The following is a 71,666-nucleotide window of genomic DNA, read 5'->3' as shown; positions in this document are numbered from 1 at the left end:
CTTATAGTGATCACAGATCAACCGCTTATATGGATCAAAAGGCTTGGGACATCATTTCTATACAAATGCTGTTTAAATAATTTGTTAGTAATCAAGAAATCCGCTTAGAGTGTTAATTTTTGGTCATTTTATGAATGAAAACATGTGCAAAAACACATTTTTTTAATCGACTTTCTATCAACCGCATCTTGTATTTCTATTGAGGAAATGCTATTTTGGGATGTACATCATTATGTTTTATCACCCATGCCCGTTCATTCATGAGAAATCATCCCGCAACACTCTCAATCAAACAAGGTGGGGAATGGGAAATCTGCGGCACTACAGTACAATACTTCGCTAATTTTAACAACACACCGGCAGCAGCGCCCAGATCTGTACTGAGACTGTTGTTATTCTGTCACGCGAGTTAAATGACTGCTTTGTGGAAAACCACGCTGTGGTCTGTAATCAAAGTGTAGACGAGTGAGTTTGGAGCTGGCGAGAGGATAGAAAAAAGAGAGTGAGACGATGTGGCCGTAGCCGCCGTGATATGACCACCCCGCCGTATCGTTACATTTTTCTCATTGAAAAACTATACAAATGGCATTTAGATGATGTTCTGCATAATAAAAGATCGATTATAGTTATCAAACGCTTATAGTGATCACATTGACTCTGGACCCACGTGATCACTATAAGCGGTTTCCACTGTATCGGGTATCGGCCGATACGCTAAACCCAGTATCAGTATCGGGACTGAAAAAGCTGGATCGGTGCATCCCTAGAGCAGATCCTATGAATCACCGTTTCTTTTCACTCAAGACACTCACAAGGCACAGCACTACAAAGTACCACATCTAACATAAATAGCCTATATCCCACTGGGCTTACAAAAATCTGAAAAGGAAGGCTGTATTGATATTCTCTGACCAAGGTTTGCCATGCACTTGTATTCAGAATAGTACCTAGTGGTCACAAAGAGGCTAAAGTACAGTATTATTTTTGTTTTTTGAAGCCCACACTTCATCTTTTTTAAATTGTTGTTGTTGCGTAGTCATTAAATCACCTGTCCTTCCTCTCACTATGACTTATTGTGAAGTTAATTCACAGTCACTTGCATGTGGAGGGTCAGCTCAAGGATGAGAGGGGGGAAGTTCTGACTGCTGTCACTCTAAGCAATTGGTTCAGATATATCGCACAGCTTCTTTAGGGAGATACTGAAAACTTTTAACAGCAGCATAATACAAACATGACCTGCATGCTCCAACTATTACTGTGGTTGGTATATAAAGGCTAGCTCCTGCATTGTATCCAGCAACAGTCACCACAAGCTTATCCTTCATAACCGCTGGCCTTGCTCTCAATGATCAGACTGGAAAAATGGAAAATGACATCAGAGCACCCCTGCAAAAACATTTGGTCCTCCGAGTGTGTAAAACGCAAGGTGGCATGCATGCAAAAGGCTTAGGCTACTGCTTGTAGAAAAAAACTGAAGGGCTCAGATGGCTGGGAATATTTTCATTTCATAAAGTAGCATGGCATCCTCCCTTAGAAAAGAGACATTATTTATGAATGGCAATAACTAGTCTGTGATAAAAGCCCAGCTATGGTGTGTATGAACACTGAGAAACTAAGCAGACCATGCTCAAAATTCAGAAGATGTTTTCCCCCATATTACAGCAAAACTCTCCCTGCGATTGCGATGAATGCGTACTGTTGCTATGGTCCCTCGTAACATAGCAACAAAGTGACATATTCAGTACATTTTCCATAGAACAGCTGTGGGCCCCTGACCATAACCTTGGCAGCAACTCCAAGGGCACAGGAGCCCCCAGTATAGCACAGGTCAGGACTCACTCACATGTAACACACAAATGTTAAGCGCACGTAAGATGACACAGTGGGCTTGTTCTGCATTTTGTTGTGTGCTGTTCACTACAACAAGACCGATGTTTGTCCTACCTTATCTTGTCCTACAGCAGCAGGGCTTGTCTGGTGAGGAGACTGATGTGGAGAAATTCAGCGCTGCCTTGAAAGAAAAAGACAAGTTAGGAGCCTGGAGTTGTGGATTACCTTTGTGAACAATATCAAGGCATTATGTTCTTTCTCAAATCTCTAAGTAAAGCCAGACAAGTCCATTTGAGTAACATGGAGGGATATCAAAGAAACAAACAAAAAAACAAATCAATAACAGGTCTGGGCTTAAGGGTAAAACACTGAAATACACTGAAATTTCTACAAAAGTGCAGATGTGTGGGTGAACAAAGACGTTCATGACATGTATGGGCTTAGTCATGGCTGTATGAGTATGTGACACATCCCTTTCCAAAGAATAAGTGTCAACCCAATGACAAGATAAGAGACAAGAAGAGGGGGAACAATAAAGCCTTCAAAGAATGAAAGTAACGCATATTGTGCATGATTAGGGATTCAAAACCAGACAAGCCAAATCAGAAGTAATAGGGAAGACATCAATGCAGTGAGCAAGGACAAATGAGGGGGGAGAGGGATAAGATGTGTGTGCGGGGGGGGGGGGGGGGGGGGCTCTGACTCAGAGCTCATTTGATTGCAGTGAACAAACTCCTTCTCTCCACCATGACGTAGGCTGATACGCACTCGTTTCAACACTACGTGGCTCTCTTTCAGCAAACCGGCACACATGGGTATTAACTTTCTCCTGTAATAAAGATAATCCATTTAACCGCCAACTGTTGCTACACACATGGAGGCACTTGCAATGTGGATTAGCTCGTGTACCAACATGATACACACAGGTTTTCCTTCTCTCCCCTCCATCAGAGCGTGAAATGACATGATACCACTGATCCTGTCAGAGTCTAAAAACATTAAGGTAGGCCTCAGTTGTGCTTTCAATTTCTCTAACTTTTTGCCTCAATCCACACATCACTTCAATGTGTCAATCAAAATAAATATTAATGATTCATTTGAATTACTTAAAAGGGACATTGTGTAACTTCTCCTGTTATTTATTCACAAAAATCGATTATTTAGTTCAAAAGTATGTTTTTCATTCATCAGTAATCCCCCCCATCAACAAACTGAAGTGTTCCTCTGCTCTGAATTTGCCGTTCATACCATTCATATCTACATGGAGCGGGCAAGCTCGGTGCTGGCTGCCCTGTCGTGTCGCCATGTTTTACGTTCAGTGGCTGCGTGACGGTAGGAAACCACGGAAACTCACCGGTTGCCACAAATAAATGAATGTATGGGAAACACTGCTATAAGATCAGAAGAGAGAGATCTTGTGCGATCTGTCTTTTGTTATCATCAAATGTGCGGTCTCCAAATCTGTGAAGGTGTGAAGAATCCTGCAGTGTGTTCATCAAAATTCATTTACTAGACACCTTAAGGATTACAAAAAGCTAAGTTAGAAAAATATATCTTTCGGGTGCATGGGAACCCCCCCTGGCTACTAGACTACCATTAGTTGAAAGAATGTTGTATATAATTCCAACAGTTGGTTACTGCAGCAGCTGTTCCATTAAACCCAAGATGGCCATTTAAAAACAAATCAAACAGCAATCATGAACTACAGATGGCTGATGAAACAGACTGGGTTGACTCAGCCAATTTATTTATTTCTATGTAAAAGATAAAGATGTTAAACATATTTATGAATTGCAAATATATCAAACCAATCTACTGTGGTGACCAAGTCCCATGCTGGCGTAAAGAATAGCACACAAGCTGCCTCTTAACTTGGGTTCCTTAATGACATCAATGAAGACAAACAACACGCCCGTTCCTTCACACTAAAGCTTCATGCTATTCTGGGGCAAAGTTCAACATTATACATCCTTCATACATTTTATCCATTATATTCATCCATTATACATGTCAGCAAACACTGTGCTGTGGATTATGTCAGCACAGTGGCTTACCTCTCCTGAGCTGAGACATACACTGCTCACACACCGTTTCTCACACGTTTGCATCAGTCACAGTCTGTATCAGTTTGTCCACACACATATCAATGTGGTCAGGGTTTCCCCCAGAAAACGTGTTAAGCCCGGTAGTAGGGTGGCACCGGTGGCCCGCCGATGGGCCGCCGGTGCCACCCTACCACCCAAGCGTGTTTTTTTTGTGACAGGGGCCTGACCCTGACCGATGGCAGGGCCCTGTAGGGAACAGATTCATTAATGGAGCAGTAGCGTTTAGCAGGTGTGATTCCATAAGGCCTTAAGATCCATGCTAAAAGTTGACTAGAAATTTGAAAATATTATCATAAACATCTGTTATAAGACTTTATGTAACATATTTAAACACCAGCTATAGCAGAGTCTTACAGAAAGGCACTCTTGAAAAGCTGTTCAATCAACCACAAAAAAAAGTAGGCCTAATAATTATAATTATAAAAAAATATTTAAATAAATAACATCAACTGCTTGCATTAAAAACTAAAAAACAACTGCCTGGTGTCTCCATTGTTAAAGTCTAGCCTTATTTCCATGGATGTATTATAGATCCATCATCCATGTTTTTTTTTTGCTCCGAGATTTTTTACATCTTGAGTAATCGCACATGACGTACCACGCTCTTTTTCCGGTCAGTCGTCATGGAAACTTGACACTCACAGATCTACTAGAACAAACGTGTGTGATTGCGAACTTTACGAGCTGAAAAATTAAACAATGGATCATTTTCACATCAGGTGAAAGCCCCGCGGCTCACAGGAGTCCGGAGCTCTGACGCTGCAGGGACGACGTGCTAACAGCTAACAGCTAACAGCTAACAGCTAACAGCTAGCAGCTAACAGCTACAGCAGCTGACTGAGCCTCTGGAGCTGCGGCTCGGCTCACGTTAACGTGGACTCGGTGCGTTCCTCTCGCTCAGCTGGTGAAGCAGCGGTCTGATGCTGATGAGCATGATGTCCGTGACATGTCCCGTTATGTGCGACGAAGTTGTAACGTTGTCAGGTGATGAAAAAGACACCTGATCACGTGTTTATTGAGTATAAAAACTGATTTTAAAAAAATAAATAAACGATGTTTAGCCTGGCGGGGGGTCAAGTAATGCCTGGCGGCCCGCCAGGCTTATAATACACTGGGGGAAACCCTGGTGGTATTTCAGGGGAATGTCTGCTGTCAATAAAATGTGTGAGGCAGAGAGCTTAAGACCAGGCAGGACTTCAGATCAGTCGATTACTATTGACGTTCTAATTAATTGCTGTTGATGACTCCTGTAATTATTTTTCTTTCTGTGAGGCCAATCATTTGTCAAGACTGATCACAGTGTCAATGTATTTGAAAAAACAATCTCTTTAAAGCAGCAGCACAATCCATCAGAGAGTAAGCTTATCTCAAGGATTTATACTCCAACATCTTCTCCACAGAGGAAGTAAATGTAAACATCCACAGATTTATGAGGACAGGGGGGAATAAAATTATAGTATCAATACATTTCAGGCCATACGCAATGCATGGCAGCCAGAGACAAGCAGAACACTTAACTCATGTGAAATATACCTCCTCCACTTTCATTAAGCAGATTTTCTGAATCCATAAAAGAATGAACTAATTTCTACATCCTCTATAATTAACATTAAAACAATATCATTCATGTATGCCCTTTTAGTTTTACTAGGTGTGATAGCAGAAGTAGGGATGCTCCGAACGACAGGCCGCCGATCATTATCGACCAGTTTGGACCCTAAACAGGTTGATCAGCGTGCTCTCAAAGCGCCAATCAGAAACACAAAACACTCGTGGCGGTGTGTGGCGCAGTGGTTAAGGCAGCCGCCCCATGTAGAGGCTACAGTCCTCAACGCAGGCGTCCCCGGTTCGAATCCCGCGTCGGGCAGACCTTTCCTGCATGTCATTCCCCCTCTCTCACTATGTACTGTCAAATAAAGGCAAAAACGCCAAAAAATATACTTAAAAAAAAACCACAACACTCAACAACCGTGTGGGAGCAGCTTGGAGGCGCATGGATCCCAGTCACCTGTCTGAGCCTCTTACACTATGTCGTGGACAGCTGCTCGCTCGCTGGCAGGCTAATGAGCAGGGGTGCACATAACTTTTGTAGTGAAGTGATAGTGCTTGGTACGGACCCCATATGGAGGCCTCTTCCCGTGCCGAGCAGCAAACTGGTCCTCTACTGGAGGTGAGCAGCATTTGTTTGCCTTACTTAGGAAGGAAATTTTATTTTATTTTATCCATTGAAATATTTTATATATATGTTTTGATCCATCAAATGGAACTAGTTTTATGTTGCCATATAGGCTAGTATTGGCTTGTTCTTGACAAAGCATATAAATGGTACGAATGGTTTTACTTCTTTAAGTGGTGCACAAGGCTAAATTATAAACACAGGACATGGGGGATTATTCTTCTCCCATCCATTCAGTGATCAGTATCGGCAGATTTATGATTCCTGTGATCGGTAATCTGATAGGCCCATCCCTAAGCAGAAGTCATCATTTCAGTATCCAGTAAGCTTTGCAGACAGTAAGTTGGTTGATAAATGTGGGATTGTTTTGTGTGCAGTAGTGTGGAGAACACGTCCTCTGCTAACCTAAACTTCTATTCAAGTTCTTTATCTGAACAGAGTTTCAAAACGCTACTGAAAACACTTCTCTGCTTTGCCAAAGTCATCTTCATACAATCTCTGACAACAGTGGTGTTTCCCCAGTCATGTGCCATTTGGTGCAGCTTTGTGATATGATTGAAGCTGAGTTGCACGATACCCACGGTACTAAGCGGTGCCAAATCATCACGGTTCCTACTATACCAGAAATTCTACACGACGGTACTGTGGATTACTATACTACCGGGCCGGTTTCTGCTACATAGCAGGCCCTGACCTCTCCTCCTGGCTTCTCACCACACACTGCTCTGTTGTAAACAAACCCACATGGCTGCTGAACGATTGGATGTTTGCCTTTTCCTGGTGGCATCCATAATATAGTGGGATCTCTGTTTAAAACAAGCAACAGTGTGCACAGCGAACTAGAGGAGTAATTCACCTGTTATGTATGAAATATTGTGTTGGAACTATTTCAACTTTTTATATCAACAGACAAGCAGTGCCTTGTTCCTATATGACCATGTATGTAAATACATTGCAGTTCATAAAAATAAGAATTAACAAAAGGCTGTGGTATTGCGATAATACCCAGAACCGTGATACTTTGTCTGGTATAGTATCCTGGGTACTCATTTTGGTATCGAACAACACTGAGATCATTGAAGCCAGTTTTGTAGGAAGCAACTTCTGAGTTTGAGTCTCCATCGTCTCTACTACAGTTGAATTATTAAATAAGTTTAGGGCTGCCCCCGACCAAAGATTTTGTTGGTCGACCAGTAGTCGTCACTTATGGCGATTAGTCGACTAATCGACACCCCACCTTGAGGGGAATTTTTTTTTTTTTTTTTTAATTATTATTATTTATTTTTTTTATAATTTTTTTTTTTTTTTTGCCCGCGGTCAGGTTGAGAATTAATTAATTAATGCTCGTGACTCCGGCCGTGTTGGGTCCGAGATTCAACAACAAGCCGGTCGGGTTTCACTGTTATTACTGGCAGAATGCCCGTTTATCACCAATAAACACAGTAGATGAGGAGGGTAACTGAGCTCAGGCTGTGTGACGGGGGTGCGGGGGTGGGGGTCCGCGGCGTGGAGCGGTGCGGGCATAGACACTATGGGTGCGGGTCTCTGACTGCAGCGGGGACTATCATGGATCCGCTCCGTGACACTGAGACTGACCGCCGGTGAGCGCTGTGGGACGGGACCGGGGCTCAGACAGCACCGCTAATGGTGACAGCGGTGATACGAGAGAGACTGCCGTGCCGTGTAAATAAAAAAAAAAAGTGTCACATCACGACTTCCTGTATCTGGCCCTTCAAAATAAAAGCCCCATAACCTTTCCTATACAGTTCAGTCATTGATGTTGGCTTAATTTTGACAAGACACGGCTCCAAATGTTTTTTTTTTTTTCCTGCGACCAATCGACCAATGAAATTTTGGTCGGCTAATGATTTTTTGGTCGACCAGTGCTTGGTCGACTATTTGGGGGCAGCCCTAAATAAGTTCAACCACATTTGATTGCATGTTAATCTTAACATGGTGGGGTTGTATCAGGTACAAATGGCCCCTCAGTAGACAGCTCTCTGCTCTCCCCCCAGTTAGCCTTAGCAGCGCACAGTGCTGGACAGAGACACAGGAGACTGACAATTGTGAACAGACCCAAACTAACAGCATGTTTTCACTGCCTAACCAACTCACTCAGTCTTTCTCCACACAGGCAGGCTGTGCAACATGCTGTATCACTCCGCCTCTTCCACACACCACTTAGAGTCTGACCCAAACAGCTGATAGACAGAGTGATACAGCATGTCATACAACCCTGGCTGCTCGCACAACTTTATTTTGAAATTCCCCTGGCTTTCCCCATCTGTTCCCACCTGAGCATGCACACCTTCAAACACAGTGCAAGCAGCAAGCAGCCAGAAAAAAACTTAACTACCATATCGTCTCTACTCTCAGGAATAAATCAGTAGTCTGGAAACATTTTGGGTTTTGGAAAATATTTAGTTTGAGACTCTGAATATGAGAGGTTACAACATCCTGCTTTAAACAAATACAGGCTTAATGTTCCTTCAGTTAATCAAGCAGAATGTCACACATTATGGTGAACAGTAGGCCTATGTTTATGGAAAAATAGTTTTAAATTTTTTCCATTGTCTGGTTGAGGTCAGAAATAAAAATGTCAAATGTCAAAGTTGTTTTTTGTGATCATCTCATTATCACTGGTTCCTGAATTAAATCAAACTCATATTGTGGCAGACTTTGTGATCAGTAAACATTGAATCGTTGTCCACTGAATCAATATTATCGAAGCAAATGTGTCCCATATTTAAAATTAAAATGGATTAACAGAAATCCTTTTTCATTTTCAAAATATAGCTGCATTTTTTGACTCGTAAATAAAATGAATAATCAATATTCCAAACTGCATTTTCATTTTCTTCTTCAAGACTACTCACTCTGTGAATTAAAATAATAAAGAAAAGGACATTCCAGAAAACGAAAAAGCATTTCTCTGGTTTTTCTTTTTAATGAAGTCACAGAAGCTAGGCTATTACCTTGAAATGAAAAAGCCTTTCTGCTAATGCATTTTAATTTTCATATTTGACATTTCAAATTCAATTTTGGGAACTTTTTGCAGGAGGATGTTTTGAAAATTAAAAAATTAGCCAGACTCCCTACTGTACATGGTCATGCCGAGGTCTCTGCTCGCGGAGCGGACTACTTCCTGCTTTTTCCCTGCCTGTTGTAGCGCTGTAGCGTCACTTTACTAAGTTTTATTTAGAAGTTTACGCTGACGTTTCATGTAAGTGAAGCTGTACCTGTGTGAGCAGCGACGTACCGCCGGACCGACGTAACGCTGGACCGACGGAGCGCCGGAGCACCGGAGCTGCAGCGGCTCCTCACACAGGCAGAGCCCGTCTGCAGGCCTCCTTGGCCGGGCAGACGTCCGTGCTCATCGCGGTAGAGAAAACCATCGCTAATAAACATACCCGCATGTTTTTTAGACGTTTACCACCGTGTGGTTATTCTTTTTAGGGGATAAATGCTGGTCTCATTGATGAAATCTTACAATTGTGGCAGTTGAATTAGTTTGAATGAAAAGTGAAGCTGTGAGAAGGAGGAGGAGAGGAGGCACAGTGCTGCGGAGCTCTGTAGTCTATGTGCACAAATCACCACATTTACATCAATAAATAACTGTTTTACAATGAACTGACCAGTCTGCATATATTTTTAATTTATTTTAAGTTAAGTTATATTACATGTTACATGGTTACAGTAGCCTACATGGCAAAGACTACTCTATACCATCTTTGGTTAGGGTGAGACTAGGTCATGGGCACATTTCATTACACAATGTAGACTGGTCAGATGCAGACTGGAGATCTGGCAATTTGCCTACTGCAGATTTAGCTTTTGTTTGCATACTACATTTTGGCCAAATCAGTATAGGTACTAGTAGTAGACATAGTCATGGTAACGCAATGCTGAGGGAGTGGTTCATTTGCATTTAAAGGGAGGGGCCACTGAAACAGACCGTTTTGCACAGCCCTGTTTTTGAGAATGCTGTGATGTTTGATCTTTGGGGTATTTTGACCGAAGCACGTCACAGACATGTCTTTAAGACACCCAGGAACTATTTTACTTTGTGCAAAAAGGAGCACAATAGGTCCCCTTTAATCCATTTTAATTTCAGATATGAGACACATTTGCTTCGATACAATATATCGTATTGTGATGAAACCTGAGATTTACACCCCTGATGTGTAGCATAAGTATGAAAAGATGCGTACCAATTTTTATTTTGTCAGTGTAGCCAAGACTACTACAGAAGGATCAAGTTCAGACATCTGATGATGTGAGAAATCTCTATCCACCACAGTCTGACACTGGGACATCATCCTGTGTCAGTATTTCTTTCCTCTTTCCTCTTACTTGAATACAGCTTTATGTGTCACATCATTTCTACAACATGGCCTTTTAAAGCATGGGTAAATTCTTTAAAGCAGAAGTAAGCGGAATGTTTGTGTTAATATAAGTCTTATATAGTTATATCTTCCGACAGCAATCACTTACATAGAGTGTTTGGTCCAAAACACAGGTCTGTCAGTCACTCTGCTCTGCTGTAAGCCGAGGAGAAAACTTCTTGTATACTTCCTTGTATCCTACAACCTTTATCCAATGAGGAGAGAGAACGGCATGAAGGGCTGTGTGTGCAGCCAAGGGATGCGCGTGAATGTGGTGACGTAGGGACGAGGACCAATAGATCCATGACGAGGGCGGGGGCTGCTAACTCCATCGGCTGACAAAAAGTTAGCCAAAACGACCGGATCGCTTACTTCTGCTTTAAAGAATGGAGAAAGAAGTAAAAAAAATAAAAAATAAAAATGACAATCAGGAAGGCTTCCAGACAACTTTGGGGACTCTGGACTCCAAAGCTAAGCCTCAGACATCTACAGCAGATCCTCCACCACCAGCACATAAACAAGCAAGACTTTAACGTTCATGAGCCCAAAATTTATGATTCATCCACATTCGATCTTTTGCTCTCTGTACTTTTTATTCATAATTGAAACTTTGTTTAATAATTCATTGCAATTGTGTTTTCTTCTCATATCAAAGTCAAATGTATTGACAATTCTGCTACATGTAGGAGCATGCGTCACCCACAGTGAAAGCAACAAACATTCAGGAACATTCTCAGAAAACATCATGTTCAAACAACATTGAACTGGTTTGCAATTTGTTAAAATGAACTAATTTAAATCATATGATTCTCTGCCATTTTTATCCTATTGATGATTACTTAAATAGGACATTGAATACAGTTAATTCAACCAATGCCCCTTACGAGACCACTGAGTAAACTACTATGCATTTTGAATCTAAGCAGATAACAGTTTTAATTATTTATTTATTTTCATATTCAAATAAATGTACAGATTTTGAGTCACAGTGACCACTACACCTCGAAAAAAGTGTCAGATACAAAACATTCCTTGCACAACAAAAAAATCCCATCTGAACTGACGAGCAAATCATAATGCCAGAGGTAAAAGCCATCATACAGCTTTCAATAGATATTCCATATAGCCTACTTACAGGGCATACGTTGCATTTCCTGTACCTATAAAACTTTAATTATCTGTACTGTCACCAGGGTTCCCCACAGTATAACAGCAGAGGCACAGTGTCTCACTTGTAATAATAAGAACCGCAGATAAAAATCTAAAGAAATTATTGCACCCTAATGAAATATAATATTCAGGTTTGAGGAAAAGTAATTGATGTGCTTTAACACACAGCAAGGGTTGCACATTTAAATAGTAACACTGGTGAAGAAGGTATGAAAGGCTGAAAGCTAATGTGTTGTTTAGTTCTCATCTGTGTCTTTGCAGCAGCTCTATATTGTATTCTGCTGCAGTGCTAATTTCTGACTACAGCATGGTGTGTTTGTGTTTACAAATTACTGATTAGACTACTAGGCCCTTTTAACTACGGTGCACAGAGAACACTAAAGACTTCAGATAAAGTCTTGAAGCTTGTGTAAAGCAGAAAGGCACAACCATTATTTCCTGATGAAACACACTGTATCAAAAAGCAAGCAGATAACACAAAGGTAATCAGTCATAGCCTGCAACTGATGTGTCACATCTGTGTGATTCTGGAGTAAATGATAGTGAGACTGAAGTAAAGGCAAGGAAAAAGGCCACAGAAAAATGATAACAGACTGGAACATATGAAGTAAACTGATAATATTCTGTCAACTAAGAATTAGACTCATGCTCCTCCCACTGAAGACCTCCACTTTATGAATCCAACATTTAAACAGCCTGTTCAATAGAGCCATGAAATTAAGAAAACTGTACTACAAGACTTATTAATATTCTCATTGTTAAAATTATCATAATCCAGCCTGCATACCAAATACAACATTCAGTTTCAAATTCAGGGGGAAAAATCCCAGCTGGATATTTGCTTTCAATATTGCTGATATGACAAAATAAGTGAACGCAAATACTCACTCAGGTTTTCTATTTTTTAGGGAGTTGTTTAGTCTTGTTGAAAAACATAAATTGGATCCATGTCCTGTTGCAGCCTTGCACAGCATTATAACTTGACAAAGTGCTGCCTAAAAATAAATGCACTTCTCTTATCACAACAGGCAGGGAAATGTAGAATTATAGTTCAAACATTAACCAGCACTGTCAGCAACAAGCATTGAGATGTGCATGACTTCTCCCTACACAAGTATAAATACAACAAAGCAGACACGACTTAAAGTAATCCTCTAAATGACAAAGGCTTTTTTATGTCCACCACACTCATATGTATTCACAGGGCCACGAAACTGGTGTAGCATAGTAGTCATTTACAAGTGTTGTTAGGGTATGTATACACAACACGACCCTGTTGCAGTCAAAAACCTTAAAGCAGATATCAGCTTCACGGCCGTTTCGGCTAATGCTGCGTTCAAGGCAGGCTTTTGAAACCGTAAGTTACAGCTTCAAGTCACAACTACGACTTGGTAGCGTTCCAGGTAACCCGTAGCTCGTGTTTTTACCATCCTGTTGTCTGTGAAAGTTCCCTATAACGGCCACTCGTAACTTCCGACCCGTGAACTCGTACCAGATCGAACTGGTATGACTTCACAGGAAGGAAAAACACAAAGTACGAGTTTCTTTGAACGCACCATGAGTTAGCAGCCCCCGCCCTTGTCAGGCATCAATTGGTCCTCGTGCTACGTCACCACATTCACGCGCATCCCTTGGCTGCACACACAGCCCTTCATGCCGTTCTCTCTCCTCATTGGATAACACTTGTATCCCACAAGGAAAATTTTCTCCTCGGGTTACAGCAGAGCAGAGTGACGGAGAGACTCGTGTTTAGGCTGAAATACTTCATGTAAGTGATTGCTGACGGAAAATAGGACTATTTAGGACTTATATTAACAAAAACATTCCACTGATATCTGCTTTAATATATTTTAGTGAGGAATTAGCCATAAAAGTCTTTGTCATGATCCAGATAACTGTCAATAACACTGCACTTCTTTAAGTTTGGGTTTAAGTATCGCTTGTGCTGATGACATTTAGGGTGTAGAACTGGGTAGACCCAAGGCAAAACCAGACACACGTGACAATATGACGATGTTGTATTGTTTACCTCACCCACGGTTTACTGGCCCTCCCTCGCCAACTAAAATGACATCCGTTTTGTTTGCCGTCTGCCTAATTCCACCTGAATGTGGCTTAAGTGTGGCCCTCCATCCTTTCTTACACTACAAACAGACGCCACCTCGAGAGTTTCTCCCAGAGCCGACCACTCCGGTGAGTCAGTGTTTCTGTGGTTACCTACAGTCACGCTGCCACTGAACGTAAAAGATGGTGGCACAACATGGCAGCCAGCACTGAGTCTATCAGCTCTATGTATAAATGGCAAATTCAAAGCTTACCAGAACACTTCAATTTGTTGATGGGGGTAATTTCTAATTAATGAACCACATAGGCCTACTTTTGAACGAAATAATTGATTTTTGTGAATAGACAACAAGAGAAGTTACACACTGGGCCTTTAACATGAATGATGCACAGTTGCACAACAGCCAGAGTAAATATGAGAACTCTTCTAGGTTGCCTCCTTCTCTTTCATTAGTTGTTTTAACCTACCGTATAAATTTACATTCTTGTGCTCTCTTCATATTCATCTGCATTATAAACATGTCAATTACTGATCTTCTTTCTGATTATGATTGTTTGACTGTTTGTTTACACATGATGATAAATTTTGATGACAAATGCAAAAAAAAAAATCAACTTTCAGTACCCTAGTGCTGCCTTGGAGCACTTTTATGTCCCCACCCATATCAAAATCAAACCTTGGATATATTATAAACCAGGTTAAAAAATTAAATCACAGAAAGTTTTCCCACTTTGCCCTTTCTACCACAGCTGTGGCATCATTCATCAAACCAGACACAGAGAGGAAGGTACACGTGACCAGAGGCAGGGCTGCTACAGTTGCATAGGCCTAGCTTGCTGCTAAAGTTTTAGCATGTTTGTGACCGGGTAATTAGCCCCATGCCTGTTCACAACAAACACAACATCCCACGGAGTATTCTCCCTTTGGTGCCAGACAACAAAAACACATGAAATAATTAGCCTGTGTTTCCATCTGCTCCTGCTCCTCACCTGTGTCTCTGTGCACCTTGCTAGCAGCCGCTCGTGCCCCTCGTGCCCCTCGTGCCCCTCGTGCTCTGTACAATTAACGTTAACGTTAGCGCACCTGTTTTCCATCCCGAAAAAACCCACAGTCGTTTATCATCACTTACCGCGGCTTATTTTCAACGTTATGAAGACTCTTCCTTCCTCGTGGTAGATTTCTCCAGTCCACTGTCCGTTCAGATGAAAGTTGCATCCCTTGTTCGACTTATGTCTCCTAATCCCATAGACATCCTGACTGTCAATCATGTCAATACATGTCCCAATGTCCCAATCATAGACTGCCCCTAATCCAAGCAAAGGTGGTGAGCGGAAGTTACGTAGTCGAGATGATTGGCGTTCAGAATCAAAATGAATTGCAACTTTCAATAAAGTTGAGGAAGAAAAAAAAGCTGAATCAAAATTTAAATCCTTGATATTTTCAACAGCTTTCCCAATATAAATATCACGTTTAAACGTGTTTATATTTGTCTGATTTAAATTCAAATTCAAATTTGTAGGTCAGTCTTGTCACTGAAAATAGTAGTTTGGTTCAAATGAATTTGAAGGTTCATTTACAGGCTTAGCTGTCTGTCAGTAGGTTTTTTTTTTTAATCAAATTTTTAAGCTAACTTTAGGCTAATGGTTCTTTTCAATAAATCTTCTTATTATTTATTAATCAAAACCATATAACAATATGGCTAACTTGATGTCACTTGTTTTGTGCAATGAACAGGTCAGGAACACAGAAATATTGATTTTCAATCACATAAGTCAAAGAAACTGACCAAACCAAAAGCAAATTGTGCATTAGATAGGTACATTTAGTTAATATTTCTATTATGTTCTCACCAACCCTTAACAGTCACAGTGACACATGTAGGCTATTATGCTTGTATAAAATGGTTGTGAGAAAAATAAGAATCCTTGCCCAAACTAAACAGTTTTAGGTAAAGTGTTCATATCGTGGAATTAAATCACCTAAATCTAATTATTACATATATTTGCATAAGTGTGCATTGACAATACAGTATGTAAACAGACTAGCTTTGGAGGACGGAAGCAGGGCAGCTAACCTGACTGTGTTATTATGATTATCTCTCTCAGCTACCACCTCGACCCCACGGAGGCCAAGTGTCAGCTTGACTGGAACCAGATGGGAAGATCTTGTGTTTAAGCCTGTTTGTGGAGCTAGACAATTCTCTCACTTCAGTTCCACTTGTAACTTCCTCCCTGTGACCTGGCCGCTTCACATTGGACAGGTCATCAAACCAAGGCAGATAAACTGTATCTTATCTAAAGCAGAGGCTAAAAGGAGAAAAGGGCCTGACATAACAACCCACAGACAGTTGACTCATTTCAAGTACGAGTGCAAATATACCTATAGCCAAGATATTACAAACCAACATCAGCTGAAACTTTAGCTGCCAAAATGAAACTCAGTGCTTGTTTCTCAAGATACCCTCTGAGGATTGATACATCATATTTGCAGTGTTGTGATGTGTTACTTAGTAGATGGGAAATGAAGAGTACTCAACCATTTTTGCCTTATGTAATGCGAAGATACTACATTTTCCAAGACTTGCACTCTGTTGCAGGTGCAGGTATTGATCTGACTTTAGTGGATTTGATATTTATCCAAGATAATTTCACTGATTAATTCCCTGGTGGCACAGTGGTTCTGTGGATAGCACTGTTACCTCTCAGAGTTTGCATGTTCTCCCTGTGTGCTCTCTTGAGTAGGCTACTCCTCTTGACTTCCTCCCACAGTCCAATGGATGGATAGTTCCCTCCCTCAGAATGTATAGCCTAGGTGTATATTTATCAGGGAAGTCACATGGGGTGAGCTGAACAAGTCCAAAATCATTCCTCTTTTCCTCTGTGGCATGTAAGCTAATGCTGGTATCCCTGCGTGGCTCAATAGAAGAAGAGACCAGAGAAGTTTTTCCTGATGTGCTCTTTGGATGAGGCAGAGGTGATGCCTAGTCAGGGAGCTTTTTAAGTTTCAAAGGTGGAAGCCTCACTGGATGCAAACATACACATGTGATACTAGATGACAGTCCACCCTGAGGCTGGTTACATTTTCTGGTTGAGTTTTTCCTCTTGACTGTCTCCAGGTGCTTGCTCATTGTGGGTATTGTTAGGTTTCTCTCTATAATTTTGTAAGCTCAATATCTTGTGAAGTGCCTTAAGATAATACGTTCTGTGATTTAGTGCTACACAAATTAAATGGACTTGAATTGAACTGAAATGGTGACAAAACATGATGAAAAAATGTATTTTAATAGCCACTTCAAGGCAATGGCATGATATCACCATGTGGAATGTGTTTGCAATCAGTTGCATGTTTTCATATCTAACAGATGCATAGCAACATAAGCAAACGTTCACTGTCCTTTTAGCTCTGTTTTGATCTCTGGCCCCTTTGCTGCTCAATATCAACTAGCCATATCTGCCTGATAACTGGTGGTCAGCAACTAGTATACAATGTGTTCAGAGCTCCATTCAATCTAGAACAAAGCCAAAACAATAGGCTGAAAGAGGCAAAAAGAACTAGGGACCTGAGATAAACTGCAGTGTCGGATCTGTATAGATTTGCCCCTGCAAATGACCCAATCTACACTGAAGACAGTCATTTGATCCATTGTACTGATAAAAGCTATGTCTATAAACATCTTTGAATAAGACCTACTGAAAAGTACATGAGTAAATAAATTATTGCTGGCATCTTAGATGGAACATGAACAATGTTTACCTGACTATAAAACATGATATTTGAATTGTGCATTGTATTACAAGATGCAATTCAGATGTGGATTGTGTCACTTATGACAGTGCCACTCAATCAATGGTAAATTCCTCTTAATGGCAATCATACTGTATGTAACCATTTGGCTTTCTCATCTCTGAAGGCAAAGGGGAGTGGTTAAAAGCTGCAGGGTTGCTGCTCAGTCCTGTTGGAACTGATGATTTACATTCACATCTTATGAGGCCTAGACCAATGCGCTTATGGATGATGATGTATTTCTTCATAACATACCTATTTTCCAAACCAAATGTTGTGTACCTCAATTATCTCTGTATTGCAGACACATCACTGAATGAATCTGACTCAATGGATATGCTTTGAATATCTTAAATTGCTCTCTATTGCTCGTGGGTTTCATTTGCATGGTATACATGATATCAATGGCATATTTGGTGCACCCTCAGTACGGTAGAATATTGAGATATTTACGCACCCACCCACATATGACTCATACGATGGCGCGCATTTATACACAAGCATTACAGGCCTTTCCAAGATGTATCAGGATATATCATTGTGATAACTGCCTTTCATAAAATATACATATATACAATACATTTTAAGACTAGTGTGTGTGTGCAATTACCTTGATAGCTATTTCCCAGCCTCAAGAGTTTGTTCCTGCAATGCACCAGTGTGATTGTACTGTATTTCTGCATGCCATTTGTGTGCAGGAGTGGTCTCCATCTCTGTCAGGAATCAGGTGGATGAGTCTTCATTTGGTTTATGTTCACCAAAGCTCAGCTGATTTCAGACTCAGTATGCATCAGTAGGTTCAATGGTCTGGTGGTCCGGTCTGCTGCTACTGGTTGGGAACCTGGACAGTTACTTTAGTGGCTGCAAAAGTACTTAACATTCTTAATGCCACTGTGTTCTGTGTGCATCCATGCCTGAGTGTGAGAAATGCACACTCAGAGGTGAGTAGAGAGATCCTTATACTCACCCTGGCATAAGCACCAATAGATGCCATTGTGTGTTTGCCTCATGTAATGTTTCATTATTGTTCACCCCAGCACTCAGTGGCTACTAAGATTGATAACCAATCTAGATAATTTCTCTGTTGTCAGTCAACAACACCCATCACAATCAAATTACCCTCTATTCTCTCGACTCCCCTTTTGTCTCTGATCTCACAATTAGTTGCTTTTGTCATCTGACACGCAATAACAGCCATTGCAACCCCGCCTCCCACTTTCTCCGCATATTACACTGCATAAGAGTATGAAATGTTCATGAGAGGATCAAAAAAGCACTTGCACTGTCTGAAACTGTGGATATACAGTATGTGCCAAGCTGTGTATTTTTTTGGCAGTGATTATTCTTCTGTTATTAAACTCTGAAATATGTAGGGAGGGTTAGGGTTAGTTAGGAAGTGTAAATAAATAAAAAGTTTGTCACAAACGTAAATTATTTAATTTCACTTGGACAACTTGTTGGATGTACTTCTTTTTGCCCCCAGTACCCCAAAATGATTTATGGATCTGACTGAATTTAGCTGTTTCACTAAAACTTAATCAAAACAGGCTGCTTGGGATTCATCAGTGGCATAATTAATAATTATGAATGGCTGGTACCCTCCCCCTTTTCCCATAGAGGAAACAGTCACTATCTGTTCTGTCATTCATACCCTGGAAGAGAAGGGAATATCTTTAATTGTTCTTTGTGTGATATCATGGTGAGAGGTACAAGCTGTATCGCAAAATACACATTTCTGGGAGCATGATTCACCCCAGATGACCCAAATCTCATCTGAAGCTGATAACAAGAAGGCTTTTATGTCTCATCTCTTTCTGCAGTGTGTTCCATGGGAATAAAACACATCGATGTTTTGCAAAATGGCTTTGACATTTGACATTCATCATTACCAAATGACTGGCATGAGAACAGTGTGCATGTGCACTTCAACATCCAGGAATAAGTGTTACCCCTGTCTGGACTGTGGTTGACTGAGAGTTATCCTCTTGGCACAGGGAGGCTTACAGGAAATATTTATCTTAAGCATAAATCAGACGACTTGTCTCAGAAGTTTGTAGGCAATAATAGATGGCAATGGCTTCCTTTCTTCCTCATCCGTAGTTGGACTTGCATTTATTCCTAAATTCTGCAGAGCGATAAATATTCATGCATTAAACGTACTGTAGAATATACTGTAACACACTACTATAAATATTACCTCATCCACCCCACATGTCACTACCCTTTTTTCAGGCACTGTAAAGTAATTGAAAATGTAATAACATTCTGTGCTGTGAGCATAATGGTGCCCACACAAAAATAGATGAATGTACAGCATGTGCTGGTTGAGTCAAATGAGTGGAGAGGATAACATCTGAGACCTTTGAATCTCATCAAAAAGGCAGCAAAGCAGAATCTATGTTGTGTTAACAGAGTCCTGGGTCCTGACTATCTTTGTATGCTGTGGTGGCCTCATTCTTGGTTTTCAAAGTGGACCAAAAACACATTCATCTGAAAAACACAAGAAACAAAAAAAACAACTATGTGTGAAAAGCTTTGAAACCAGAAGAGAGATTCCTGATACAAAGACGCAAACAAGTATTCAATGTTGAGCCTGATAAGAAATAAATGCCTCTTTCTCTTTGCTATGGTGGATGCTCTCCTCCTGTTAGTCACATGAAGCCCTTCATCCACACTAACCACTGAAATCAGTCACTGTTCGAGCTTCAAAGTGGCAAAGCAGAGGGGAAAAAGAGTGGGATGATGACGGAGAACTAAGGTCAGCAACCTCATTTATAAAATGGTGTTACAGTTAGATATGTACTGATACTTATGTAATAATGCAAACAGAAACCCACAGTCAGGAAATTACTATATTTAAAAAGGCTGCATTGTGTTTGAATTGAGTTTCTTTTTCTTCTTGTTTTTTTTTTAAATTTTGAGGTGAAAGGGCAAATCATACAGGAACACATCACAGAAATTAATCATCATATTTTTGATTTGCTTTCGTGCAGATAATAGAGAAGAAAATTCTCATATTAAGCTATACCATGGCATCGTTCATCTTAGCTTGAAGACTGGAAACAGGTGGAAAGTGCTCTGAGACAGGTGAAACGACTCTGTCCGGTATTGACAAAATCCACCAACCTGTACATCTAACACCACATATTTTGGATTTTATGGAGCACTATCTCACCAAAGTGAGAAAAATCCAACACACAATCCCTGTTTTCTGTACGGATTAGAATACATGTGTGCAGGAGGCTCCCCATATATAGAGGCTACAGTCCTCACTGCAGTCGACCCCGGTTCGAATCCCGCATCGGGCGGCCCTTCACAGCATGTCATTCCCCCTCTCTCTGCCTCCCCATTCCCTCTCTCTCTCTCAACTGTACAAACCATTAAAGGCACAAAAAGCCCAAAAATATACTTATAAAGAATAGCCTACATGGTGTGCAGCCTTACAGCATGACATCATCACACTGTTGTCCTCCCTGTGCCTAAAGTGTCACACACACACACACACACACACACACACACACACACACACACACACACACACACACACACACACACACACACACACACACACACACACACACACACACACACACACACACACATGCTGTAAGTACTATACTGTATGTCTGGGTCAATTTATAAAGACAGGCTTTGTCAGAGAGTCAGTAACCTTTGACATAATTACAGTTGTGATACTGCACTGTAAAATAAAGGACAAAAAAGATAAATTCAACAGTAAAGACCTGAACTGACAGCTGTGGTAACCAGAATTTCACCATAATAGATGTGTTAGAACTTTTTCTACTATTATAATAAAAAGATCAGTGCAGATGATTATACAGTTAATATCCAAGTTTGATTCCAAAATGACCATATAAATAAACATTTAACCAATAAAAACACACCATTTGGCCATTTACAGTAATGAACATGATTTTTACGTTTATTATATGCCAACGCAGCACAATTTCCCATGCTAAAAACGTGAGTTTGAGTCACAGTGATGGGCTGAACAACAACATCAGGGAGAGCAGAGACAGAAGCACCAGTGTGTGCTGTGGTCATGACTGATGCTGAGGGATGGATTCTCAGCTCAGCCCCCCTTTGTTCCTGACATCACATTACCGCTACATCTGCACTGCATCAAAGACAACATTTGATATTTCCATGGAAATACACTCAAAGTGTAACATGCTTTTCCCTTTAAAAACCTTATGACGCCCAAAATAATATGAGGCAGTTCTCTAGAACAGTAACATCACGCACAGCTAACGTTAGGCTGAAATTTGGAACAGAATCTATTTTTTCATATGTCCGTGACATATCACCTCAGAGCATGCTGGGAAATCCCACCCACTTATCCTGAAGGAGCAAGTTGGCCAATACCATTTCTGAGTATTTACAGGGTTATGTTATATATGACATCATATATCTATCTACACAAGGTTATAAGTGGCAAATTCTATTTAAAAAAAAGAAAAGAAAATATATGCAAAATGGCAGTGTTTACCATTATATAAACTGTGGTATATACTGTAGAGACTGTTCAACAGAGGAGTCTTTTGAAATAAAATACAGGTATGACTGATATACTATATTACTGTAATGGTGCCTAACTAACCTTTTTAGAGTTTATGGTTTTTCACTGTCAACATTTTTCAGTTATTTGCTGTAAAATTCACAGAGATGTGTGTACCTGTAAAGGCTAACTTTTCCTAACAGAAAAGGCTGAGGTTGAAGGTGACGACTTGGTTTTAGGGTCAGGGTTAGAACTGGGTTAAGGGGGCGGTGTTACTGTAGGTCAGTTGGTAGAGCACCCGCCCCATGTGTTGAGGCTATGTCCTCACTTGCATTATGTTTGCATTATGTCCATGAGTGTCCTCACAAAGACAGAAGTACACGTGACAGCATATGTGGCTGTACAGCAAGTGTGTGTGTGCTGACATTCTCAAGTGTGTCTCTATTTGTGCAGTTGAGTGTTAGTCGTCTGTTTCTCTGTTCTTGTGTTTCCCTGTGTGTGTGTGTGTGTGTGTGTGTGTGTGTGTGTGTGTGTGTGTGTGTGTGTGTGTGTGTGTGTGTGTGTGTGTGTGTGTGTGTGTGTGTGTGTGTGTGTGTGTGTGTGTGGCTTGCGCATGTTTGTGACTGCCTTAGAGTGTGTGTGCGCACACACGTATGAGGGTACTTAGGTGTGGGTCTTTGTCAAAATAAACTTTGTGACCTTTCCACAACGGCCCAGCTAAATAAAGACACTGCCGTCTTTCTGCCCTCTTCATATTTGGCAACATTGCTTGGAAGTCTCCCACAACTGCACAAGTCATCTCTCCCATTGTTTGTTGACCCACTAAAACACATCAGCTGCAGATTTTATGGCTGTTTCATAGCCTGTGCATGTGATTTTCAATCAGATGATTCAGTTCTGATTTGGATTCTCATCAGAGGTCTGGCAAGACTTCGGTTTTTCTAAGAAATGTAGCACTAATAGAGTTATTACAGCAAAGCCTGATGCTTCCCATGATAATAATGTGACAATTTTGCCTCTCGTTTCTTTTCTTTACCAACACCAGGAGGCACAATAATGGCGTCAGGGTTTATATCCATGAAAAACATCTGAGTAATTGTGTCCACAGGGAGAGAAGAAATGAGCCTCATTCCTAATTCAATGATGAAGCCATACAAGAATACTCCTCTAAAAAGCATTGCTCTCCAGCTGGAAAAAATGTGTGATGTTTATTTTGATGTATCTTTGTGCATTACTTAGTGGACTGGCTCAGTTTGTATGAGTGTTGCTGAGTTTGGTGTTTTTGAACTCTGGATAAAAATATAACTCTGTATTTTCCATATTTATAATGATTCTCATTTAGTCAGTACTTTATCTAACCCTGAGAGTCCCTCACTGTTTGTTAGTTTGTGTATTCTTTGTCATGTAGCCTACCTGCTGTGTGTGATCAAATCAACACCAGTTTATTTATCCCTGCAGGAGGAATTGTTGAACCCACATTCATCCAAACTTTTTAAAGTTGTACAAACTTTATATTGAAAGAGACATTCTTTTATTTGGAAAGACATCTACACAACTGACTCCAGTGAAGGTGCTGCTTCAGCTGTGGCAGCTCTATCCTGACGACTGCCTGCTGCAAAACTTTACAATCATTTTATTAGTCACACACCTTCTCTTTTGTAAAGTGCCTTGAGATAACTTTGTTGTCAATTGGTCCTATATAAATAAAATTGACTTGACTTTTGTCATACTTTTGTGTTTTTTTTTAGCCCAGTAAGAGCAGTTGTTGTCATGGTAACCTCTAATCAGCTAAATGGAGTCAAATCAACAATGAACCACTAAATGCTACCCTACCACTTTACTTTTTTTTTTTTTTTTTAAGTATATTTTTTGGCTTTTTATTGCTTTTATTCGACAGCACAGCAGAGAGAGACAAGAAATGGGGAGGCAGAGAGGGGGAAAGACACGCATTGAAAGGGCCGCCTGACGCGGGATTTGAACCAGGGCCGCCTGCAGTGAGGACTGCAGCCCCAACATGGGGCGGCAGCTCTACCAAGTCCCACCCTACCACTTTACTTAAAGGGGAATTGCCTTTTTTTTTTACAATCTGGACCTTATTTCTAGCATAAAATACGATCATTTACTCACCCAGATAACTTCGGTGTCATTACAAGTCGTTCCGACGAAATTAGCTCCAGCCGTCTAATGCGAGTTCATGGGGCAGCGCAATGCAGCCTCTAAATAACACATTATCTGCCGTGAAACTCATTCATTTCACCAATATGTTGTTATGATAGGCTAGTGCTATTCCCCTCTGAATCTGGGGTTAGCTGTTATCAACATCCGGGGTCTGTAGGTTGACCTACTAACCTCTGACCTGGATGATGTCATCTCTGAGCGCTGCACGGCTCATTCTGATAATAATCATTCTGCTTCGGCATTCCGGTCCATTTTTATCTCAACTAGCCGGAGCTTTAGTGAGTCCAGGCTGCGGAGAGGAAGCCTGTGGAAGCTGAACTTCATCCAGCTGCTCATTTTGTTCTGACAAGTCAGAAACACGCAGAAACGGACCGTAGCATTAGCGGTAGCAACAAGCCACACCGCACGGCGCTCAGAGATGACATCATCCAGGTCAGAGGTCAGTAGGTCAACCTACAGACCCCGGATATTGATAACAGCTAACCCCGGACTCAGAGGGGAATAGCACTAGCCTATCATAACAAAATATTGATGAAATGAACGAGTTTCGCGGCAGATAATGTGTTATTTAGAGGCTGCATTCCGCTGCCCTGTGTACTCACATTATATGGATATACGCGGCTCTCGGCTGGATCTAATTTCATCGGAACGACTTGTAATGATACCAAAGTTATCTGGGTGAGTAAATGATCGTATTTTAAGCTAGACATAAGGTCCAGATTGTAAAAAATGGCAATTATCCTTTAAAGGAGGATTTCCTAATTTTAAAAAATGCTCGCTTACTCATAGCTACTGACACACACACACACACTGAAGTCACAGACTCTTTAAGTGATGCTAATCAAAATTGCATGTAGTAAAAAAAAGAAAAGTCTTTATCCCAGATTTCACAAAGCAATGCATTTAAATTTCTTTACCTTCAACAGGGTAAGAGCCTGCCTGTGCCTCTGTCTCTCTTTTTCACCCTGCCTACAGCCAAATTACAGAGTGAAGAAATTTATCTGGCATTATAACGTAGAGGAGATTGGAAATGGAAAACGCTCAGTGCTGGAACGCCCTCCAAACACATACATATTCATACAGTGGAATGCTACATCCATCATACATTTTAAAATGAAAGTTGTGTGTCTCTCAGTGTTCCTACATTGGTGTTTATGTGTTTGCATGTCTTGTGTGTACGTTTCTCCTTGTATAGAAGCTTGTGTGTGCATTTTTTCTCCTCAAGGCTACTATCTTGCGTGAATAAGACACTAATGAGCATGTTGTGTGTCGCGTTAGTTGGACTGTCTCCATACTCTCTCCAGACCAGCACCCATTGGGGCTGCTTTATATTTCAGCTGAGCTTAGAGAGTAAGGAGCAAGGGTACTCAGTGTCTGTAGGGATACACTACACTGTAAAAATAAACCTACGCTGGGTTAAGATATGTTAACTGTTCACCTCCCCATGTTGTGTACAACCATGAATATGCAAATGAAGTCATGAGGATGTAAGGGTGATATAGAACTTGTATTGTCTTTGAGAGAAAATGTGTGTGTGTGTGTGTGTGTGTGTGTGTGTGTGTGTGTGTGTGTGTGTGTGTGTGTGTGTGTGTGTGTGTGTGTGTGTGCGTGTGCGTGTGCGTGTGTGTGTCTGTGAAGGAAAAGCAGGGCAGAGGCTTGACTGTGTGCCGAGAAATCCCCAAACTGCCCATCAGCATAAATCAATTACAATTCACCGTGGGCTTGCTGACCTCAAATATAACAAGCTGTCACAACAAGAGTGTGTGTGTGTGTGTGTGTCAGTGTGTTTGTGTGTGTGTGTGTGTGTGTGTGTGTGTGCGCGTGCGGGTGTGTGCATGCAGCTGCATCTCTGTGCGCACTGAGCATGTTTCCTGACTTGAATACAGTATGTGACACTTGGTGCAGACTGACACATTCAGTATGTGTGAGTGCATATGTGATATTTGCCAACATGCTCTAATTCCTTACAGACTTCTCCTCTGTTTGTTGGCAGCAGTCAACATAATGCTGCTTCTGCTGTGGCGGCCTACTTCTCATGTCCCACTGTTTTAGGAGACTTTTCAATGACATCTTGAACTACCATCAGCCCCATAATATTATGGACTATTTCCTGAAGTTGTGCTGCTATTTAGGGCTATTTCATAATGGCCTGAAATTGCTTTGGATTGCACCTTTTGCAGATTTACAACATATTTGCGAGAAAATCATCATTCTGTTCAAACTCTCATATTTGTAAAAGAACTTATTGGTAATTCTCTTCCCAGAAATGATCTTTTTTATCTCTTTTTTCCCCCTCCATCCTTGATGTTACATGAAGAAAAAACATAAAATAAATGAACCAGAGAGCCACTTGTGCTTTTTCAAGAAGCTTTATTTCCAAACTGGAGAGAGATGATAACAGATGGGGGATAAATAGATAAAGATACTGACATTCACACCATGCAGTTTGGTCCAAACATAGTGGAGGGAAGAGACAACTCAGGTGGTCTCAGGGGAAAAGGGATGGTGATCCAGAGTCAGATTACTGTCACCTTTAAAATTATTCATACTTTTTAAAGTAAACAAAGCAGCATTCCCATCACATAAAGCCATGGGGTGTGGGGAGGGGGTTATAAGTGTGTGTGTTTGTTTGTCTGACCAGCATTGCAACTCATACATATCGGAAACAGCAACAACTCATGACCACATGACTATTGTGTTGCTACAGCTGTTTATATTTCTGAAGAGAAAATCTCCTTTTGAGGTGAAGACAGCTGTGTGAAGTGCACAGAGCTCAACCGTTTTGTTTAATGGGTTATTGGCTCTGTGTGGTATGGATTGTGGCCATAATGTTCTGCACAAAGCCTGCAAGTCATCCGACTGAAACTGGCTATGGGTGCTATTGACACGCTCATGGTCGATTACTTTTTCAGAAGAAAAAAAAAAGTTTGTAGCACTGATAAAGAGAGGTTTTCCTGCTGCAGTATGCTTGATAAATTGTACATACATGAATGTGCTTGTAATTCTGATTTAACATTTAACTTTAGTCTAACTAGATAAAACAGTGAAGACAAATGTTGCATTGTAGGTTCTGCATTATGCACATAATTCAAAGTTCACATTCCTTCAGTTCAACACAAATACGTCCTCCAAGCTCAGGTGGAGATCACGCTCACAAAGCAGAGCTTGATGGCATTAATCACTTTTGCTCTTATTCAACAAAGTATTTAAAAATCTGTACAGTGTTCCTGCTCTTTGATCAGTTGCACTTTACTTGACTTTCAGAATAAAAGCATGGTAACCAAACAATAAATAGGTAACAGACAGAAACACAAACTTGTTGGAAATAAATAATACAGTGTTTTCAATCTTTGCCTCCCATTACATAAACCAAATATAAAGTAATACTTAATCAAAGCAAACGAGAGCCAGGCGGCTGTCCTGTAAGGCCTTTCGGTCCCTTGAGGGCGATTACTGAAAAGCAATGTACTAAACTTGATAAACACTGCCTTTCAGCTCACGATGTTCTCGCCATAGTGACACACTACTGATCTTTACATCAAGTGAAACATTCACATGACAGGCAGCAATGTGATGCCTGTGCCAGTAAGTCTGCTCTCTGTTCTTAAATATTGCAGTAGATCTGTAGAACATGGCAGCCGGAGGAGGCATTGACACTTTCTACAGAAAAACAAGACAACAACATTAAAGTCAACACGCACACATGCACGTCATACACACGCACTCACACAGGTCAGCAGAATAAGACAATTAGTAAACTGAAGTGTTGCTGCTGACAGCCCTTGTCCCATTTGAGTCAATAAACCTGTGTGCTGTAACTGATGCATTTTCTTTTTCTGTTTTTTTGTCATTTCTTTTCTTTTTTTTCTGTTTTTTTTTTCGTCAAGAAAACTGAAAAAAAGCAGTCGGCTCGTTGCCTCAGTGCAGGCAATGATGTGCCAGAGACATTGGTAAAGAGTGACTCAGCCAAATTGTGTTCAGAATAACCCACATAGGCATAATTAGGGTTAACATTACACATCCAGAACTGGGAAAACAATCTTGTATGTTTCTTGAATACAAAACGATGAGGCAGTTCATTCGAAGAAATGCTCAGGATGGGGAAGCCTGAGTCAAGTTAAAAAGCAGGGATCAGCGAGCTAAGAGGATGAGGGAGGGAGCTGTCTCATTTTTTTTTTTTTTTTTTTTACATTTGTGATTTTCCAAAGTCCACTACACTTCAGCTTATTCTTAAGTCTTATTGTTGGTTAAGGCAGAGAGTCACAAACAACCTGAGTGTCCACTGTGACCCCTGCCAAGCCAAGAGCAAGGTGTCTGCAAGTCTCCCGTGAAGGCTTCCCGAATAAAAGTCCACAAGTTCAGGTTGAAAGGGGGCCCTTGTCTGTGCTATTAGAGTTGAGATAACCAGAAACCTCTGCTTGTTGTTGCGCTTTTAGATTATGTTCAGGAACACATGTTTGCCCTGCAGCTGGGCAAATTAAGACTGCAGACGTAAGAAATCACCACTATCCTTGTGTGCTCCTTGTGCTCTGTATTGATAAATAAAGGGCCCTAGGCTCCTAGGAATCTAAGGTCACTTTTCCTTTTCTTATCAGCTGTTTTCCCCCCCCAGAAGTCCTGAAGTCCCCCATAACTACAAAAACAATATAATTTATACATTAAATGGCATGTATTCTCATCCAGGAGTTAATTCTCTTTAATTTTCCTGTGTCCTTCAAAATTTGCCAGTTTCATAGAATGGGTAGACATTTCTTCTGTGATGTTGCACCACTCTTTCCCTCAGTACTATTCATTATTCAGTGTGATCAGGAGAAACTCTTCATTCAAAATCTTATCAGCAGTAGCCAAGTGGTACGCAGTTCAGTGCAGTCGAGCTCTGCCTCTGTTCCAGATCCTGTATTCACCCATACTGTAAAAAATGATGTGTGTAACAGCTGCAAGCTGGGATTTCATGGTCCAAGATGGCTGTTTGCGCACACTGTGGCTGTAAAAGAGTGGCTCTCAGTTCTGAATTTGATGTATTCTTAAAACAGCCCTTTCAGTGTTCCAAAAAATGAAAATATTTGTTTATTCTGTATGCCTCAGAAATAGCTATTCTTTTGTGTCCGTGTCCTTTTCAGCAGATTATACGTTAAAAGAAGGTACCCTTGGTGGCACCACACAATATCTTTTTGAAGGCCTTTCTGAAGTCTTTGTTGAAGATGGTGTATATGACCGGGTTGAGAGAAGAGTTGCAGTAACCGATCCAGAAGAAAAATGTAAAGAGTGGCTCAGGTATGGCACAGGTCTCTGGGCACACGGCCTGTAGAGAGTAGGAGAAGAAGAATGGGAACCAGCACACTACGAACACACCGATGACCACAGCCAGGACAAAGGTGAAGCGCTTCTCTCTGTTGACCATGGCTTTACGCCTCGCCGCCCCGGGATTGTTGTCTGTTTTTGACTTCCTCCCGGGAACCAGCCGAGCCCCCTTTGAAGTGGCCAGCATGTCCCGGTAGCGCTTGACCGAGGCCGGGGAGTGGACCCCCCCGCCTGCGGGTGACCCCGGCATGCTGGTGCTGCCTCGGCCTCCTCCGTGGCTGTGCTCCAGATCGCTTTCTGTGCTTGAGCTGTCACCATTGTTATTGTCAGCTTTCTTCCCTCCCTGCCGCTTGCCCTTCTTCCCCTTCCCTTTAATGTTGGCGGGGGCAGGGGCAGACTGTGGCACGGTGGGAGAGGTGACTGAAGTGGGGGTCACGGCCGGAGAGGTGGATGGAGGTTGCAGGAGATTATTGGCTGTGGGATTCTGGGGGGATTGAGGATCTCCTAGGGATGGGGAAGGGGTGATGGCCAGGGTGGGGGGTCTAGCGTTGGATGTCTTGTTGGATGAAGGTGGTGTGCTCTCTTCATCATCCTTCCCATTGGCCTGTACATGTCGTGTAGACTGACTCGGCGTGGCACTGCCCACCCCGTCCTTCCTGGGCTCTCCTGGTGGGCATCGTGTTCTCTGCTTGGCTATCTGGTAGATCTTAATGTAGACCAGGATCATGATGAGGCATGGGGCGAAGAAGGAGCCGATGGTGGAGTAGAGGATGTACCAGCGTTCATCATTCAGCTGGCACTGCGGTCCCCTGTCGTTTCCCTGCTTTGATGCTTCACTTTTGTTCAGTGAGAGCAGAGGGGGGAAGGAGATGATGGCAGAGATGAGCCACACCAGCACAATAGCGGCTTTGATGCGCTTGGGAGTCCGCTGACGACCGTAGGTGACCCTGGATATGGACAGGTAGCGGTCCAGTGAGATGGCGCACAGGTGCACAATGGAGGAGGTGCAGAAGAGCACATCCAGCGCCAAGTAGATCTCACACCACAGAGACTTAAAGTACCAGTAACCAAGGAGTTCGTTAGCCAGGGAGAACGGGATGATGAGAGTGGCCACCAGGATGTCCGCGGCGGCCAGGGACACGAGGAACAGATTCTGCGGACCTCTCAGTGACCGGCTGGTCAGGACCGCGATGATGACCATGATGTTCCCCACGATGGTGAAGAGCACCATTAAAGTGATGGCGGTGGCGAAGGCCGCCGTGGCTTCAGGGGAGTAGGGGGCGAGTTTCAGGACGCTCTGGTTGCAGGGGACGGAGGCTCCGGAGCCGCTCACGCTGCTGTTCCAGCCGCTCAGCTCCATGGAGCAGCCGCTGTCCAGAGCCGAGGCCATGCTGAGCTCTGTTCCAGGAGTCTGCACACACACAGACACACAAAGTACAACAGATGTATGGTTGTTTAGTCACATGAAAGTTTTTTTTTCTTTTCTTTTTTTACCTGTCACAAGACAGTCACATGTTGTTCGTCCACAATAAAATGTATTTAAATTCAACGCAACACATGTGATTATTATGGGTTATATTTACCTCACTTGTTTTCGTTTAGTCTCTGTGTTGTTTCCAAGCGTTAGCTCCCCTGTATCCTCCACGGAAGCTCTTCCAAGTCCATTTTAAGCGCACAAACAGTCCTGGGCTGTGCGTCAAGACACGGATCAGTGCCCTTTCAATTAAAAGCCTTGGCACTTTGTAGAACAGGCTGACTTTCCCCGCAAAACAGAATGTAATTAATGATCTGAACCCGGACAGCTATAACGCACCCCGAGGTCCGTTTTCTCCCAAAGTGGATTGATTACTTGTATTGAATATAGGAAGATTTAATTCATAGTCACATTTTTTTTTTGGCTCAATCAAAAAATAAACACAGGAGAACACACACAGAGGAAATAAGAGCGACACTTCTCGCATAATCTCCGTGCGCCCTCGTTTGGAGACGCGCATACACCTGAACGTCTCATGCGAGCGGACTGATCACATAATGACATACAGTGGGGAATAAAGTTAATCAAATAAAAAATATTTACTGTGCTTCACTAATTAAAAAGATACCGGTGTTCCCCTGCGGAGTACAGTCAGTGCTGAATCTCACGTTTCCACCCAGCCGAACAGGGGGAAGCTCAAAGTTAACCAGCGGCTCCAGCCCTGCGCGCGGATGCCGGATCAGAGGTGAAAAGACCTTATTTCTTCTTTAGTAGTGGAAACGATCCCCACAGCCGCTTCACACCACCGCGGGTCTCGGGAGGCGTTTCCCGGCGCCTTGGCGCTTCTGGCTCCTCAGAAGTTCACCAGGATGCCAAGATTCAGCCGCTCCGCTGGCGCACATCTCAGGCGTTCCTGCAGCGGCGAAGCAGCATCTTCACTCGTGAACAGGACCTTCCGACGAAATCTAATAAGTGGGGTACCTCCCATCTCTCTCCTCCGCTTCTTTTTAGAGCCAGTGATGTCATTGTGGAGCTGTGGGCGTCACGGGATCCTTACTTTCTCTATCTATCTACGCCTGTTCCTCCTCTCCCTCCCTCTCTCCCTCTTCACTCACATTAAACATATACAGGCACATACATCAGGGATGCTGGCTGGTGACTGCCCCGGTCAGTTATCTCCAAGGGACCCCGGTAATCAGCTACTAAGTACTTCATAATCATAATAATCATCATCATCATGATCATGATTCCCCTCAACATGAGACGTCACACTGTGTCTTCTCTGATCAGATCCAGCGGCTGAGATGGACTGACTCCCACCTGAACCCGGCCTCAGACCTGCTCTCTAGCAGTGGCGTGCACAGACTTTTTGAAGGCGCAGGGGCGATTGGGGGAAAAAGGGCACATATAGCGAGGGCACTTTAACACGCGTTTTGGCTTCTAGAGGGCATTTTAACACGCATTTTGGCTCCTAGAGGGCACTTTAACGTGTGTTTTGGCTTCCAAGAGGGCTGATCGTTTTTAAGGTAAAGAAGTAGCCTAATATAAAGTTCCAAAAAAAATCTGATAACAGCTTTTCTTCAGTGTATCACTTCATTCAGCCATTAGACTGCACGTAGTCCTTCTACTTCATAACAAATACATCACATTTTTATGCATTTTCATATTTTGAAACAGCGTGTTGTACAGAGAGACAGGTATTCCCAACACATATTTCACATCTCAAATGCACTGGGTTACCTTAATTCCTCCCGTTGCTCATCATGCCAGCTGCACGGCCCCACTCGTGTCTTCCGGTGCTCCTATTTCCATACATCATCACTTGACACAGTCCCCCCCCCCCCCCCCCCCCCCCCACCCGCTTCCCTCACACACTTTGTTGCCTACCTGGGATCAAGTGGCCCCGATTGTTCAATTACTGCAGTGGAACCTACGTCACGCCGGCTGCTTTTACTGAGCCGCAAATTAAACAAGAGTCAAAGTTTAGCTCGTGGTGTTTGAAAAGTAGGTGGGTGGCTCGGTGCTCACAATCACAACAACAAACAAACACACAGGCACACAGAGGCATTCACCAGCCTACACCTGCACACACACACACACACACACACACACACACACACACACACACACACACACACACACACACACACACACACACACACACACACACTGCTGCTGTAATGAGAGTGAAGCCAAGCTATAGCCACACATGGAATTTCAATTGGGAGCCCCTGTGCTCTCTGATTGTGTGACCAGTCAATAATGCGCGTACATTTTCCTCTACACATTCTAAATAAAGAGAAGAGAGAATAAAGCTTTTAGCGCAAGAGTGCACTCCAATCAACTGTGTCTGTTTCCGTGGGTGAACTGTGCTCTGCTACACGCTGAAAATGCTTTCTGGGCGAGAGGGGTGTGTCACAGCAGCACAGCCTGCACTGCACTGCTTCTCAAGGGCTTGTTGTATAAGAGTGTGTGGTATACAAATGTGTACACACACACACACACACACACACACACACACACACACACACTGATCACGCATCAGTAGCCGTCTCGCTTGACGTCCAGGGTGGAGAGGTTTTGTACCTTGTCCGTGCAGATCTCCCTTTTCTCACTGTGAGAAAACTTTTATGTGCTTTGGATAAAGTTTTAATTTTCTTCAAAGCAGAACCCCTGAAGTCCCCCGGTGTGGTAAGATTTAACACAACTATGCTGCCTTTAAAGGCTGTTTTCCAAGGGAGCACCAGATTAGCTGCAGCCAGGTCAGCATTAATGTCAGTTTGTGGTGGGAGGCTGTGCACATTATGGTTGGGGGTTCAGATCAGTTACAGCACAGTACCTGCCCTGTGGATGCTTTCAAATTAGACACCCCCTTTTTGAGTTCCTGGCTTCCTGTTTTCTGTGTGCTTGTGTACTTCCTGCAGCCTTTGTGAGGACCAGTTTTATCTCTAGGTTTCTAAAAGTGAGGACAGTCTGGGAGAGTGAGGATACTCTTGCTGGTTCTCTCATCAGAGAGTGGGGAGTTGGGTTTTGATTTACAGTTTGAATTGGATTTAGGTTCAGTAGGGTAATGGTTGGGGTTTGGCATGCATCTGTGATGTCTAAGGTTAGAATAGGGAACTGGAGAATCACCGCTTTCACTTTGTGACCCCCTGAGACAGAATTATCTGTCCTCTGACCTCTTGCATTTAAAGCAGAAGTAAGCGATCCGTCGTTTTGGCTAAGTTCTTGTCAGCCGATGGAGTTAGCAGTCTCCTACTACTACTACACATATCAGAATATGTACAGTACGCTGTTTCAACACCATAATGGTTTCTCAGTGGTATAACATTAGCAGTGTTTGCATGTGGTCAAACACTTGGTCAAAAAGTCCTTTTCTGACTGAATTTTTTATGATGACAACTACTGTAGGCCAGAGTATGTGTTATATCCTCACATTAGCTCTCCACCTAATGATAGTGCTCATATTGTCTATTTGCAGTTTTTTTCTGTGAGAGTTTTTTCTGACTGTTTGAGTGACACAGTCTTCAGCTGTGAATAGCAAATATCTAACACAAGTGAGATGCCTGTGTAAATTCCTAATCCCTCATGCTCTTCTTTTCCCCCTCTTTAAATACAGTACAGGCACAAGTGCACACAGTATAGCAATGTCATTGATAGGTATCACCACACCATAATATATTATGATTGAGTCTGACCTGAGATTCATGGGGATATGGAGCGTTAATAACAATTTAGGTCTGTTGTCATTAAGGAGCCTGACTAAGAACAGATGAGATGAGAGAGATGTTCAAATGAAAGGGAGGGGGAACATTTAGCCTAAATAACCAAGTGAGGTGGCTCTGTCATTTAAATATGCAGTGACAGTGACATAGTATTGACAGAATGTGTATCCGTGTGTGAGCGAACACTACATTCATGTGGTTACTCTGTTAGTTGGGTGATAAAGAGGCTGCAGCAGTTAATATACAGTCTGCTGGTGTCATCTGCTGGATACTTCTGCATCATCTTAAATTCAAGCAATAACAAAACATTACCACTAGAGGGCACTGACTTACTGCAAGCTCCTCTCCACCACTGTGACACTGTTGGTGGTAACTCAGGGACATTCTCATTTTTGAAGTGGTGGAAGAAATCAGCCTCCTGTAATGTATATTTTACTTGTGTACTATTGTACACAACTAAATATAAATGAGAAATCCAAAATATAATTTTGATTAGCCAACATAGAGTACCTTTGGAACAAATGTAAAATGTCAAAACCACAAGAATTCAGAATAGTTTAGGTAGTTGAATCAGAGCTTGTTCAGTTCAAGATGCAAAAATGCTTGACCAGCACTTGTGGTAGGTGGTTGAGATGAATCGATTAGGGCCAGAGTGCAGGGGGTGTGCAAGGACTGTTGCATTTCCTCCATTTCTTCTTCTTCTGAACATGAATTTATTTTTAGACAGCCTGAACATACTCAAAGACTAATGAAACTCAGCACACACCTCGGCCTTGGTGGAAAGTTACATATTGTAGGAGTCTCGCAAATGCGTGGGGCAAAATGCCTCAATAGTGCACATTAGACACTGTATTTAGTCGACCAATGGGATTAAAATTTGTTCAGAGTGTCATGTTCGTGTTCCAAGGATGAGGCCGTGTTGATAGCAAGTAACTTAGTGTAATGTCTCACGTTCTCAACAACATACATGTGGCTCCATGCAGTCTTGCTCTACTCTGTTATATGGTACGGTAAGCTGACTACAAACCAGTACTGCCGCCTAGCGGTCAAACATGTAATAACATTCAATCATAACATTCCCCTTTTTCTAAGGTAAAATGCATTAACATGAATTATCACATTAGCTGTGTCAGTTATTTCAACCATTTCACATTCAGCATAACTCTGCAACACATAAGCAGTATAAACAGTTTATATCAGATTGCATAACTCATATCTAAGCCAACACTAGACCATTTAGAACACATTCACAACATCAATCAATATACATTTTGTTCAACATCTTTAACATGCATATTGAATTTTCTTTGTTTATAAGTTCAGTCTATCAGACTTTCTGATTTCTCTTGTGGACCTTCTTAACTCAGGTTCGCTTGGAGTAGGTGTGTGAGAGTCAGTGTTACAGTCCATAGCAGGTGTGGGAATTACCTGAGCTTCATCACAGGTTACACTGAGCTCACCAACAGTCCCTTGAGGAGTCTTTAATAGACTGCGACGATTGCGTCTGACGATTTGTCCATCACATAGGTCCATCATCAGTTTTCACCGTGTACGATCGTGGAGCAACTTCTTGCAGGACAGTAGCTTTTGTACTCCATCCATCAGCATCCTCAATCCTGACTGTGTTGTTGGTAGTCAGTGGAGGGAGATGCTTGGTTGTTCTGTCATAGAATGACTTTTGCATCATTTTCTGTTGTCGTAGCTTATGTTCAGTCTTTGAGTGATTCTTTTGCTGTAATTTGTCGTTGTGATGACTCGGCAATGTTGTTGCAGCTCACTGGCCTGGCAGATCTTAATGGCTCCTGCCAGCGTCAGCTCCATCTCCCGTAGTAGCCTCTCTCTGACCTGTTTATCCTCCACGCCTAAGACGATCTGGTCCCGGATCATGGAGTCCTTCAGCGTCGCGAAGTTGCAGGACTGCGCCTTTAGCCGCAAGTCCGCCAGGAAGCTATCGAAGGGCTCATGCTGCAGCTGTGTACGAGACCGAAACACGTACCTCTCGTACGTCTCGTTCTTCTTCGGAGAACAGTGAGTATCAAACTTGCTAAGCACTACATCCAACTTTTCATTATCTTCAGGACTGTCAAACACGAACGTGTTAAATACTTCTATGGCCTGTGGCCCTGCTATCGTTAGCAGCAGCGCTACCTTTCTTGCTTCCGGCTTAGCCTCGAGTCCCACAGCCGCAACATACAGGTGAAACTGCTGTTTGAAGGTGCGCCAGTTCTCGTCGACATTCCCCGTTAGTTTCAAACTTTCCGGTGGTTTTAAACCCATGTCGCCCATTCGAGTTTACTCCTGGTACCATGTCATGTTACTTAGTTTAATGTCTCACGTTCTCAACAACATACAGGTGGCTCCATGCAGTCTTGCTCTACTCCGTTATATGGTACGGTAAGCTGACTACCAACCAGTACTGCCGCCTAGCGGTCAAACATGTAATAACATCCAATCATAACACAGAGGACGATGCCACCATGCCATAAAGATGTGAATCGCTCTCACTCCACCACACATCATGCTAAAAGCTTCATCCTCTCTGTGTCTAATAAAAGTCCTGCCCTGAATGCATTATGCAACAATATGTAATATTCACTCTTCATCATATCATCATTATAATAACTTTACAAAGAGTGATCTGCAGCATCTCTGCATGCTATGCTTTCTGTATGTTTATGATCAACTGTTACCTGCCATCTTTGAGAATGACATCTTATGACAGCACTTCCTTGTTTAGTGGCTCCAGTGTGGCCCTAGAATTTGACCCAGTGGTTACGAGGAGATTTCCCCACAGAGTGGCTACTCAAATTCATATTTTCAATAATGTACTATTTGTGAAATAATGTGATTATTTCTCTTTTGGCCTTAAACAGTTATTTCAGTGAAAGTATTGCAGAAATTTAGAGGAGAAATCCATTCTTGGCAGAGGTGCTGACAACACACACACACACACACACACACACACACACACACACACACACACACACACACACACACACACACACACACACACACACACACACACACACACACACACACACACACACACACACACAAACACACACACACACACACACACACACACACACACACACACACACACACACACACGAAAGCGGTCAGTAAAACGTAAAATTATCTAAACTACAAGTGACTGTTAATGTTAAAACCAGCACAAACCTATACAAATGTTATTTTCAAAGTGTCTCTGAGTTGATGTGTCGTCTGGGTCAAAACCAGAAAGCTAAAAACTCCTATGTGCATTCCTCTGTCCTACAGAAAACTGTGGGTAACAGAAGGAAAACTACAAGTAGAACAGTTACTCTTGTGTACACATTGCGTAATGGATCCTTGCAAATGAGAGGAAGTGGATCTATGGTCACAACTGGAGCGTGGGTGGCCTCATTAGAATCAGAGGTAGTGGTGGCATTATTAGTTTCAGTTCGTTGTCATCTCATCTGGATTAGTAGATTTTAGAATTAAATGCATTTTTGTTTAGAGAGCGAGAGAGAGAGATTTTTAAACAATGGTCAAAATTCAACTCGATCTGTCTGGAAAGGCCACTTTCACCCATGATGCTATGCGGTAGGGAACCTGTGGTTGACATGCTGCCTAAATGCAGCTCAGTGTTGGTGTCAGGGTTACCTGAGTTTAGCTGTAAATGACCAAAATGAGGAACCAGAGGCTAGGTCACTAGGCCTACAGCACTGTATCGTGACTGGGAATCAATCAGTGAAGTGGACTTTCCATACTTCCTGATTATGGCTTTCTATCCTGTGCATATACTGTATATATAAATACACATATTTTTTGCCAGATGCTTTTCTCACAAGTTGAGTTAGAGGAAGTGAATTTTCTCTTTGGCTGCTATGGTCAAAGGAATTTACAGTATTTTTAGGGCCTGAGCACGCAAGAGGGAGCAAGAACATTTTTTTTTAGGGCCCTATTATCTAAAGAAGCTAGAACCCTGAGCCTTGCTGTTCGTATCGGGGATGTTGCATTTACTGGGGCAGAGATGAGGAGAGGTGGTCAGAGGCCAGCCAAGTCAAAACCATGAAGTCAGTCTGTCAATAAGTAATAGAGGGTCTGGTCATAGGAGCAAAGTGCCTGGCACTGAGTCAGTGAGTGGAAATGAGGCATAGCTGAGAGCAACAGGTGGAAACGGTGAGGATGGTGAGGGATGACAAGGGCAGAACAAAAGCAGATTTCTGGACTTTATAGGGTCCTCTCATGAGACTCGAGTTAAAATGAATATGTGTGAGAAGCTTGGTGATATAATCATCGCCAGTTTATTTTATTTTTTTAAGTATTTTGGGGGGCTTTTATGCCTCTATTTCCATAGGACAGCTGGAAATGGACAGGAAATGGGGAGAGAGAGGGGAGAATCTTATATGTAGCTAGGCAGATCACTGCCTGTCACACTGCCTGAAAAGGATTTTATGAGTTTCCAAATTTTCTTTGGGTCATTTTGATTTTCTGTGGTTTCAGAGAGGTAACACTGACTTGGCTTTGAGAGCTGTGCACTTCTTAAGAAGCTTCTGAAATCTCTGCCTGTCCACCTCAGCCTCAGATTTTCTGTCCTCGGCCCAAGAAACATTTCTTTCTTTTAGAGAGATGACCAATATCTACGGAAAACTTGGAATCATTATAACCTTTTACTCTGAATTCTTAAAAATACTTGCAGGCAAGTTCCACATCATAAATATCAAGTGCAGTTTTTAAATGATGATTTCATTTATTAAGGCAAAAAAGCTTTACAAACCTACCTGGCCCTATGTGGAAAAAGTCACACATAGGGCCTCCTTGTTAAATCAGGAACTAACTGTGATAAATCAAAAAAATTTTTAAAGCTGAGTTCAATGTCACTGTCCACACCCAGACCTGATCACTGCCAGACCTGTTGGGTCAAGAAATCCCTTCAATAGAACCATCTAAAAAAAAATCAAGAACAGATGAAAAAACTAAATCATTGACATCTAGAAAGTGTTACACAGCCATTTCCAAAGCTTTGGGACTCCAGTGAACCACAGTGAGAGTCTTTATCCACTAATGGAGAAACCCAATAGCGTTTGACCTTAAGGTCACAAACTGATGGCCGGACCTTCTCCTTCAGGATTTTCTGGTCCATCAATTACTGCAAGTCATCCAGGTCCCAGGCGCCCAGGAAGGGGGCAAATACTTTTTCCACATAGCACCGTAGCTCTGAATTCTCTGAATTCTCTAAAGTGTATCCATACTATTCAGAGAGGGACCTGGATTCAGCTGAACATTGAGCAAAAATAAAAGTACAATTGGACTGTAAAACCCATTCCCAGAGGATAATCCTGAAAAATACTCAATGCACAGTTCTAATACCTCCTGATTTAGCCAGAGCAACACAAGTGCAGCGCGGTCGGTCAGTGTGGAGCTGTGCATCTGTAATGTGCTCTGTGAAAACACTGCAAAACGCTCTGTATCCTTTTTATGTAATAATATTAAACGGGGAGTGAAGTGTTTGTATAATCAGAACAGCGTGTTAAAGAGTAAAGAAACTCAGTGTGTTCTCCAGCATGATTTTTATTTCAGTGGAAAATCAGCAGGAATCAGCTGAACCTATCAGGTGTAAAGTGCAGTAAGAGACAGCAATAATGCCAACACTCTCAGAACAGACTCTGAAACAATAAATAAAAATAAAAATTCTATCTACATGATAAAAAATACAAAGTCTTTCAATTTGAGTGATTTCTGTGTATCTTGAGATTAAAAAAAATGTTTAGACTTATGACACCAGTGTTCTGGTTAGTGCATTTTTGCAAGTTAGACAATAACACTTGAGATTCATGTATTGCTGTAGATATTAACACAGTGTTGTCTCATATGATAACAAGATGCATCACAGTGAGGGAATGACTTCCAGTATGAAAATAGGACAGCCCTTGTAAACAATCAGGCACATTAGTGGAACAATGTAACACACAGACGTACACAAAACTCGACGAGCAGGCACAAACCCTGCCCCCGCCTCGAGTTCAAAACATCATGGGGAATTATTCCATAGTTGCTCCAACTTGCTGGCTCAGAATCACAATTGTTCATAATGTGGTTTTTCCAGTGGGGTTTATATTGCAGACACTATTTGTCCAGGGGCCAGATCCAGCAGCCATGTGATGCCAGCAACACATGGAGCTTTTCTCTGAGTGCAGAGTATTTGCCTGTTGTGTACTAGATTTAATAGCACAAACAGCATATTTGTACATAATTCTAACTCCTGATAGTGCTCTGAGTCCAGCCCAGTACCTACAGGAGGTAGGAGATCAAAAGTACAGTCATAGAAATGTCCTCTGGGTCCTTCATCCTTGGCAGAGGACGTCTGTCTCAAACTGCAGCAGCTGTCCCATGAAGGCCAGGTTGGGGGAGATGACATGACGGCGCTCCTTCACAAAGTTGAAGGCCTCGTCCAGCCGGACCCGCTGTGTGTGCATGAGGTAGGCCAGGCAGATGGTAGCAGAGCGGGAGATACCTGCCTGGCAGTGCACCAGCACCCGTCCACCACTCTGCTTCACCGAGTCTGTAGGCGGGACGGAAAAGACGAGACGGAAAGAGGAAGAGACAGATCAGCTTATTGTGCTCCGTTTCACATTAGTTCCTTTGACATCAGAACCTTTCACTAGTGGAAATACATACAGAGCTTTACACAGCGTGACAGAGGCTAAGGTCTATAAAATACAGTCATTCACTGTGTGACAATGGAAATTCAACTCTCCTGAGCTAAACTTTAAGTTACAGGGGTCAAAACAAGCTAAAGAAATGTTCAAACATTTCTCTTCTGTGGCTTACGCAGCATAATGCAGGTGTTTTGTAACCTCCTTAACTGTAGCCTACAAAATGGATTATGGTGTACAAGCTACTTAAAATGTTTTGGATGGTTTCATCCAAGGTGTAAAGAAAAATAAATCCCTGAGTGTTGTGTGGCTACTAACTTGACTGGGGTTTGAATTGATGTAAGCATACAGTGATCATGGTTTGAATAGAGGGAGGAAACTCACCGATGAAGCCGATGGCTGTAGAGAAGCAGGCTCTGATGTCGGCAGCCAGACTGTCCTCCACTGTGAGCCGCAGGTACTCAAACTCCCCCTCGTAGAAGTTGGGGCAGGTGGAGGAGACGTTGAGCACGGCCGTGATGCCCGCTGCTGCCAGGGTCTCTCTGCGGGAGGAGTGGATGGCGCTGCCTAAGAACAGGAAGGGCAGCAGCTCCACGGGACCGTCCTGAGGCAGAGCAGAGCCAGAGTCCACGTTAAAACCAACAAGCTTTCTTTTTTGTCATTGTTATTGGATGACGATCAGTGTTGGGCACATTATCTTAAAAATGTAATTAGTTATAGTTACTAGTTAATTTCCCACCAAAGGTAACTAAGTTAGTAACTGAATTAATACACTATAAAAGTAACTAATTGCCAGAAAAAGTAACTATTGCGTTACTTTTTAATAAAATGCTCATATGTCAAATTACTTGGACTCACCCCCCTAACCATATAATCTCCCGTTTATCTGGAACTAGTTGTTGGTTATTATTGATTATTTATTCAATTTAATTTAATTTAATTATAGCCTATAATTATTCATAATAATTATTATATATAATTAGGCCTATTCCCATCACTAATGACGATATTATACTATTTATTGAATTTCATCTCACCTGATCGTATGCTGGTGTCCTCCGACCAGTCACCATTGGCTCAGGTTCTGCTGTAGAGAAGCTGCTGGCAGAGTTGTAACAGAGCTCTGGGTAGGCCTCGGAAAATCCCTCAAATCCGCCTAAATGGAAATCACAGTTTTATTATCCTCTGCTCTCGCCAAGTATTAAAATTGTGGACATGAAAATTCTATAATTTATGAGTGTGTGCTATTATTACCTTGTAGAAAGCAGACCTGCGCCTGGACCTCGTTGTGCAGGGCGGTGAGCAGCATCTGGGCCACGCTGTCCGTCTTGAGCCCGGCCAAGGAGCGGCTCCTGTCGTCCACCACCACCACGGGAGAGAAGTCTCCACGCCGCAGCCGGGCCAGGAGCGCCTTGTCCGGGATCAGCCACTCCAGAGCCACCACCGAGCCCTTGGACCTCCGACGCAGCATGGAGTTCCAGTTGACGTTTCGGGACTCGCAAATGTGAGTGAGAGAAAAGTCGAGGAACGGTCTGCAGTCCAGCAGCACACACCCGGCAGAGGTGTACTGGTCCCGGGGGGTCCGGAGGATGTGGATCAGCTCATTGCCACTAATTTCCAAAGGCTCATTAATTGAAGTCATGGCGGAAAATATAAATTCAAAAATAATTTAGACGCAATAATAAAAGACTATTTCTTTGTGTAAAACTAAAACTAGGCCTATGGGGTTTTAGATTGGAGATTTGTTCAGTGACAGTTTAAAGTTGATGAAGTGTGTCAAGAAGCGCCTTTAGATGCAAAGAGCACTTCTCTGTCAGCTCGCTCAGAAGCAGCTTCAGATGTTGAGTTTCACTTGTTCATTGATAACAGCTGTGTGAGGGGGCGGGGACACCGCGGCCCCGCCTTGGTTTCCAAAGCAGGAACAACGTCACACGCGGAACAACCAAATATGGCGCGGCCGCCACTCCTCATATGGACACTGACGTCAAACCTGATTTTCCTACCGCGCACGTGGTCATTTGGGGTTATCCCGTGTTTTTGTGTTGAATGACGTTATGCTGAAACGCCCCCCTCCCCTCCCTCTCCCCGCCTGAGCCGACAGCCCTCAGAGGAAAAGGGTGAAGGCCGATTTCTGTTATTTGGGTTAGATTAAATCTGAGCCTCTCTGGCCCCCTCGCACATTAAAGTAACTGTTGGCCTAAATGGATTCTCTCTGTGCCCAGCATGTTATCACTGACCTCGGGGACAAGTCAAATGTTGCACTCATAAAATGTCAGAGCAGATTTGACTTTTTTTTTCCTGCTCTACTGGGAAATCTAAATCACCTGAGTCTTCCTCCTCTGTGATATTACAGCCTGCTGACAAATGAATCAATTCCTGACAGAAAACAGTTGCAGAATGCAAAGACAGAGCCGTTGTCCCTGATAATCCTATCACACATCCATAATCTAACTACTTGCACTTTGAACACACTCATACTTCAAGAATAAGGCGATATAATTTTATTATTGTTAGGAAATCCCATGAAAATACCAGTCATTTTTGTTGTATTAATAATTTGAAAATGACAGATTACTCATTATAAAGTTACTTTGAGAGGTACAGTTAATGAATCAGCTCTCATGATGTCATGTTGTCTCGTTCCTCGACCAAAAGTCCCTGTAGTCCCAGTTGTCTTAGTTTCACTTATAATAAAAGCTGGGGGCTTACATGAACCTCGCATTTGTTTTTCTTTTTGTTTTTTTGTCAATTTAAATTTGAGGGTTCCTCATTGAGAAGGACACTGTATCACCTTCTCTCTGCTGTCCACAGGATTCGTCGCCTTACAAACAAGGGGATACATGTATTCATTATGTGCAGTGTGGGATATGGGTTCTTAAGGTGTAATCTGACATCTGTGTCTTCATTTCCTCATAACCCACATTCAGACTCTGCCTTCCTTCCCACAGACGTCTCCCACTCAAACCTCTGACTCCACTTTCTTCATCTTCCCATTTCCGCTGGTCCCACAGCACTCTGTCCCACTCGCGCCCTGCTGAGGCTGCAGTTTCAGTCCACAGCAGCACACACACATACACACACACATTAATGTGAGCAGTTCATTGTGGCTGTCAGCAGAATCGCTGAGCATGCATTTACTGTAGCCTAAACTGACACTGTAGGCCCAAACACATATATTAAGTCACGGTGAAGCAATGAGGCTAGTTGAATTGGAAGGCACTAGGCAGTGACGTGAGCTTTTGTCTTTGTGAGGGTGTCTTAAATTACGCTCTCTCTCTCTCTTTCTCTTTCTCTCTCTGTCTTCTCTCGCCCCCATCGCAGCAGCCTGACAGGAAACAGCAGCGCACGCACATCCTGTCACCATCCATGAAGGCCTCAGCCTCCACACACTCACCCCCTCACTACAACCTTTCTTACCCTTGTCATAGCTCATGACCCGGGCTGACTTCCTGTGATCCAAAAAGTTCTTCAGAATTTACCTCAGAAACCCTGAGACTTGATCAACGAGTCCAGAGGTGAGGTAGTTACTAATTCCCGGATGTGGTGTCTCATCCATAACAAATCACTTTCGTTTTGATTCAGTTATGTGTAAAGAATGTGCTACAGCCTGTTGTGTATGCAAAGTACCGTGGATCCTCTATACTGCTGCTACATACACAACACTGACCTGACTTGATTCAAAGAGTTTTCCCTCTGTGAACAAGCCGGAGCGCTCCTGTCGATGACAACAATGACCTCACCCATTCACAGGGAATCAGTCTTTCGACATCAACACGGGGCTAGGTGCTCGTAGCACTCACACTCACACACACACCACAAGAGCCAAAAAAGGCAACGGTGTGCAAAAATATGCCGAGTCTTGACGAGGAAACCGTGACAGAACTTGTGTAAACAGAGGCGACTATTTTTGAAACAGAAGCTGCTTATGTCATCAAAAACGCACAGAGCGGACAGACAGACGGAAGCAAATGATGTCAGTGATCTCAGTGTTGTCAGTAGACAGTCACTTCAGAATGATAAGAAAACCACCAGTTTTCAATCACTTCCCCCTGCTCTGTCTGTCTCTTTGAATGAATGTATGAGTAAATAAACATTAAGAGAAACCCAGATGAAAACATCTACTGCTGGATTTCACCCTTTCACATCAACCCCCTCCTCCCACTGGGGGATTATCCAGGATTAATTGGATGTCTGGGGCTATTAATCTCTGAAAAACACTGTAATCCGGGAGATTTACCTCATCCCTGATTCCTCTCATATACGTCCATGTGACAAGGCCATCTCCCCATTCAGAGGAAACGTGTCCCTGCTGGGGTCAGATCAATGCTGGTGCATAATGTTAGTGAGTGTTTTTTTTTTTAGTCTCTCCATGTGAATTGTACACTGAGTTTAGTGTTTTTTCAAAAACAACATGTTTATAGAAACCCCTGCCTCATTCAGCTCCATGTATTCTCATTGCCATGGAGAATGTATCCAACAACAGGGTGAAATGTACAACTACTGCACCGGACAGTATCTCAGCTCCTGTACTGCTCTCCGCTGGCTCATCATCATTCTAAAAAAACAACAACATAATCATACTAACCTTTAGTCATAGGTTCACACAGTAAATACCACAGCTAATTGTTTGTACAATATGTGTAAGCCCCTGTTGATGGCTGACATAACTTCCCAGAAGAAGTGATGCTATGATGCTACAACTCAATACTGTTCTCTAAAACAATAATGATCAGATTTTTTTTATCCATTGTCGTTCCACAGGAGATACTGTACAAACCTGAGCTATACAAACTACATGACAGCTTGAGACGTTTGGTATCACCTCTTTTACCTCAACCCTTCCTGCTAACCTCTCATTCTCTCTTTCTACCCCCCCACCACCCACTTACTGACACTCACCCCAGGATGACTGTGAGGCCCACGCTCGCCATCAGACCCAGAGCAGTAACCATGGCAATGACTGGCACCAGCATGTCCTCGCGAGGTTGGAAAGGTGAGTACTTGTCTCCATGAGGCAGAGAGGGCAGAGTGACGGGGGGTTGGCGAGGTGGGTCAGGCAAAGGAGAAACTGTGAGGAAACAACACAAAGATCTGTTAACAACATGAAAACATGTCAGCAGAACTTTCATTTAGGTAATTTAGCAGCTACTGTTGGAACTGTATGCAGTTCTTGATCGGTAGTGGTTGGAAGAGCCTTTTGTACGGTACTTTTAATTTTAATATATAGCATGTTTCCATAAGAGTAGGCTAAACCTAATGTGCTTTTCTTAGAACCCATAGAACAATAGTGTATATAACATGTTTAGAAGATACAATTTTAGAAAGAGGGCCACCCACTGTCTTGACACTGCCCCAAACATACTCGACTTACGTAGCACGCCTACTTGGCCTGCTTAGTGAAATAGTGTTACGACTTCCAGTAATTGCTATTGAACAGGTCTGACCATGGATCCATGGGTCTGACAAACATCTAACAAAGTCCTACTACCAATAGGGCGTCAAGTTGAAACACAATTGAAAGAACAGAAACCACAGACACTCACATCAACACAAAGTGATTGGAACCCTTACGATGAATTAGACTGGGACATCTGTCTAAAGGTGTTTCAGTGTGTGTGTTCTCTTTGATGCTGACTGTCCCTGAGCTCTGACTTAACCGTTGAGCAGGAAAGTGACTTGGTAGAGGATGGTTCCATCGTGACGGCGCAGAGAGCAGCGATATGTTCCTTGCTCATCCAAACGCAGCTGATTTAACACCACTGACGAGTCGTGCGTCACCACCAAGGCTTTGAAATCACTTTCATCCAGCGGCTTCTACAAATTAGGAAGTGATACTTGCAAGTTAGTGGGTGAAAAAGCTGGCAGACGGTCAATTTACATATTCACCATGACGCTAAATAAAGAACATACTGGTATCAGGAAGTGGGCAGAGAGGTACGTTTGTAATTAAATGTTGACTTTCAGTAGTTAAACCATATCATTGACTTTAATTTTCTCCCCCTCTCTAGTTTGTGCTTCCCCTCACTGTCTCTCTGTCTTTTCTGATCTGCCACAACAACACTCATTCAGTCATCCTAAATGTATAATTACTGCCCCCAACCATTCCTTTCCTCTTGACCCAACCAGAGGATACAGCAGCCCACCCCAGTCTGCTTATGTTAGAGCATTCTTCCTGCTACGAGGGAGTTTTTCCTCTCTGTGAGTGCTTGCTCATTGTGGGAACTGTTGGGTTTCTCTCTGTATTTATTCTTAGGCCTTGACCTAACTCTGTTAGTGTCACACACATAAAACTGATTTGACAACGTGAAGTAGCTATAGTTTTAAAGTGACAATGATTCACTACTTATGCCACTGTCATTTGAGAAAGAAACATGAGAATTGGAGAGACCTTTTTACTTCCTGTTTGTCCAGGGGCCCAGGAGTAGTGGTATTCTGGTTTTCCCAGCAGAAGTCGATGCCATGGAAGAAAACAGTTCAGCACTGCCTGGCCTCCCTCCTCAGCCTGCACTGGGTACTCTGGAGAGAAGGGGTACGTGTGTGTGTGTGTGTGTGTGTGTGTGTGTGTGTGTACGTGTGTGGAGGGGATGCTTCATTCATTTGCATCTGCAGTGCTTGAATAATCTTTTTTCATTAGCCTTGCACATGGACAGGCAGCAGCAGTGCCTCCTTGCTTTAGAACACATTTACACACCCATGACAGCACGTGTCCATGTGCCCTGAGGAGACTGGTACATACAGGTGCACCCCCCCTCACCCAACCACCAACATGAGCATACAACACAAAAAAGCAACAGAAAAATATACCACCGCAGTGCTGCTGGCCGGTGGGTGAGTGACAGATGTAGGTCTTGTAACGGCAAGAGAGGCAATCCATTACTCTTCGATTCAGAAGCCCTGAGAACCACACACACACACACACACACACACACACACACACACACACACACACACACACACACACACACACACACACACACACACACACACACACACACACACACACACACACACACACACACACACACACACATGTATACACACGTGTCCCGTAAAGACACAATCTATGTATAGAGCAGCATGTGTCTGTATGAGGGTTTACAGCGCTGGAGGTGGCAGAACTGGACAGAAGAAACTTACCACACTTGTTGGGGCACAATCCTATGGGAGAGACAAATGAATGATCTGAGATTGACATATTTTGTACTTCTCATACTTTGTTATTCATGCCAATTACCATGAGGGATGAAGCCATCTAAGTGTTTCTCCAATATCCTCCTGCCTTTGTCCATGATCTGAATGGCTTCAAATGTTACAGACCCTTTAAAAAGAACAGAGAACCTGGAGCACACTGAGTTTGCCTTGGAAAATGTGAAAAAAAAGGTAATGTAAAATGTAATGTGTCACATGTCATGTTGTACATCCGGTGATTGGTGCGTTTTCAAAGGTTTCCAACTGCTGTGTCTGCTTTTGGATCAGATAGTTAGAATGAATGATGTATTTCTGTGATTCTCACCAGTGCGGGGGGTTTTCAGAAATCCATCAAATTCACTCTGGTACTCAGTTCTGGCTCTGTACAGAGTGGTGGGATCTGAGCAATGAGAAACAATCAGTCGTCTTTTACACTTCTTACACATTTCACTCGGTATTAGAGAACAAAGTGACTTCAACCAGATCATAAAAAACCTTGGAGATTTAAGTTCAAGTCATGTCATATTGTGCTACCATGTCCTGTCCTCACCAATGACGCCCTTTCGCTGCCGGCTGGTCTCTCTGTAGGTCTCATAAGCATAGTCACAAATCTTTTTCATTTCAATCTGGTCAGCCACAGATGGAGCGGACAGCACCAAGTCTTCGTGGAGGAGCCTGACCCTGCGATCACACTGCAGACAGGGCTCAGCTGCAGGCGCACAGCAGAGCAGACCGGCCAGCAGCAGCAGCAGCATATCCCTCTGCAGCCTGAATCTCCTGCAGATGAGCATGAGTCACTTTGGCTCTTGTTGCTGCAGGCCCTGAAACACAGTTGCCAAATTTCATTTCTGCTACACACACACACCACTATTACTGTTACTGTAACCATTATCACCACTCCTACTACTGTTACATTTACGGTAATAGCCTACTATTCTTGAATCCCAGTGTTACTCCCATTTCCCATGTTTCTACTTTTAACATTAGGCTACAGTTTCCATGGCCAGATAACACATTAGTCAAAAAGTTTATAAGAAACACTCACAATGCCCATGGCTGAAATTAACAATTATTATGGTTATTGATTTACCAGTCTTTTATTTTTCAGATTTGTCATTAAATTGAATTGAATGAAAAGAAATCAGTGGCACATGCCATTCACAGTTTCCCAAAGTCCAAGGTGATGTCATCAGATAACTTGCTAACAGTTGAAAAAACCAACTATGACAGCCTAAAAAGAAAGAAAGAAAGAAAGAAAAGAAAAGAAAAATCACCATCTACTCTCAATTCAAAAAAAGGTAGTGAATATTTGATGATTCTCCCATTACATGCATAGCCTATTCACTTACATAATTGCTGTTATGAAAAAACTACAATCAAATTCCGGCGCTGCTTCTTCTTTCCAGCTGCCTAATGTTACTACCAGTGGGCTAGTACTTACTAATACTTGGTATTATAGCCATTGTTGCTCCTTCAACCACTAGCCTATCAGGCCTAGTGTCTAATTCAACAGTAAGTTAGTGCCTACAAGCCAACTGATGTGTAGCTATATATCTATCTATGGATGTTCAGTGGAACAACGACAACAACATGTCTGCAGTGCTAAAGGACATAATGGGAAACAGTGGAGTGCTCGCTTTAGCAAAAGCGCACACGTTCATGGTGTCATGTAGCCTGCTGCTGCCACCCAGTGGTCCAAACACTGTTACAACCACATTGTTATCTGCTCTGGATGATCTCACCCCTGGAGTTTGCTCAGGAGAAGTTGTGCAACGTTGTTCCGGTGCCAGGTGCAGGCAACTGTCAGATTCTGCCGAAAAACAAACGGTAAGAAAACGACCCTAGGAGAAATAATAACGATAACAACAGTTACAAAAATACAGTTATTAACATTTTCCTGGCGGTATGTAGGAAGTGAGGAAAAATAAAATACCGCAGATCAGCCCACATCTTACGTTTGAATTGTTTCCATGGAAAACGGTAACTAAGGTGAAGGTGTATGTCTTGCACGGTAGTTTAAAAAACCTTTGTTAACATGTTGTAAAAGTATATTCATCTGCAGGCAGGTCACAATGTTAAAGTTGTTGTTACTGATAATAAATGTTGATTCAAGAAGACTACCTTGTATTTACAATACATTTCCCAGGAGTCAAGCGAAGGGCGTCGCCTACCGTATGAGTGACACGTTCACGGACCAGTCCACCTCGAGGTCGTCCGTTGGGGGCGTGGCCGTGAAACTTCAAACGGCCCCGCAGCTGCGCAGTAGACACTGCGCTCCCAGCTCCAGCTGTAGCTCCACATTGACCCCAGCAGACAGATGCGGAGGTGAGATAACTCTGTTTTTTACGGCCGCAGCGCTGAAAAGGGAGATTTGAAGGTGCGTGGGTGAAGTGTCTGACTCGTGTGTGGGGTAAAGAAACAGAAAATGTCGCTTCGACGTGAGAACAAGACCGTTTAACACAGTTCGTGACAACCGGTGCAGCCGGTTAGTAGCCTACTAATGTCCCGACACAGCGTCAACAGCCGTCGACGAGTTCCACTGTTGTTATCGATCAGGAATTGGGAATGTTTGGATACTATGTAACCTACGTCACCGTGACTCCGGTGTAGCCTGTAGGAGATTGTCTGTAAGCTGTTTGTGTCTGCTGTCACCATGACATTGATGTCACATGTCATTGTCAGCTTTACATAGTTTTATATATTTGGTACAACTCACGTGAACATACAACAGCAGTGAGGGGGAGGGGAGGCGCTGTGAGAAAACGAAACGTCTCTGCAGGGAGCAGGCTGAGGCCGGTCTGACCACACGGCCGCTCTCTGCTGCTGCAAAGAAGCCTATTTACACCTCCCATTGCAAACCAGCAGAAGTGGACTGGTCTGTGGTCAGTGCCAGTGGTCACACCGTCCTGGAGGCAGAAGGTCCTAATGCACCTGAAGACTGCCACATTACCTCTCATTGAAAGGCATGAATTCAGCTGCATGGCTTCAAAGAGCCACAGTATCATTATGTCTATGTAGTAACCATTATTAAAGTAAGTGCTGACAAGAGTGGTCATCCCTGTGTTCCCCACTTCAATGTGACCGGGGAACATAGAACCCCTTTTTTTTTGTAGAAAAATGTTCCCCGCTTTCCACAGGACCCGGGGAACATGCAAGTTTTGGTCCCACACCTGGAAGTGGAGTTGTGACTTTGCAGATTTTTGCCTATTTTTGAGAGAGAAGTTGAGTTGTGACTTTGAGTGAGAAGTGGAACTGTCCCATTGGTTGGGTTTAGACAATGAAGAAAGGAGTTGGTTAAGTTTAGTAAAAACACCAGACAGGCCAGGTAGATAGAGAGAGTCCAGATAAGTAGAGTGTTGGAACAAAGCAGCAGAGTTTTAGTTTGTGTGTGTGCTACTAAATGCATGGCTGATAAAGTAAAGTGGGACAGCATCTTATTAAGGAGATGTGAGTAAGCTGAGCTGAAGACATGCAGCAGCAGCACTGGTTTCAACACATTAACCCAGTTTTTGCAGGGTTTGCACTTGCAAGAGTTCCTGTCTTTGCTGCTGCAATGCCACTAACCTCCATCTGAACCAAATAAGCATGTGGAGCCGGAGCGTAATGATACGTGTGGGGAGGATAAACAGGGTTCTGTTGTGGATGATTGGCCCTGTATCTGAAAACTGTAGGGTTACATTCAGAGCTGCAATTGATTGATATGTTTAATCACGTCCTGGTTGCTCTCGCCCGAGGGATAGCTGTGATTGAACAATGCTGACATGTTGTCTGAAATATCTGATGGTTGCCTGTTTTTATGGATTCATTAGTTGTGTGTGGCTGCAGCCTGGCCTGGCTAGTGGCTACCTGCTATTTAGCAGATTACAGCTGATGTGATATTACAGGTTTTGTGTGCGTGGATGATATTTGTGTTGTTGAAGTGAATCTTGACCTCTGCTTTCATCTGTGTCGCAGATTTGGAAAACTCCACCCACATTCAGAAATGGAGACGCTGCTAAAAAGCACCAGGTAGACTCACGCCCCCCCCTTCCCCCCTCTCCACCTCCACCTCCACCTCCCCTGCTGTAAGTGAGAAAATCACTTCTAGATCTTTTCACCGAGGCTGTCGGCCGGTTCACTGCAGCTGTCCACTCCTGCCTCTCCTCCTCCTCTGAGCACCCCCACCCCTGCCTGCAGTCTTCAGTATGTATCAGATCATCCCAGTGGCTCCTGGGGAGCAGCAGATGGCCGGGGGCGCCGGAGCCTCTCCGCTGAAGAAGAAACTGGGCAACGAAAGCCGACCCCTGGTGATGGCGGGGATGCTGGGCTGTGTGTTGGTGCTGGCCGCCGTGGTGGCCTGGTGCTACTACTCGGCGTCTCTCCGTAAAGCGGAGCTGCTGAAGACCGAGTTGTTGGACCTGGACAAGGAAGGTTTCATCATTCGTAACCAGGCGGGGGCCGTCATCTTCAATATGACATTCAGGTGAGCTCACTGTCCTCTCATATAGTTGTCCATCAAATGGCAGAAAAGTATGATGGATGCGAGACTAAGGTAGTAATAATAATAATAATAATAATAATGGATTACATTTATATAGAGCTTTTCTATTGTTACCCAATACCCAAAGCGTGTACAGCAACCATTATTCATTCATACACATTCACACCGGTGGTGGTAAGCTACGTCTGTAGCCACAGCTGCCCTGGGGCAGACTGACAGAAGCGTGGCTGCCAATGTGCGCCAAACGGCCCCTCCGACCACCACCATGATCATTCACACGAGGCAAGGTGGGTAAGGTGTCTTGCCCAAGGACACTACAACAGAGACTGGGAGAGAGCGGGATTCGAACCGCCAACCCTCTGGTTATTGGACGATTCCATAGAGAATACAATAAAATAGAAGGTGTCAGGTTTAGAAAGATTTTTGGTAAGAAATGAAGATAATGCTGCCGATGCTTTGGCCATTTTAAAACAGAAAACACAGATTGATGACAAAAAGAGGAAGTGAAATACTCTTACTGTTCCACTTTAAAAGTGACAGTCAGCAAAACATGGCTAACAATAACTCTCTAACATACATCAGTCTCTTGGTCCCAGCACTGTTTTTTATGTGCTGAGCCTAAACAGACAGCCTGTCTACAACGTGTGGATGGATAATGCAAAGCCAGACGAGTCAGACACATGATTACACCCTGAGGGAAGACCGATTTAATCACATCCTCTCATCGACAGGAATAGACAGAGCATGCCCAGGATGTGCAGAGAAATACAGTAATTGAATGGAGCTTAAAATATTTTCATGCCTCTCATTTCAGTTATACAGGGGTATGATTTGCTGCTAATAATACTCGCTTGGCTCATGCTCATGCTGTGCTGAACCAGTTCCTTTGTGTTTTCTTCCCGTCCATCCACAAACCATTCTAGGTCTGGCACACTGGACCTGGACTCATGCACAAAAGAGGGACGAATTCTGAGCTGCACTCGGTCAAATTCTGGCAAGATCAACTTCTTTATCGAGACGGTCCAGCTCAAGGACACAGTGATGTGTTACCGTGTTCGCTGGGAGGAGCTGCAGAGTGAGCAGGCGGTGGAGCACGCCATGGCCTACAATGAGTCCCACTGGTACGGAGGGGCGGAGATGGCAACGCAGTACTGGCCCATAAAAATCCAGGGGGAGGAGGAACCACGGCCTTTCATCACCAGCGACGTGTACTCCAATAGGAATGCTTTTGGGGGAATCCTGGAACGCTATTGGCTGTCATCTAACGCAACCGCGATCAAGATTAATGACTCGGTACCATTTCATTTGGGCTGGTCGGAGAAGGACAGGACACTGAGGTTCCAGGCCCGGTATCAGAACTCCCCCTTCCGACCAGCAGAAGAACAGCAGGCCTTACCTGAGCTCAGCTACAGAGTGTGTGTGGGCTCAGATGTGACATCTATCCATAAATACATGGTGAGTGTACTGTTGTTGGCATACTGTGTATTTTGCTGGTCAAATCACCCATCCTCTTAACATATAGAAAACTTTCAGTATTAATTTATCTGCAGTGTAGCCAAGTTGTTTTTAAGAATGATCTTTTAAAACTAAAGATAAGCAATAAAATAAGAATAACTTTATTAATCCCCTAAGGGAAATACATTTGTCTGTCATCTACCATTTGCAGAAGAATTAAAAAGCCCGATGGCTGTGGGTAAATGCTGTGAAATTAGTAAATTACCTGGATGACATTGGGCATCGAACATTCCCTCATTGAACATTTTTGGGGAACTGCCATGGGAACAGTTGCATTGACTCTCAGATGAATGTATTGACAGCACCTGGAATGGATCTGTTGGTTCTCCTCCAGGAAATCTGTGGTGCACTTAGAGACTAAGGCCAAGTTCCTCTGCCTGTAAACTCCAATACAACGTAACAAAATTAAGAGCAGAATTGGAGAGAGACGACAGGAATGACCTTAGAGCCGAGCTGCAGTGTTGGCTGGTATTAATGCTGATCTGATATGACATCATCATGATGTCTTAACTGCTGTGAAGACAGACAATGAACCAGTAAGAATTCTGACTGTTGAAGTAATTTATCAAAACCACCAAACAGTTTCTGGTCTTAGCAGGAGATGAACCTCCCTGTGTTTTTGATTCTGCTGGATTTTGCACTGTTTGTCAAACACATTTGAAGATACACTGCCCGTCCCCAAAACAAAGTCACGCACTCTAATATTAGACTGCCTTTAGCTTTGATTACGGCACGTGGCATAGTTCGAATAAGCTGTCACAACATTTATTTCCGTCCAGAGTTGCAGTCATTTTTCAAAGATTCTCAGTGGGGTTCAGGTCTGAACTCTGTGGTCACATTGGACCACATTTCTTCCATGAAGAAGATGGTTCCCCACTCTCCTTCCAGTTTGTAATAATGTGTTGGACAGTTCTTAACCCACTAGTAGTCTCCTTAGATGTTTTATTTGCTTGATGCCGATAATTTGACCCCTCTGAAACAGATTAACATCTTCTCCACGACCACAGGATGTGTCTTCTGACGTGGTTGTATAAGAAATGAGACTGCATCAGTCTGGGTTAAATAAATTGTTGCCAGCTGAAACATAATCATCCATGGACCATGCAGTAATTATCCAATGGGAGGCTCTGACCTGTTAGCTTAGTTAAATCCAAGGGGTGACTGAACTCTGTTAAACTGCCACTGACTTTTTGTCTGAATTTAAAGATGAATCTAATGTAAGAACCATGGACTTACACAGCACTGCCAAACCTTTAATCCCTGTGCGGTGGTATTTAAAGGAATAGTTCAACATTTTGGAAACTACTTGCTTTGACATTGAGATTTCAGTCAGCAGTCTGCTCAATATGGCACTATGACTAAACTTGAAATGAAGGGGACAGGCTCTGTCCCCATGGCTCTGTCCAAAGGTAACAAAAACAAACTAACTAACAGCACTTTAAAGCTCACAAGTCATTAGTCAACATGTTATATATTGTTTGTGGGGTTATGTGCAGGACTATTGTCAGCAGGGAATGGTGGTGTCTTCTAGGGGCAGGCTAGTTGTTTCCCTTTGTTTTCAGTCATTATGCTAAGGTAGAGGGTAGAGGAATGTATGTCTTTAATACAAATGAGCCTAATAGAAGAGAGAGACAAACCTTTTGAACAATGAAAAACTCTGTGTGTGCTCTGTATATGCATTTTTGCACAGGTACGTCGGTATTTCCCAAAGCCAATCAAGGTCCCGTCCACTGAAGTGTTCAAACAGCCAGTGTGGTCAACGTGGGCTCTCCACAAGTCATCTGTAACTCAGGAGAAGCTGCTGCGCTATGCCGCCGACATCACAGAACATGGCTTCTCCTGCTCCCACCTGGAGCTGGACGACCGCTACACCGCAGACTACGGAGAGTTTGACTTTGACCCGCAGAAGTTCCCCAACGCCAGCGGGATGTTCGACAAACTCAGAGAGGACGGGTTCCAGGTGTCGCTCTGGACACATCCCTTCATTAACTACGACTCCATTAACTTTGGCGTGGCCGTGGAAAAGGGCCTGTTTGTCCGGGAGCCGAGCGGCGAGCTGCCGGCTCTGGTCCGCTGGTGGAACGGTATCGGAGGAATCTTGGATTTCACCAACCCAGACGCCAGAGAGTGGTACTCCTCCCACCTGCGCATGCTCAAAACCCGCTACGACGTGACCTCGTTCAAATTTGACGCAGGAGAAACAAGCTACCTCCCCCAGCAGTTTAGCACCCTGGGCCCACTCTCTGACCCCTCCACCTTCACCCGCCGCTACACGGAGATGGCCGTACCCTTCAGCGAGCGCGCCGAGCTGAGGGTGGGCTACCAGAGTCAGGACATCTCCTGCTTCTTCAGGATCATCGACAGAGACTCGGTGTGGGGTTACGAGCTCGGCCTCAAGTCCATCATCCCAACCGTTCTGACCATCAGCATCCTGGGCTACCAGTTTGTCTTACCTGACATGATCGGAGGAAACGCATACCCCAACCGCACCACAGGTACGACCCTCCACTACATACAGAGAGTCTTAGACCTGGTCCCGTTCTACCCTCTGATGCCTGCTTTGTCTTTCAGGTAACAATGGTCTGCCGGACAGAGAGCTGTACATCCGATGGCTGGAGCTGTCAGCTTTTATGCCTGCCATGCAGTTCTCTATCCCACCCTGGGCATACGACAGCGAGGTGAGCAGCAGATTAGAGGATACGTCTTCCAGTTGGAAAAAATGTTTTTACATGATGAGATGTTTTCTGTTATTCCTGTGGTTCAATTATATGATAAGTGTGTAAAACACTGTTCTTTAAAAAAAAAGTTTCTTTATTTTACTCAATAAAGGTGCATTTCAAGCCTAAATTGGCTGCCAACATTGTAAATAGAAGTTTATATTATTGATTAAAATACAAATGTTTTGATTGATTGATTGATTGATTGATTGATTGATTGATATCTTTATTTCGATCATGTAAACGACAATGTAAAAAAATAAAAATAAATAAGATAAAATAATAATATAATAAGTGAACAGCAAAAATGTATACACAAAAAAAAGTAACATCTCATAAGCAACGCAGTTTACATGAGCATAAAGGAGTAGGAAGAAGTATAAACTTATCTAATCCTACCCCTATAATTTTAACTATATGTTCTAATTAAACATTTTACACATTACACATTTTAATCCAAATAGTAAGTAAGTAAGCAAACACCTTGTGTGAATTATTCAATGTACCTCTGGAGAATAATTTCTTTATGTCTCTTTTTAAACATGATTACACTCGAAATGTTTTTGATTTCAGTACTCATATTATTCCACAGTTTTACTCCACAAATGGTGATACAGAAACTTTTCTTTGTTGTGCGAGCTCTACCAACCTTTAGATTTGATTTCTCTCTTAAATCATAACCTTGCTCTCTTTCGTGGTAGCAGATAGTTCCTTGCTTTATATAATACTTGGGCTGTTTTATGCTCCACCAAATCAAACAATTTTAGAGTTTTAGATTTCCAAAATAAGTCATTGGTGTGTGCCCCATAATCAACCCTGTGAATAATTCTCGTTGCTCTTTTTTGCAGTATGAAAAGTGGCTGAAGTGCAGTTTTGTATGTGTTTCCCCATGTCTCTGTACAGTACTCTAAATAAGGAAGAATCAGTGAATTGTACAGAATATAGAGTGATTTATGATCTAGGACATGCTTTGCTTTTACCAAAACTGAAATGCTGCGAGACAGTTTAGATTTAGATTTAGATTTTGAATGTTTGAGTGTTATAATGTGAAATACTGTATATGTGGGTGGTTTTGTTTGGAAAGCATGATGACTAATTGAATCATAATTAATTGCTTAAAGGGATAGTTCACCCTAGAATGATATTTCGCTCATTATCTACTCACCCTCATGTTGACTAAGGGCTGGAAGAATTTTCAGAGTCCACCGTCCCTTCTCTGAGTTACAGGGGGTCTTGGCGTAGCAGTGCATTTCAATGCAACGGTTGCAAAGGGACACCAGAGCTCTTCGTAAAAAAACACACACAAAAAAACATCCAAATACCTCCATGATGCTCGTATGTAATGTCCGTCTTGTGCTGAAGCCCCAAATTGCGTAATTGTCCGGAAAAAAATTAAATAAGTCCACATTCCAAGCATGTTTGTAGCATTAGCTCCTAGTGTCTGTTGTCCGGCTCTTCCGCTGCCAGCACGCATGCGCAAGGTTCGCACTGAGACCGACTCGCTTCCTTGTTTACCCCGGCGAAGGACTAGAAGCAGTCCGTAATAGCCTGCCTTGCACCGGGACAACACTTTTTCGTGCAATTTTGGCCTCTTAAAACATATTTTAGCCATGGCTGAAGATTTTGATGTCGAGGACGAGCTGCATTTCTTTGGAAGGAAGCGAGTCTCAGTCGGTCTCAGTATCAGTGTGAACCTTGCACATGCGCGCTGGCAGCGGAAGAGCCGGACAACAGACACTAGGAGCTAATGCTACAAACATGCTTGGAATGTGGACTTATTTAATTTTTTTCCGGACAATTACGCAATTTGGGGCTTCAGCACAAGACGGACATTACATACGAGCATCATGGAGGTATTTGGATGTTTTTTTGTGTGTGTTTTTTTACGAAGAGCTCTGGTGTCCCTTTGCAACCGTTGCATTGAAATGCACTGCTACGCCAAGACCCCCTGTAACTCAGAGAAGGGACGGTGGACTCTGAAAATTCTTCCAGCCCTTAGTCAACATGAGGGTGAGTAGATAATGAGTGAAATATCATTCTAGGGTGAACTATCCCTTTAATGGTGTATATGTACACAGAATGTGGAACCAGCCTTCATGCTGTACACTGATGCTAACTCTGTATCTTTGTGGATTCCTGTGCAGGTGGTCCAGATAGCACAGAAGTTCACCGAGCTTCACGAGACCCTGGTGGCTCCCAGGGTTCTTGAACTGGCGGGTGAGGTTCTCGATACAGGAGACCCAATCATCAGGCCCCTTTGGTGGATCGCCAATGACGACGAGGCGGCCTACAAGATCGACTCCCAGTTCCTGATAGGGGACGATCTGATGGTGGCCCCGGTGCTGGAGCCAGGGAAGCAGGAGAGGGACATTTACCTCCCTGCAGGACGCTGGAGAAGCTACAAGGGGGAACATTTTGATAAAGGTCCCATTTACCTGACTGACTACCCCGTGGACCTGGATGAGGTAGCTTACTTTACATGGGTTCACTGAAAACTTTTCAGAGTGAAAGACACATAAACTCACAGGCACACACGCACACATGCAGTATGCACATATACATTCTTGTGAGCACACATGCCAAGAAATAGAGGCAAATGTTTGTTTTTCAAAGGGAAATGACCACTAGGGATCTGTTGCCCCAGCAGAATGTGACTTTTGGTAAAGATTAAGCTCACGTTTACTCTGTCCTGCCCTTTATCTGGACTTCCGCCTGCAAATTTGAACCGTCCACCCAAAGAATTAGATTGTTCCATCCTAAATCTGATCCTCATCCTCATGTGCCTTCCACAGCCAATAGTGAAACCGATCTCAGATTGTATCACCACCACAGTCTTCCACCTAATGGACGTATAGATTTACATTTTTCTTCAAAGCCTGAGTCCTCTAGCTAGACTGGTTTTGGTTTTAGTGAGAGTTGGATTTATTTTGCTTCTGTGTGGCCTGTATACCTGGGCAGATAAGTAAGGGACCGGTGGACAGGGTTGGCCATTCAACTGACCATTAATATGAATATGCACTCTTGAGTTGGACAGATGCACCTGAGTTTAGAGGACATGTCCGACCTTATGTGACTACTGCTACTGCTGAATTGTGATTTTACATTTTTAACTACCTGTTAAAGCAAACGTGCATTAATGAGTAAAGCTAAGCTAGTCTTATATTTATTTAGTTTGATCAACACTACTCATTTTGCTTTCTTTTGATTGATGGATGTTGTCTGAGTGTATATATACTGTAGTAAATGAATGTGACTGGGTTTAGGTTACTCACCTGTACTAAAACACTACGTGATCAACAGGCTGACTGTGAATTCTATGTCAACTTTTCCCTGACCTGTAGTGCCATTCTGTCAATGCAGTGCCAAAATGTCTGGTGTGTTTTATTTCTATTTAAATTCACAGCTCAGGGTAGATTTAAAAAGAAAAAACACTTGTTAGATTAATTTTATTGATCCACAGCAAGACGTAGATTTATTATAACTGCTGCTGGTTTGCCTTGTTAAATAAGAGACGCCATATTTTCCTGTGCTGTCAATGTCTGCCTTGTGACTTTAATTTGCCTTATCAGATGAGCTAGAGTATGCCAGCCTTAGCACAGAGAATTGTTATGGGAGTAGAGCATCTTTGGTGTTATTAGAATGCTCTTAGTGTAATCCTTGTGTAGCTTTCCTGCACTCTTGATGCCACCAAAAGATGGAGCCAAAGTTAGAAATGTTGCAAAGCTTACACAGTGCAATTAGGGCAAATTTAGAATACATATGGAGACAAAATGACAATGCCGCCATATTTTCACAATGCTTTTATATTTCATAGTTTGTAAAGAGATCACAGAATGCACAATTCAAAAGCTGACATGTGCTTTAAAGGGAATTGAGAGGTATTTTGCCAAAGCACTTTTTAACAAATGTATTGCATTTTCCGTATGCATAGATGAACTAAACAGTATGGTCGATGTTTTGTGAAGAGTTTCCAAAGGCATCAGAGGAATGTGTAACCCTAAACATCACCAAAGCTAAAGTCAGATATTTTCTTATGACAACAACGATATGCTCAATCTCACACTGCTTACATTATATCTATATAACTGAATTAGGATCGTATTTGTGGTTCTCAGAACCGTCTATCTGCGTCAGCTGTAGATTGACTTAAAGGTTGGGTTGGAGATCTTATTCTGGATTCTTTACTAATCTGCTAGAAATCATCTTAACACCCAATTGCAACTGAGTAAATAAAGGCTTTTTCACAAAAATGAACTTTAAAAAATCACTTGCCTGGGAAACGAACAAGCCTCAAAAAATACCATCCAATCACGTACAATGTCACGTTGTAGTTGATTGGATCGTGATGTGTCAATCAAGCTACCGTCTTTCTCCCACCTCTCGTGTGCGCGATCAGAGTCTTCACCTATGTCCGCGGAAAAGCCACACTCCAGTCTGATGGCTATCATTGTAGCTCTGGTAATGCGCATTGAGTGTCTTCACCTACGTCCACGGAAGGTGAAGGCGTGGCTTCAGAGAGCAGTCTGAGGAAAGGGGCTGGGACTTTTGACTTGCGTATTTTCAAAATGTTGCCTGCTAGAGCCGGTTTTCCAGAATCTCCAGCCCTACCTTTAATTTGCCTATGAAGACTGTTTGAATGTCAGTATTTCCCACCTGTAAAAAGAAAGTGAAACCCGGGGCTGTCTCTTTAAAAGCAAAGGATATTTCGGCAGGCCCACGCATCAGAACAAATAAAGATTGAGTCAGATTCCTGTCTGATACAGAGCAAACCAAATCTTCATGTTATGCATCTGAATTTGTTGCGGTGCTGGTTGGCCTTCGACCTTTCTGAACCTTGCACAGCAGCATGCTGCAGTGGGAGTTTTAAAACTTAAAAAATTTAAATGACTCAACATCCAAAATCTTCTTGTCTGCTTGGATACTCCTCAGGATCAACCACGTCCTCCACTGATTTCTTTTCATGATTATTCATGTTTTATGCCCTGTTGTCACTCCTGTCTCTATTTAGGCCTTCATGACTAAGCTATTTTTTTTGTTTTTGTTTGCTGTAATTGGTGTGTGAAAGGCAGAACTGAAGTGATTAAACAGTTCAGTCATTGATCAGATTGTGTGTGTTGTAGTCATTTACTGCTTTTACATATTGATGATTTTTTTTAATTGTACAAATTTGCTAAATGAGAAAGTGAAACATTCTCAGCTGAACTGCACAGCAGTGTTGTGTTTTACACAGCAGTGAGGTTTAAAGCTATGGGGGTACACATACACATTGCCCATGATGTTAATGAAGGAGGTAACTTACCTTTGAGGGACAGGGCAGGTGGCTGGATGTGTAACAACAGGTGTAATCCATGGAGGTGATCTGCCTGCTGTCAACAGTCAGGCTGCTATGGTGATAGTTCACTTCTATGTTTCATGGCACACCATGTGTTACTAAGGGCGCACTCACACTAGGGCCAGTTGATCCGTGCCGTGCTGAAGCCCGAATGCCCCCCCTCCTCTGTCCCCCGCTGGCCCGCACTCACACTGCCTCGAACCCAAGCGTGCTGAAGCATGGTTGCCTCCGACACACACGTCATCACGTTGATATACCAACACGGCGGATGCGCTCTGACTGCACAAAGAACGGCGCGTTGACCGGTTGTCATGGTTATCTTGAAGTTTAATCAAAGCGACGTTAACTAGCGATGTTTACGGCGCGACGTAATCGTTAAGTGACTGTTGTTTACATGCGGTTGCAGACACGTGGTGGAGAACGAGCCCGCAGCGTATTACGTGCGCATTCCTGGCCAAGCGTACCGTGCACAAGCACACCTCTCCCAACCGTGCCGGGCCAGGGAAGTGTACCGTGCTCAGGCACGGAACGCTTGCACTCACACCAGCAATAGAATCCGGACTTTAGGGGGCAAACGTGCTTGGGCACGGTACGATTGCCTAGTGTGAGTGTGCCCTAAATACCAGTCAATATTAAAGCAGATATCAGTGGAATGTTTTTGTTAATATAAGTCCTAAATAGTCATATTTTCCGTCAGCAATCACTTACATGAAGTATTTCAGCCTAAACACGAGTCTCTCCGTCACTCTGCTCTGCTGTAACCCGAGGAGAAAATTTTCCTTGTGGGATACAAGTGTTATCCAATGAGGAGAGAGAACGGCATGAAGGGCTGTGTGTGCAGCCAAGGGATGCGCGTGAATGTGGTGACGTAGCACGAGGACCAATTGATGCCTGACAAGGGCGGGGGCTGCTAACTCATGGTGCGTTCAAAGAAACTCGTACTTTGTGTTTTTCCTTCCTGTGAAGTCATACCAGTTCGATCTGGTACGAGTTCACGGGTCGGAAGTTACGAGTGGCCGTTATAGGGAACTTTCACAGATAACAGGATGGTAAAAACACGAGCTACGGGTTACCTGGAACGCTACCAAGTCGTAGTTGTGACTTGAAGCTGTAACTTACGGTTTCAAAAGCCTGCCTTGAACGCAGCATTAGCCGAAACGGCCGTGAAGCTGATATCTGCTTTAATCAATAATGACTTGAGTCATAAAGCGTGTTCAACACTTCTTCTGGTCAACATTAACTGACGGTGACAGTTTTCAACCACCAGTAACACGAGGTGGCACTGTTGTAATACATAGTTGTTTTGCTTGTCGTGTGCCAAGGTACACATGTACGTGTGTGCAGCAGCCTTCATCGATGCCAATGGTCTCAAGCTGTTCACTGATAAACAGGTGCCAACTATGCGCCAGGAAATGGGGCTGTGCACCGCCAAAATGTACTGAGCAACTTCATGGTAACAGACATGAAAACTGGAAAATAAACTGTGTGATTGTTTCCAGGATAATAATCAGGTCACCTTAAAAAAAAAAAAAAAGGTTTTAAAAAAGTTAAAGGGAGTAGGCCTGTTTAAAAAGGTGGGTTTGCACAATACGTTATGAGAAACAGTGAATGCAAACATCAACTATTCTTTCTAGAGATCTCCACTAATCCCTCTTTAATGTTCCATGTTTGTGCAGAATTGAATATGTATGCCTACCTAGTACAGGAGATGTGAGTGGACTTGAATTAATCAAATTATGAGCTGGCACAGTGTGTGTCTCTGAGTTAGGAAGAAGTCGAAAAATACTTTATCCAAGATACAGCGATGTGTTGTCCTAGTTTTCTCCTCCATCAAGCTGATGTCTCCGTAACACTGATCCAAATGTACACAAACACAGTTAATGAAAATGTATAAATATAGAACATATCTTTGATGAACAAACATTTGTCACAAAAACACAAACACTGTCCATGATAGCCATGATAATCTTTATTATCTGTCCAGCTGTGCAGCATGTCTGTTGCCCTTCAGCCTGTCAAACCCGAGGGTTCAGCTTCTTCCCTCACATGTGGGTGCAAAGCTAACAATCACAATACCGATCACTCGGCCCTCTTGCTCTCCCACACACTCACAGTCTGCAAAAATTACTCACATTAATTGTAATTTTATTTGGACTAAAAGACAAAACATCCCCAAACTCCTACAGGATGATTCACTAATGTGAAATAACATTAAGCTCTTAAACTTAATGGTGTATTAAGTAATGATGACGATGAAATTTTGCCAAGCATCAAAACTGACTCTCCACCCTATCAGCAGTGAGCACCTTCCTGCCCCACCCAACACATATGCCCAAGTGGCATATATCTGCTGTCAGCCAGGAAAAAATATAAGAAAATGGCTTCATTAAAATAAGACATCCTCTATCTGCCTCTGCTTTGCACAAATTGCACATCTCTCTCATTTTTCAACAACATTAAAAACAAACAAACATAATGCTCACTCTACTTTAAAAGATCCTGACATTTTCAAGCTGATATGCATTTACGACCTTTCTGTTCCCTATTGAAAAACCCTGAAAGATGCCTACAGTCTAATTCGGTATGTTTTGGTGGCTCAGGGCAGAGATATGCTGGTTGGGAGGGGCAGTAAGATGTTCAGTGATGATAAACAGAGCGTGGGCAGTCAGTTAAGATGCTGCATTTAAATATATGCACTGATGCACTTCACTTCACTTTCGATTTTTATGCACCATCTTTACAAAACACAAGGCCTTTACTAATGGTGCTGATAAAGAATAAAGGCAGTGGGGGCGATGGTTGGGAAGGAGACTGGGGGACTGGGCTCATCTTTGTGGCCCAACAGTGGGAATGGTGTTGTTTCCCATACTATCGAAGCAAGCCAAGCTGATGCACTCTATGATTTCTTCTCATTATCACAGAGGAGGAACATAGGGGGTTACACTTACTCACTGTTTCCTGATCAACTGGTATTGATTATAAAATAGACACACACTTCTATATTCCTTAATGAAACCAATGATCAATAATTTTGTTAATTAGAGGAAGCAATTTATTGGACTCCTTTAAGGTCTTGGTGACATTTAGGGCTTTTAACCATACACATATTTTCAGATTGATACAAGATTCAAGAATTTGTGGCCTAAATTTAAATCTATGCTGTTCTGTCTTCTTTTGAGGTCTTAAACATGAGGACACTGGGATTCTTCTTTTTTAGTGCAGGTAACATCTTTGCTGTAACACAGAGGCAAAAACTAAAAACTGTGTAAATGACAAAACCTAACTAGTATTAGAATACTGGAATATTATGTTGTTATTTCGTCACAGAAGTTCATAGTTTCTCTATGAGTCTGCAAGGAAGCATTTCACATTGGTGAGTGTTAAATTAACAAAACACATCAAACAGGAAATCCAAAACACGAATGTCTGTTAGTCTTTGTTAGTAAACTTAATAGCCATAGATAATAATGGCTTCATAACAACGCACTATTTTGCTGCACTTGATAGTCAATCATACTGTAGTTTAATTTAGTTAACTATAATAATTAAACTGAGATGTAATCTGTCATTGGTGTTGAGTCATACAAATCTGGTAAAAAAAAACAACAACAAAAAAAAAACAGGAAGAGGGTCAAATATTCTCAGCTGTAGTTGCTGCAGAGCCTCAGAGAAAGAGTGTGGTGATGGCCGAGGACAGCAGCAGGAGGACTGCACTGGAACCAGAGACCAAGGCACTGTTACACAGATCCCCCTCACAGCAGTGCATGTAATTTAAACAGTTTATTCCTCTCCGACAGCCCTTTGTGGTGAGACCTGTAGAACACAAAGTAAGAAGAAGCTCAGAAATTCACCACAGCAATATACTAGCTCTAGTATAGTATAGTATAGTATCAATCATTGTGGAGGACAACATACCCGACTTTTCGAAGGAGAAACAGCGGTCCAAGACTTCTGGACAAGTTGAGACCCGTGTGCAGAGCATAGGGTTGGGAGTTACACACGCGTAACATTTTAATCCACATGCTATACAGAAACACAAAATACAAACACACACTTTAGGATACACTATGTCACCTTTGACAGCACCAATGAAAATATTCCCCCAAGACAACATGAAACATGAGAGTCACATGCCAACAAGTGTTCAATTACAGTTCATCTTCTTGAACCCTTCTAAGAGAACGTCAAACAGCTTTTTAGATGACACTGTGGAACTGTTGTAAATTGTATTTCCAAAATCATCAGTTTAAAAAATAGTGCCTTATTTTTTTTAATTTATTTGTGTTGCACTGTGTAGTCAAGGCCTGCAGCTGTACTCACCTGTGGACAGAATGGTAAGCAGGATCAGAGCGCCATACAGCCGCATCATGAACAGAGAGACAAAAGTCTTAATCAAGTGAGAGGAGATCGTTTAAGAAGGTGTGAATGCTTTCAGACCCTTCCTTTTATAGTCCACCCTCACAGCACATGACATGTCCTCAAATGACCTCCTGCCAAGGAAAACTACAACCCCAGCTCTATGCAGATACCAAAGAGAGACTAATAGTCCAGTCATTTTATGAGAAAAGGCTAAACAAATTGCAACAGAAGCAAACTCATCTGATTTTGTATCCTCAGCATGTCCTGAGTGAGAAAAAAAAATCCCCGAAGAATCCCATTACGGGAAAGTTTTGAAAAACACCCTAACATATCCCATTTATACGCATATAAAAAAAATTTTTCACGTGAATAAGGTAAAAATTTTAACCTTTAGATATCTCCATGAAAATTACTGAGTTGATAACTTACATTAAGACAAACAAAAAATGTATTACAAGTTTTTTGAAATTCTTTGTTAACATGAGCAAATTTGCATAAAATATAAAGACAAGAGCTAAAATTGAAATCAGATCATATTTTCCAAATATTCTCCTTTTTGTAACATACATGTTGCATTCACATAATCAAATTGATAACTACAGTCACATATGACATCACACATGGCATTACATTTAATTTGCATATGGAAATGAGAGAAATATTAAAGCTAAACTACTATAAAATATGAATTGTAGCGTTATTGTAGTTTGTTTGTAGTCTGTTTTTCTTTTCTTTTTCTGGAAATGCTGCCTTACCTAATTTGCTCAGTTTTCTAAGTCAAGGCCACCTATCTGTATACTTTGAAAAGGCTATACTTTGGCGCCATCTTGTGGCCGTTTGTTGGTCACAACAAGGCTGAATAGAATTGACACCGTAATAAACAGTTTTGCACCTTATCAGATTTAGCCATTTCATTAATAACCAAGTAAAACCCACAGGTTGGTCAGTGTTGTATGGTCAGTCAAGTAAAGTAAATTATTTTATGTATTTTTTGAATGTGTGTCACACATTGAAAAAGACTTTGAAACGTCTGTGTCCTGCCTGTCCTGGTGCTCTGCTGATTAAAACTTTCCTAAAGGATTTTTGGCTTTTCTCCCTTCACTTGACATGGAATTAGATGACACTGATGCAAGTGATGAAGAGTCAGGTGATGATGCCTGTGGACAAGTGGACAAAGAAAACCAACAAGCCAATTACTGCGCAGCCAATGTGGACATTGACCCCTGACCAAAAAAACACAACATGCTCCATGACTGGTATCGCTGCTCATATATATATATTATATTGGTCCCAATACTATTTTTTCTGGTCCAGCTCTCACAGAAGATGTAATTTCCTTCCATACACCATTGGAATACTTCTGGAAGTTTGTGTAGAAGATATGATTTAAGCTCCGACAACAAACACAAATGAGTACATCGTTCAAATGAATGGAAGATCTGTAAACACTACGGAAAAGAAATGGAGCAAGTGTGATGTTCATCTTTGCTTTCTGGGAGGGTCTGGAGACTGGTTTTAACTGATAATTCACTTATTGGCAGGTTCTTAGCTCTGTGGCACTAGAAAAGTCAATGGTAATTATTTATGTCCCATTAAAATGCCCACCCAATTGAATGTAAAACTTTTCCATTCCACATACCAGAAAAACAACCGGTAGAAAAGCATTTATGTTCAGAGCACCAAATGACTGGAAATAGAATCACCTACCCATGTGTATCAGATCGCTTTAATCATGCCCTGTCTTCACATCTTGAAATTACTTGTTCATGCTTTCATTGAATCTGTCGCCACATTTTGCTGAATACCTGTCCAAACCCGGTTGCAACTTGTCTGATTGATTTTTGTATGTCTGTCCAGTCTTTGTTTTTTTGTTTTGTCTTTTTTGTTTGTTTTTTCTTGTGTGTGTGTGTATGTACTTTATTTTATTGTATTGTTCTGTATCCTTTTATTGTACTGTGATGAGTTGTGTTTTATGTTGATGTGAGGTGCGCAGGACCCCCTCGAAAACGAGTTGCGACAACTCAAGGGGTTTATCCTGCTGATAATAAACAACTTAAACAACAAAATTAGTACAGCTTCATATAAAATGAACAAACATGTCAATGTTTTGAAGAGAGGTTAAGGTACAAGATAGAAGTATAAACCGGCCTCTCTTCGTTTTATCAAAGGTCAAGAGGTCACAAAATGTACAAAAATGTATCCTCAGGGGGCCAAAGTAGCCAAAGGTCTATCTCCATCTGGTTTGTAGTTGTCAAGTGACTGTGCTCTGCTGCAGCTGTGCATCAGGAAGTGACCTAGTCATCCATTGAGCAGAAGGTCTGTGATTCAGTTTCTGGCTTCACATTCAACTTGGTTAAAGACATTGCACTCAAATACTAACACGTAAGCGCATGCAATGTTGGAAATGAGGTAACTGTGTAGAAATGAAGTGAATGAGGCCTGTGTGAAGTGAGTGGTGAAGAAGTGCACCACATTACCACTTAAATGAGTTATTTCTTCGTTTTTAGTGTGAGGTCTGTGTTGTGATGTTTCAAATCTTTTTATGAAAGCATGTCATTTGTGTGTAACTGCCCAGATGCCAAGGAAGTGTAAGTGCAGTGATCACATACAGTGCTCTGTTATTCCAGGCTATTCCCTCATGAAGTGAGGTGTTGGCCGGTTGGAGCCAGCGGCTGTCTGCACAGACAAGGCCTCCATTATGCTTAGAGGACTGTGCTCCATGGGTATTTTTTTCCATCAGGCATCAGTTATAAAGTTGCTTTTCATGCCAATGACACAAGAGGTCCATGTCTGTTTGAGTGATTGAACAGCAGGATCGTTTTATGAGATAGAGACATTAGATATTTTATTAGTTTGACCTAATTTTATTTAGAGGGATGAAAATAACTAAGTTTGATGTAAAGGGTGTTTAGGCTATCTAAAGGTCATGCTTCACGCCGTCTAGCTTACATTCTCAAAAGCATGATTGTTTGCTCAGGTAGTGTGCTCAAGCACATATTTGCATTCAGGTCAGAGTGGGACAGAAATAAACGGCAGCCTGAGACTGAGAAAAACTGCCATCAGGCACGTCATGTCAGAGTTTATCCACTTCTGCCTCATGCTGTAGGAGAGAAAGACATGTTTTTGTTCTTACTCACTGAGCCAGTGACACGTTCACAATTGTTCTTGGTCTGGTTTGCAAGTCGTGTCTTATCTCATATAAACACTTGTATCCTCTGGCAGAATTCAACCTACTACAGTATTTGTTGTTTATTCCACAGGAAGTAAGAAAGGTTGGTCACCTAGAGCTTCTACAGGTCCATCAAGGTATGAGGCTCTCTCTCTCTTTCTCTCTAATTTCACAAACTATATTTATCTCTCCCATAGTCTGTCTATCTGTGGCCTTACTCTGCAGGTGTTAGGAGCAGCGTTATCGTTAACTTTATTATTAGTATATAATTATTTTTCAAAGTAGCAGTAGTAGTGACTGACTGTTATTGGTACTTGTAAGTACGGTGGCTTGGTAGTGCAAAAACAACATTACAAAATGTGAAACAAATTCATTTTTACATTTCATTCAACCAAGGACAAAACCAATTTGCTTTTTATGAAAGAAATGTGATGTGAGTCACTCAGAGGAATGCTTACCAGTCCCAACACAAACTTACAAACATCAGAATCTTCAGAGTAAGGGGAATGTGATAATAACATTAAAATACAGTGTCATAAAACAGAAAAATCAATATTATGTATGTAAATATGGAAATGTATTAAACTATGAGATCTGCACACCTCCTTAAAAGTGTCTTTCCAGGCAAATGAAAAGTGATCCTGCATGTCCTTCCTGTTTCCTTTCCGCTCTGCCTCTCTGAATGACCTTCCTGCCCCGCGCACACAGACCACCTCCGAGCAGTCTGGATACAAAAGGATGTGTGGTCCTTCATGCATGTCCTTGATGAAGTTCTCATTTTCTGGACAGATGGTTTCAGTAGATCAGAGGCCATTTTAACATACCCAGGATAACTCAGTTATCTGGGTTGACTGAGCCTAACATTGTCTATCAAATTGTTCAGTTAACCCTGGGTTTCCCTTTCTGGCTCTGAGCTGCTTCATGTGAGAAAGGCTCAGTTGTTAATTAAAACAACATAGAACCATGAAGAGAAGAAGAGCATGACCTATAAATACATTTTCTGTTTTTTCACTTTTTGTAATAAGAATTATAGTCATGGAAATACTTATCAGCGTGAGGATCATGCATCGTAATCTCGGAAGAATGAGCTAAAAGGTAAATACGCTGATGTTTTTTAAACTGAATGTGATATTTGATATCTGTTTATCAAGATCAGCCTTCTCCACCCAAAGTCTTGCTGAAAGTGAATGATAAACTCACAGACCTGGAAGATGACACAGCAGCTCTTTTCAGGATGAGGTCTTAATGAGCCTGGGCAAAAGGAAAATAAACAGCTCAGCTTGGACTGTGTCCAAAATACCAGAGCACAGAGAAAGAATGATGCTTATTGTTCATTGTGTACCTGCAGATAGACAGGCACGAAGGAGGGAGCAGAGGGTTCGTATTCAGATTTCACCTGTCTTCTATAAATCCTCTGCAGTGCAGAGCAGCCATGAATTGAGTTTATTGTGAGGAGCAGGCGAGCAGTGGAGAGGAAAAACCACCGGTGACCGGCCACTCGGAAGATAGGCTGCTGACTGTGGAAAAAAGAGCAGTGATTCTCCACTTCATAGC

General features: G+C 42.5%; 4 protein-coding genes and 1 long non-coding RNA gene across 9 annotated transcripts; 1 reads left to right on the top strand and 4 right to left on the bottom strand.

Moving 5' to 3' along the window:
* Window positions 1–29,261: 29,261 nt before the first annotated feature.
* Window positions 29,262–31,887, bottom strand: adra2b (adrenoceptor alpha 2B). The gene is made up of 2 exons (XM_083979153.1): window positions 31,096–31,887; window positions 29,262–30,923 (listed from the first exon to the last, which is right to left on the bottom strand). Exon 2 carries the CDS (start codon window positions 30,900–30,902, stop codon window positions 29,343–29,345), a length of 1,560 nt encoding a protein of 519 aa, XP_083835279.1. The 5' UTR covers window positions 30,903–30,923; window positions 31,096–31,887; the 3' UTR covers window positions 29,262–29,342.
* Window positions 31,888–40,249: 8,362 nt separating this feature from the next.
* dusp2 (dual specificity phosphatase 2) lies at window positions 40,250–43,168 on the bottom strand. Its single transcript, XM_083979483.1, has 4 exons — window positions 42,607–43,168; window positions 42,390–42,508; window positions 41,737–41,956; window positions 40,250–41,258 (listed from the first exon to the last, which is right to left on the bottom strand). Exons 1-4 carry the CDS (start codon window positions 42,992–42,994, stop codon window positions 41,041–41,043), a joined length of 945 nt encoding a protein of 314 aa, XP_083835609.1. The 5' UTR covers window positions 42,995–43,168; the 3' UTR covers window positions 40,250–41,040.
* A 380-nt stretch (window positions 43,169–43,548) lies between these two features.
* izumo1 (izumo sperm-oocyte fusion 1) lies at window positions 43,549–50,848 on the bottom strand. Of its 4 annotated transcripts, none has more exons than XM_083979480.1 (11): window positions 50,712–50,848; window positions 50,283–50,381; window positions 49,091–49,361; window positions 48,866–48,940; window positions 48,587–48,670; window positions 48,490–48,510; window positions 48,157–48,246; window positions 47,741–47,868; window positions 47,010–47,166; window positions 46,252–46,420; window positions 43,549–45,907 (listed from the first exon to the last, which is right to left on the bottom strand). In XM_083979480.1, exons 3-11 carry the CDS (start codon window positions 49,329–49,331, stop codon window positions 45,850–45,852), a joined length of 1,023 nt encoding a protein of 340 aa, XP_083835606.1. In that variant the 5' UTR covers window positions 49,332–49,361; window positions 50,283–50,381; window positions 50,712–50,848; the 3' UTR covers window positions 43,549–45,849. The 4 variants fall into 4 exon arrangements, with proteins under 4 accessions (XP_083835606.1, XP_083835608.1, XP_083835607.1 ...); XM_083979482.1 differs by having other exon boundaries at window positions 50,283–50,350; window positions 50,712–50,820; XM_083979481.1 differs by lacking the exon at window positions 50,712–50,848 and adding an exon at window positions 50,662–50,703.
* On the top strand, window positions 50,728–62,357 carry LOC310991650 (myogenesis-regulating glycosidase-like). Of its 2 annotated transcripts, none has more exons than XM_083979477.1 (6): window positions 50,728–50,865; window positions 52,495–53,002; window positions 53,944–54,475; window positions 56,226–57,030; window positions 57,107–57,213; window positions 59,397–62,357. In XM_083979477.1, exons 2-6 carry the CDS (start codon window positions 52,725–52,727, stop codon window positions 59,742–59,744), a joined length of 2,070 nt encoding a protein of 689 aa, XP_083835603.1. In that variant the 5' UTR covers window positions 50,728–50,865; window positions 52,495–52,724; the 3' UTR covers window positions 59,745–62,357. The 2 variants fall into 2 exon arrangements, with proteins under 2 accessions (XP_083835603.1, XP_083835604.1); XM_083979478.1 differs by having other exon boundaries at window positions 50,860–50,917.
* A 2,207-nt stretch (window positions 62,358–64,564) lies between these two features.
* On the bottom strand, window positions 64,565–67,013 carry LOC310991547. The gene is made up of 3 exons (XR_014595633.1): window positions 66,905–67,013; window positions 66,500–66,607; window positions 64,565–66,397 (listed from the first exon to the last, which is right to left on the bottom strand). It is a non-coding gene; the product is annotated as an uncharacterized lncRNA (long non-coding RNA).
* Between the last annotated feature and the right edge of the window lie 4,653 nt (window positions 67,014–71,666).

This window comes from Trachurus trachurus (genome assembly GCF_905171665.1).
Source record: "Trachurus trachurus genome assembly, chromosome: 9".
NCBI classification, from domain to species: domain Eukaryota; kingdom Metazoa; phylum Chordata; class Actinopteri; order Carangiformes; family Carangidae; genus Trachurus; species Trachurus trachurus.
The sequence above is the reverse complement of the archived record's forward strand: the minus strand, read 5'-3'. Positions and strand labels throughout refer to the sequence as shown.

Bases quoted from the DNA above. Each gene is read 5' to 3' on its own strand.
- adra2b (XM_083979153.1), bottom strand. From the start codon at position 30,902: ATGGCCTCGGCTCTGGACAGCGGCTGCTCCATGGAGCTGAGCGGCTGG.
- dusp2 (XM_083979483.1), bottom strand. From the start codon at position 42,994: ATGACTTCAATTAATGAGCCTTTGGAAATTAGTGGCAATGAGCTGATC. The intron at 42,509-42,606 runs GTAATAATAGCA...ATTTCCATTTAG, and splicing joins GCAGGTCTGCTTTCTACAAG to GCGGATTTGAGGGATTTTCC. The intron at 41,259-41,736 runs GTGAGTTTCCTC...TCCCGCCTACAG, and splicing joins TACAGCCATCGGCTTCATCG to ACTCGGTGAAGCAGAGTGGT.
- izumo1 (XM_083979480.1), bottom strand. From the start codon at position 49,331: ATGCTCATCTGCAGGAGATTCAGGCTGCAGAGGGATATGCTGCTGCTG. The intron at 47,869-48,156 runs GTATATTTTTCT...CCTTCTCTCCAG, and splicing joins CGGCCAGCAGCACTGCGGTG to AGTACCCAGTGCAGGCTGAG. The intron at 47,167-47,740 runs GTCTCTCCAATT...CCTAATTTGTAG, and splicing joins GACAAACAGGAAGTAAAAAG to AAGCCGCTGGATGAAAGTGA.
- LOC310991650 (XM_083979477.1), top strand. From the start codon at position 52,725: ATGTATCAGATCATCCCAGTGGCTCCTGGGGAGCAGCAGATGGCCGGG. The intron at 57,031-57,106 runs GTACGACCCTCC...TTTGTCTTTCAG, and splicing joins ATACCCCAACCGCACCACAG to GTAACAATGGTCTGCCGGAC. The intron at 57,214-59,396 runs GTGAGCAGCAGA...ATTCCTGTGCAG, and splicing joins CCTGGGCATACGACAGCGAG to GTGGTCCAGATAGCACAGAA.